General features: G+C 42.0%; 1 protein-coding gene across 1 annotated transcript; it reads left to right on the plus strand.

Annotated features, from left to right (window-relative positions):
• The first annotated feature begins 12,824 nt into the window (after positions 1–12,824).
• Positions 12,825–46,424, plus strand: LOC143404300 (PRAME family member 15-like). The gene is made up of 5 exons (XM_076862519.1): positions 12,825–13,126; positions 41,986–42,282; positions 42,544–43,119; positions 43,977–44,543; positions 46,367–46,424. Exons 1-5 carry the CDS (start codon positions 12,825–12,827, stop codon positions 46,422–46,424), a joined length of 1,800 nt encoding a protein of 599 aa, XP_076718634.1.
• The last annotated feature ends 25,665 nt before the right edge of the window (positions 46,425–72,089 follow it).

Here is a 72,089-nt window from a genome sequence, read left to right on the forward strand (position 1 = left end):
AGGGCAGGTAATCTCTCGAGTTAGGGGATTGGAGAGGAGTGCACTCGAGAGGTTATTGCAAAGCTACAACCAACAGAACCTGGCAACTGAGTGCATATGGTGATGAAATAAGGGAAGAATTTTTTTAAAAAGACTTTAGTATTAAAAGCCTCCCTGATAGATAGGATGGTGGTACTTCAAGAAAATTTAAGAAATGCAGGAGGATAATCAGATTTAGGTTGAAATTAGAAAATATGCTCTTGTAAGGAAGAAACATATTCAAACTACATTTTTGAAAAAAAAATAAATAATTTTTAGGCACTATATCCATCTATTCATCTCTCTCTCTTTCTCTCTCTCTCTCTCTCTCTCTCTCTCTCTCTCTCTCTCTCTCAAATATATATATTTGACTTTAACTGATATAAGGAGCACCCTTGCAATTGTTTGGGGCTGATCAGGGGAACAGCTTTATGTTGTGGTCAGTCTCCATCTGTGTGCTTAAATAAAGGCTTGATTCAATTATACATGAGTGATCAAGAAGTCAATCTATGAAACCCCAGGATGATGCTTTAACTATGACACTTGGAGCAGCTACTGAAAGATGCAGAGTCCTTTGTGAATCTGGATAAAAACAGCATAGAACCACTTCTGGAACACTGGCCAATTTCACCTGTACAATCTAGGAACACAGAGCCCATGCTTTTCTAGAGAAATGAGTGAACTTCATCAAAACTAATTCAGGGATCTGGGGAATCACTCAGTGGTAGAGCACTTGACTAGCATGTGGAAGGGCCTGGGTTCCATCCAAGACATCACGGAAATAAGTAAACAAATAATTCTAAAAATGATGTGACCATATTGGGAAGGTTTAATTGGAATAGAGCTGTCTATCTGTTAGAAATATTTGAAAACAAAGAACCAGAATCCACATGAAAACAATGGAATGCATTCTTTAATTGGCCTGGACAGGTATGTAAAATTGATGTCCTGAAAGATTCTTTTCCAAAAACAACTGCAAAAGCCAGATTGGTGATGCTCAGCTATAGTTCCAAAAGTTCAGGAGCTGAGACAGAAGAATGGTGAGTTCAAAGGCAGCCTCATCAATTTAGTGAGGCTTTAAGCAAGGTTGCAAGACCCTGTCTCAAAATCCTCCCTGAGGGTGTGGCTCAGTGGCAAAGCACCCTTGGGTGCAATGCCTGGTCCCCAAGACAATAACAAGTATAAAAATCTGGTTGGAGTGACACATGTCTGGAATAAAGCTACTTGAAAACTTTAATTAATTTATATTTTCTTCCAATTTTACTAATTGGGGGCATAATCAATGCTTATTTTTTCCAATCCCTTGACATGCAGTATTGGGCCATTTATTTGAGATTTTTTCCTAATATAGATATTTCTTGCTGGAAACTTCCCACTTAGAATTACTTTTGCTGTATCCACAGGTTTGAATATCTTGTGTGGCCCTGTTCATTAGTCTGCAGACATTTTACACTTTCATTTTGATTTCTTCAATGACCCATTGGTTGTTGGGGAACACGCCAAAGAATTCCCATGCTTTGTAACTGCCTGGGGGTTCCTCCTGATATGGACATAACCTATGTACATGCTCCTGTGTGCTTCAAATCACCTCATACAATGGGAATAATTCATAGCGGTTTACACAATGCTGTTTAGAAAATAATGACAAGAAAAAGTCTCTACACATTCAGCATAGATACACTCATCTTCAACCATGTTCAATCCAAGGCTGATTGAGTCCAAGGATGCAGACCCTACAGCCTCAGAGCCCAGATGAGAGATGCAGTAGCACAAAAGTGTGAGCAGAGGCAGAAGCAAACAAATAATACGACCAAAGAACCAGGAGAAGCAGCCTTGAGAATTAGAAGCACCGCAGCTATGACATCTGCTTGGTGTCACCTCAGAGAGACCTACACCTCTGGGGCCACTAAGGGCATTTCTGAGAAATAAGTTAGTAAGAATGAAGCTGGTAAAGTTCATTTGATGCCTAGGTTTCAGTAATTCAGGGAGTTGTGTCTCTATTAATTTTTCAATGGATCAGTCCAATGTTTTATCTTACCTCAAAGCAATAAGCTTCATAACTCAGGGGACTGAATAATAGGAAAGGCCTAATTACCTAACATCCTCTATAATTAAACTATTCTTTTCCTTAAGGTTGTATTTATTGAATAAAAAGAAAGAAAGGGAAAAAAAGGCTGGAAATGTGACTCAGCGGTTCACTGTCTCTGGGTTCATCACCTGGTACCAAAAAAAAAAAGAAAGAAAAAGTGATTTCTGGTATTTTGATCTTTTACTGAACACAATTTTAAAAATGTGGATTGTAGTGGACATGGTGGCACACACCCAAAGTCCAGCAACTCAGGAGCTGAGGCAGGAGGATTGCAAGTTCAAGGACAGCCTAGGCAAGTTAGTGAGACACTGCCTGAAATTAAAACATGAAAAGGGCTGGGAATGTGGCTCAGTGGTTCAACAACCCTGCGTTCAACTCCCAGTTCCTCCAAAATATGGGGTTTGTGGATGTGGTTCAGTGCGTAACAGGGGTTCCCTTGATGCTTTGACTATATCTCTGTGGCTTTGAAACTTACACATTTTGTTTCTTTTTCCCAAATCTTCTCCCTAACCTTCTCCTTCCTGATCTTCGTTTCCCTGATCTCCTTCCTGATTTCTCTCTAATCTAATTTTCTCTAAACACCTCTTTAAAAACAACCTGTTCCTGCTGATGGGCAGAATCACAATCTTTGGGACAGGAGTCCCCTGTGTTCCTCTTTTGTAAGCAAAGTAATAAACATTCTTTTTTTCTTTTTCTCAAAACTGTGTTCTTGTTATTGAATTGTCATCAGGGTCAAGTACAGAACTTTTGGCATTCAGTGGTATAGTGCCCCTGGGTTCATCTTTGGTATGAAAAATAAATAATTAAGCAAGAAAGCAAGATGAGCATACCTATCCCTAGGCCACTGGCCAGTGGTCCTTTGATAGTTCCCATGCTTCTTCCCTGGTTTTAAAAAGTTTTAAATACTTTCCTATAACCACATGCACTCCAAACAACTGCCATCAGTTTCAGACAACTCAAGAAAACCAACACTGGTTGTGTCCTTGCTAAGTACACTGAAATCCAGTGTACTTACAGGTGAAACTAATGGTGAAAGTTGTCCATCAAATGACACCACTCCAACACAACAGGGCTGGCAGGGTGTTAGGAATTGGGCATCCTGGACCACAACTGCCTGCTAACAAGAGCCTTCACAAAAGACTCATGTAACCACAGCCTTGTGCAAAATCTTAGGGCCTACTAATTTGCTCAGGCTGACTTTGAACTTGCAATCCTCCTGCCTCTGCCTCCCAAGTATTTGAGATTATAGACATGCACCACTGTGTCCTGCTCAAAATTATTTTTTTTTTCTGAGAAGAGACCCATGCAGCAGGTCCCTGTCATCCTGGACCAAGGCCACCCTTGTTACTGAATCCTTGCAGCCAATGATAATGGTTTCAAAGCAACTTATGCAGCCTCTGAAACCCTGTCTTTCTTTGCCTCCTGGATGGTCTGGACTTAACTTGGGGTCCTGCAGTTTCTGTCCCTTCTAAAGTCAGTTTTTGGAGAGCCACTTTATTGTTACTTGGGTGGCAGAAACATCTACCTGTCTCTAGTCCCAAGCACCAAGTCAAAGGTGGCAGCCGAGAGTGACACCTTGCCATTTCAACCCTCTTTCTCAGCTGCCTCAAGAGATGCCTCAAAACAAGAAGGAGTTAAAGACATGTCAAATTTGAAGGCTGGGCTTCAAACATTTCTCATCAAAGAAATCCCATTTATGTCTTAAAAATAATCCTAAGCATGCTTCAACTGCAAACATAAGTGACATGAACGTGTGTAATTTCTGCTACACACTTAAGAAAAAGGCACAGCCCAAACCAACAAACACAAAAAAAGCAACTATATGTGTTTGGTGGTGCACACTTGAAATCCCAGCAACTCAGGTGGCTGAGGCAGGAGGATCACAAGTTCCAGGCCAGCCTTGGCAACATATCCAGGGCTATCTCAAATTTTAAAAGGGACTGGGGACATATATGACTGCAACATACATTGTGTACACCAGAGAAATAAAAAGTTGTGCTGCAATTGTGTACAATGAATCAAAATGAATTCTGCTGTCATATACACTTAATGAGAATAAGTAAATAAACAGGTAGATACTTAAAGATAGTTCTAGTTAGTTGAGGTTTATTATTGAGTCTGTCATTTAACTGAGACAATAGAGAGTGGAGATATGGGGAACGGGAAAGAATGTTTTGGTGATTTGAGTTTTACAATATGATATGGTTTGTCAATTTTCAAAGAATTAGAATAAAATTTTACTGAAGGTAAAATAAATAAATAAATAAATAAATAAATAGGTCAGATAAATAAGTAAATAAATATGGCTGGGGGTGTAGCTCAGGGGACAGCACCCTTGCATTCAATCCCTGGAGCTGCAACACCAACACAGACACCAACAAAGATCCCTTTTGCATTTTCCCATAGGCACTTGTGTCTGACAGGTTGCATGAACGTGTTCAACTTTTTAACTCTGATGCTCCCCAGTTCCTGATTGGCTTTTACTCAAACTCTCACCTTTCATTATGCTACAGAGAATTCCCTTATGGGCTCAAGGGACATAGAAATTGATTATGGTTGATGCAGACTGGGAAATACCCCACTTTAGGAAGAACCAAAAGGCTCCAGGTGACAGCTACCATGGAGACAGGGACAGATGCCTTTGGTCCTATTTCTATCTCTCATGTTCCTAAGAGCCTACTCTTTACTCCTGGTGTTCACTCAGGTCTATCTTTCTTTCCTTCCTTCCTTCCTGTCTCAGTACAGGGGATGAAACCCAGGATCACTAGGCGAGTGCTCTTCCACTGAGCTCCATGCCCAGTCCTTTTCATTTTTTATGTTGAGGCATGGGCTTGCTAAGCTGCCCAGGCTGACCTAAAACTCACATTTCTCCTGTCTCAACCTCCTGAGTTGTTGAAATTAGAGGTGTGGGTCAGTATGCCTGGCTCTTGGTGGTTTTTTGTCTAGGCTCTCTTCCCCTGGTTCTGGCCATGAGAATGCTCTCTGGCTTTCTGTGTCAATTTACTTTTTTGGAGGTTATCTTGTCCAGCAGGTTTATGGGGCTGATTCCAGATGGAGACTCCCTTTTCTTTTCTGGACAATCAAAGAAGGCATCTCCCTCCCTGACCTCAAGGACAGAACTGAGATTGAATGGTTTCTGTTGTCCCTCCTGTAGCTACTTCTCTTCTGACCTGTAAACTCCTTCTAAAACAGATACTTTAATCTTTTCACACCCACCACCCAAGAGACCTGCACGACACCAAAACAAAGCCCCAGGAAGGCACCAAAAACAGCTGCATGTACTTCCCACTACCTTGGTGATTCAGAGTTCCAATGTCCACACACAGCCTCAGTGACCCAGTAACCAGCTCTACTCCCATTATAGCTGTGGCCTAATCCTCTGGATCCAAGTTTGGGAAGATCAGTCATGTCCTCAGGGGTTCCTCTCTCCCTCCCTGTGTGGGCACATGAACTGGTATGTTAGGAAACATAAAACCCAAGTGACAGTTAATACACTGAGTAACTCTGACATATGTGTGTAAATTCAATGTGGTCACATGGGCATGGTGGTGCATGCCTATAATCCCAGTAACTCAGGAGACTGAGACAAGAGGATGCCAGGTTCAAGGCCAGCCTTGGCAATTGAGTGAGGTCCTGTCTCTAAGAAAAAAATAAGAGGAGTTGGAGATGGAGATCAGTGTTAAAGTGTCCCAAGGTTCAATCTCCAGTACTGACAAAAATCATTTGTGTGTGTGTGTGTGTGTGTGTGTGTGTGTGTGTGTGTGTGTGTATATATATATATATATATATATATATATATATATATATATATATATATATATATATATATAGAGAGAGAGAGAGAGAGAGAGAGAGAGAGAGAGAGAGAAAGGCATGGCCAAAGAAATCCCATGAATTATGCATTCTGTTGTTTTTCCCTAAGACCAAAAACAGATTTAACCCTTTTCTGTTTCACACTCAGGACTATAAATGTCAAATACTAATAAAAATCAATCAGTAATATAGAGTGAACAATTAATGTGTCCTTGATTGAGACCCTACTCTTCACTTATTCCCTTTCAGGTATGGACATTTGATTAAATTAGTTAATTTGGAAAAAAAAAGAAGTTCAATGAGATTAAGTGGGTGGAGATTCAACTATTTAACCATATCACACTAATTGGAGCTAGGAGTTGAAAAGAGGAGGTGGGATTAGAAAGACCCCATAAAAGCTTCAAGGAGCCATAGAAACACAGAAGCCTAGAGCCCTGTGTCACTGTCTGGCACTGCTAGGATTCAGAACTCCCTGCCAATCATCCAGCTCTGGTAAGTTACCAAACACCACAGAGTCCCCGTTCAGGCTGCCTGGTGGCATACACCTTTAGTCTCAGCTACTTGGGAGGCTGAGGCAGAAGGATTGCTTGAGCCCATGAGTTCAAGATCAGCTTGGGCAACTGAACTCAAAACAGAACCTCTATGGGGGTCTACTCTCAGCCAGTCTTACCCAGTGACCTACAGCCTAGGAGATGTAGCACATGTCTGTAAACCCAGCAACTCCGGAGGCTGAAGCAGGAGAAGCACAATTTTAAGGCAAGTCTCAGCAATTAAGCAAAATCCTGTCTCAAAATAAAAAAAATAAAAGGAGCTGGAGATGTAGCTTGGTGTTAGAGCACCACTGGGTTTAGTCTCCAGTACCAAAAAAAGAAACAAAAAATGGTGACACGTAGTTTGTGATAGCAAAGAGAATATCATATTCTCGCTCTCCAAAGGACCAGATGTCTGAATTTTGTGTCTCTAAATGCAGCTTTGCCTTCATCCCAATAATTTTGATTTCTGCTTTGGTTTAGGTCATATTAAATTTCTTTCCTTCTGGTTTTCTTTTTTATTTTAAATGAATTTCCACCTATTTATCAACTTTAATTTCAAAATACTTCTCCCTTTGCATCTTCATGGTAACTTTGATAACAGTTAGAGAAACAGACTCAAAAAAGTAGATTGGACTCAGAGAAATGGCTACTGCAGTTTTCCAAACATAATTGTCCTTTCTTCTCTCTGGGTTTGGTACTCTTAAGACAAGTCTCTTCTTAAATAATTCGACAAATCTTCAATGGTTGCTGGACTAGAGCAGGCATTTCAGTAAATATCTGTTGAATGAATGAAGAGTAAGGAAACCCTTATTCAGACCAAAGCACTAATGTTCTTATTTAACATTCAGCCACTCAGTATCTGAAAGTTTCTTAACACTCTCATGCTTGGGCTTAGTTGCCTTCACTTAGAATGTTTTTATTTTTTTCTTATTTTTTGTTTTGTTTGTTTTTATTTTGTCTCTGGGTGCCACAGTCTGGCTAGGCACAAAATCACAAGCCACTCACAGCCTTGTAGATTCAAACAGCAATTCTTTATTCCCAAACTCACACCGGCACTCTACACGCATGTTCTGGGCAAAATCCACACTCTCCACTGGGCTTTGAATCCCAAAAACTCTCTGAATCCCGTGAGAACTCAACAGGAACTCAAGGCACCTGAGGCAGCAGGATATGCCCTATTCCCAGCAGGAATCACCTTAAACCTGGAACCACCCTAAACTGGGATCGCCCTATACCCCGATCTGCCCTAAATCCTGATTCACCCTAAACCCGGATCTGCCCTGGTCCTTGAGCAAGGTCACCTTTCATGTAAAGTCACTGCAAATGACCTGGGTCCACAATGGAGAGTCCTTCCACTAAGCAACATGGGGTAGGCTGACAAAGAAATTACCATGCATCATTCCTACTTGGCAATGGCTCTCAGCATCTCCCCCCTTCTGATTAATTAAACAACAAGCAATGTGGTTTAAGGACCGTGCCTGGTAGGTTGCCCAATTCAACATATGGTTTTTACCCGTCATCGGATAAACTGACCTCTAGGCATCAGCCTCCTGTCTTAGGTTGATACCACTGCAATTGGATCATACCTGTCACTGACTACCAGTCCAGCATACAGCCATACTTGTGGATAGGGCTATGCACCAGTGGGGGGGTGAAGTTCGTTGCCTCACCTTTGTTGGCCTCCAAATTTGGCCTTGGTGCCAGTGGGGGGATAAGGTTCTTTGCCTCACCTCTGTTGGCCCCCAAATTTTAGACCATTAGTAGCAGAAGGGAGGAGGTTACAGAAATGCCATGACACCAAGCCAATTGACGGCTCCTTAGGAAAAATCGCATCACTGGTGACACCATCAGCAAAGATATGCCAGCACTACCATAATTTGCTGCACCAAAGGATAGTTCACAATGCATACAAGTGATACATAGTCCAGGCAAGTTCTGCAAGCAGTTCAAAGTGGAGGAGTCTATCAATATGTCCGTTTCCTCCCAAAGTAAGTCGACTCCCTGATTGAGCATTACTTATTGATTTATATTCATTGATGCATCAGTTTATACAATTTACTGTGATAGCTATCATAGAAGCTGTAGTTTGGTTTTATCTTTGTCTTCACCAGCACTGGGATGAAGATAGGAATTCTGGCAATGATGCTAAAGAGACATTATCCTGAAAAGAATTATTAAATATAATGAAAAGGAACGGTGAAAGTGAACAAACAGATCTGTTAACCTCCTTTAAAAACAATCCTTAACAGCTGTTTACCTAATTTAAATTAAACCATTTATATCAGGTGAATAAAAAAAAATTTGGATCCATTTTTTCATGAGCGCTCCTCATATATGAAATATGGACATACGCACATACAGACATACAACACAAAACAGAAGTGTGCACACATAACGTACATCACATAAGACAATAGTAAAGGCCTTGTAGCTTTACCTAGGTGAAATCTCCATTGCAATGTTTAAAAACTCCACAGTCAAAAAATAAAACTGATCAGAAAAACCTTAACCTAGGTTTGTATGAGCTCAACAAATAAAATAGAAGTTTATGATGTGGGAAAAGAAAATAATAAAATAGATATTGAAAAAAGCATCCTGGTTAATCACTGTCAGAGATGTAAGAATAGCCAAGCTGGAGCTCTGGATATCAGCTGTTATGGATTTGAGTCAAATCATCTTCTTTTTGGTCTGTAGAAATTGTTTTGGTAAGTCTCTGTGGAATTCAAATCGGCTGCTGTTCTCCCTGTGGAAACACACAAACAGAACCCCGACTCCAGACAATCACTGGGTCAGGACTTTTCCATTGTCCTGTTAGAATATCTTCCCAAAGTACCTTAGGCTTATGTACATTTTTTGGATACATATGTCTTTCTACATCACTAAGCCCTAATAAATCCAAATTTAAAAAGTTTAGAGTAAAAAGGGTGATTTTAAGTTTATCTTTGGGGGATATATACCCCTTTCCAATTCCTCTTTTTGTTTTAATAAGTACATTTTAATCTTTTATTTTATCTAATATTTGACTTTAAATTTCTCTCTTTTACTTTTTTCTATCTTGAATGCCTGTATCTAATAGTTGTCTTAGCTTTTTGTATTTTTTATCTGAAATACCTTTATTTGACATTTTTAACCATTTTTATCTTGTTTCTATCTTCTAGTTTTCTTTTAAGGTTTGTACATACACACTTAGTTGGTTTTTTTCCTCCTATTTTTTTTTTTGTTTCCTATTTTGTGGGTTTAAAAATCTTGTCTTCCTACATCTTTTTTATCTTCCTTCTGTCTTAATGTGTTCCACTTCAAATTTTTAATCTTCTTTATCTAAATATTTTTTATCCTATTATCTTCCCATTTTTATAGTTTCTTTTAAGTAATCTTTTTAAGATTAACCAGGCTTCAAAAGATGCAATCTTTCCTCCATCATGAAGGCATCTTAACCATCTTCAATTTAACCTTTTAAAGCCTTTCAATTATCATCTATACTGTACTTTTAAATGTACTTTTTCACCACCTACAGCTTCACTCTTTTAAAGGAGGCTTAGATTCTGTTTAAATAGCTTTAATGTTAGTTTACATGACTGCCCTTCAACCAAAGGCCTTTTTTTAACTTCATTAAGAAGTTTTGTCTCAATCTGCCATGTACAAATATATTTTTCTTCTTTCTTCCTTTCTCAAGCTTTAAAAGTAAGTCTAGTTTCCTCAAAATCTTTTTAAATGGCATTTTACAACTTTTTACTTTACCACAAAGAGATTATTTCATCTAGAAACATTTCTTTTTTTTTAACTATGCCTTATTAAAATATATTTCCACATCTTGAATCTTTAAATATCTCTTTTCTAGCCATTAACTCTTTTTATAAATTCACATTCTGAAACAACTCTTATAAAATTTGTGATTTAGACAAATTACTCCACTTTAATAAGATGAAATACTTTCATGTTTTTTTATGGTACTATAATATTATAATTGAAACCCAACTGAAACTATTTATACTCTTTGTATATAAATTGCAGATGATAGAATCTTAACTCTTAGTAATCTCGTTGTAGCAAAGACACAGAGAAAAGCAATATTAAACTTTTTTTCCATTTACCAATTTATGAAAACACACATAATGTTTAAATATATTACCTTATGGAACTTAATAAGTAAAGAGTACTTGATTTTATATATAGTGGTTGATATTTTAACACTTTAGCTTTGTAAATTAATTAGATATCTGTAAAAACCAAGATCTTAGACAAATGTAGTAAACAGAACTAACCATCTCTTTCTTGTTGAAAAAAAATCCTTCTACAAAATACCATAATGGTCCCATTGATATACTTAATAACTCGTCTTTAAGAAGCCATGAGCTACATTTGTGTATTGTATCAACATATGCCCTAACTGTTCTTGGTCTTACTGGGGTGCCTCCTTCCTCTAACAATTTCTTTTCCTTAGAGGAAAAAACTTCAAACCTTGAGTGAACCGTTTTTCCCAATTTGCCTGAGAAATTTCTAGGAAAAGGCAACTTGAAATAATAACAAAATAAATAAAAACAAGAACACATTGTTTTTTGAAATGGTCACCCATTCTTTCGCTCTCCTTCAGGGGTAAGTAATTTCACTTACCTTCAAGTTTCAGGTGTTCTCCGTCTGGGCCACCAAATGCCGCAGTCTGGCTGGGCAAAAAAATCACGAGCCACTCACAGCCTTGTAGATTGAAACAGCAATTCTTTATTCCCAAACTCACACTGGAACTCTACACACACATTTTGGACAAAATCCACACTCTCCACCGGGCTCTGAATCCCAAAAACTCTCTGAATCCCGTGAGAACTCAACAGAAACTCAAAGCACCTGAGGCAGCAGGATATGCCCTATTCCCAGCAGGAATCACCTTAAACCTGGAACCGCCCTATACTGGGATTGTCCTAAACCCCGATCCGCCCTAAACCCTGATCCACCCTAAACCCGAATCCGCCCTGGTCCTTGAGCAAGGTCACCTTTCATGCAAAGTCACTGCAAATGACAAGGGTCCACAATGGAAAGTCCTTCCACTAAGCAACATGGGGTAGGCTGACAAAGAAATTGCCAAGCGTCATTCCTACTTGGCAATGGCTCTCAGCATCTGGGGGCTGAATCCAGGGTCATTATATCCCTGAGCTACTTCTCCAACCCTTTTTATTTATATATTTTTTATTTTAAAACAAGGTCTCACTAAGTTGCTTAGGCTCTCACTAGATTGCTCAACCTGGTCTTGAACTTGTAATCCTCCTGCCTCAGATTCCCAGGTAGCTGGCATTACAGCTGCAGGTCACCAAAACTGGAACTACAAAATATTTTTCATCGGCTGCACTCTATTCTCATCTATTTATTTCCCAGGACTCCACTCCAAAGTGGCATGCTGTCACATGTACAAGATATACGTGACAATTGAGCCTCATCTCAGAGATAGCATTTTCCATCTCTTACTTCCAAATGCTCTCAAATAGTATATGTGGCTTTTAGCATTGCTTACATTTAAACTGTTCATGGTGGTACCTGTCTGTAATCCAGCTATTCAAGAAGCTGAGGCAGGAAGATCATGAGTTTGAGACTTATCTGGAGAATTTAGTGAGATCCTGTCTCAAGATAAAACAGGGTTGGGAGCCGGGTGTGGTAAGTGAAGGGTGTCTGTAATCCCAGCGGCTTGGGAGGCTGAGGCAGAAAGATTGCAAGTTCAAAGCCAGCCACAGCAAATTAGCAGGGCCCTAAGCAGCCTCAATATAAAAAATAAAAAGAGCTGAGAATGTGGTTCACTGGTTAAGTACCCTGATTTCAATCTTTGCTATCAAAAACAAACAAACAGGGCTGGGGATTTAGCTCAGAGGTAAAGCACCCTGAGTTTAATCCTGTGCCACAAAGTTAATAAATAAGTAGATAAATACAAACAGAAAGGGGTAAGGGTGTAGCTCAGTGATAATGAGTAATGCCAAAAAAAAGAAAAGTATAAGTAAGTAAATTAATTTTAAAATTGCTCATTTTAATAATGAAAACCAATGACACCCACTTTAGTTATTTATTTACTGAAGCTAGGGATTGGACTCAGGGGCACTCTACTACTGAGCTACATCCCCAACTTTATTTTATTTTTCATTTTGATACAAGGTCTCACTAAGTTCTAGGCTGGCCTGGAATTTGTGATCCTCTTGCCTCAGTCTCCCAAGCCATGGGATTATAGGCCTGAACCACCAGGCTTGGTTTGGTACCCAAAGAGTGAAATTGGATCAATCAATTGCCAAAGCAGCCACTTTAGCTGAGGTGTTTCCTCTGGATGGGTATAAGGTAGAGCTGTGGAGCTTGACTGTGAATGATGTGTTTGGGCAGGGCATTCCCCTAGGATCCTTTCCATGCAGACTCAAGAGGATGAGCAGCTGGCCCCATCTATGCTCCAGGAGTGGGCAGGGCTCAGCCTCCTGAAGGACAAGTCCAGGGCCATCCTAGCTCCGGAGGAGCTGCTCATACAGCTCTTCCCACCACTCTTCATGGAGGCCTTCAGCGGGGGACACACTGAGGTCCTGAAGAAATTGGTGCAGGCCTGGCCCTTCACCGGTCTGCCCTTGGGGTCCCTGATGAGGAAGCCACAGATGGATATGATCCGAGTGGCACTGGATGGACTGGATGTGCTGCCTGCCCAGCAGGATTTCCTCAGGTGAGGGGGACCCTGGAAGGGAGTGCCCTGGGCGGCCAGGGAAGTGATGGCTCTGGGCAGGGAGAGTAGGTGCTGAAGTGTGCCCAATAGGCTTCCTGTGCTGCCAGCAAGGAGAGTTGTAGAGGCCTTGGCCATGCTGAGCCCTACCTGGGAGGGGCTTCCCAATGTGCAGGGTGCTTTTGGCAGCTGCCATGACCCATGAAAGAGGTTGCGCCTGCCCCTCATTCAGCTAGTTCAGGTGGGGGCACCAGGCTGGATTGGAGGGGCAAGGGGTAGAGAAAAGTGAGATAGAAGGAAGAGGTGGAGCAGGGGGCAGCAGCTGAGAGTTGAAGGAAGGGGCCTCAGGGCTGAGACTCTGCTGTCGTCCCCGCAGGAGGTGGAAACTGCAGCTGCTGGATTTGCAAAAGGTTCACGGGAACTTCTGAAGAATGGGTTCAGGAGCTGTAGTCAATGCCTGGACACCAGGAATCATGAAGGAGAAGAAAACAGTGATGGCCTCTGCCGCAGTCTGGCTGGGCACAAATCATGAGCCACTGAAGCAGGAACAAACTTTATTTGTGAACTCCACCAGCACACTCCACACACGCTCCCTGGGAATCCTCCCAAATGCCACGTGGCTCCTCCAGGAACCAGCAACCGGAAATATCCCCTCCAGAAATCCCTCCTCCTGCACTTCCCCAACCAATGGGAACTCTCCAGGAATCCCCAGGAGAACTCCAAAGTAGTGTGAGAACTCCAAAGTAACAGCCAAGGCAGATAGTAATGCCTCGCCTGTCAACCAGTACTATTGGCAAAATACCAGGGGCCATTCTGACTCAGCTGTGGCTCTCAGCATCTCCCACGTCCTGTTTAATTAAACAATGAGCAATGTGGCTTAGGGACTGTGCCTGTTAGGTTGTTCAATACAACATATGGTCCTTACCTGTCATTGGATGAGCTGACCTCTAGGCGTCAGCCTCCTGTCTTAGGTTGGTACCACTGCAATTGGATCATACCCGTCACTGACTACCAGTCCAGCATACAGCCATACTTTTGGATAGGCCTTTGCACCAGTGCGGGGGGGTGAGGTTCTTTGCCTCACCTCTGTTGGCCCCCAAATTTTAGACCATCACTAGCATAAGGGAGGAGGATACAGAAATGCCATGACACCAAGCCAATTGATGGCTCCTTTGGAAAAATTGTACCACCGGTGACACCATCAGCAAAGATGTGCCAGCACTACCACAATTCGCTGCACCAACAGATAGTTCACAATGTATACAAGTGATACATAGTCCAGGCATGTTCTCCAAGCAGTTCAAAGCAGAGAAATCTATCAATACGTCCATTTCCTCCCAAAGTAAATCACCTCCTTGATTGAGAATTACTTGTTTAGTTATTATTCATTGATGCATTAGTTTATACAGAAACAGAACCCCAACTCCAGACAATCACTGGGTCAGGACCTTTCCATTCTCCTGTTAGATTATTCTTCCAAAGTACCTTAGGCTTATGTATATTTTTTTGGACACATATGCCTTTCTGCAGCACTAAGCCCTGATGAATCCAAATTTTAAAAGTTTAGAGTAAAAAGGGTTATTTTAAGTTTATCTTTGGGAGATATATACCCCTTTCCAATTTTCTCTTTTAGCTTTAATAAGAACATTTTAATAGTTTGATGAGCTCTTTCAACTATGCCTTGTCCCTGTGGATTGTATGGGATTCCTGTTATATGAGTAATGGCAAATGAAGAGCAAAATTGTTTAAAAGAGGTAGAAGTATAACCAGGATATTTATTTGTTTTGAACTGTTTTGGAATGCCCACAGTGGCAAAATTTTGTAAGCAATGAGCTATAGTGTCTTTAGTTTTTCCTCGGCATGAAGGAAGCCCATCAGAAATCTGGAAGAAATATCAACTGTAACATGCAAATATTTTAATTATCCAAATTCTGTCAACTGTATGATGTCCATCTGCCAAATATGGTTAGGTATCAGTCCTCTAGGATTGACTCCAAGATTAACTTGTGGTAAAAATATCACACAATTTTGACATTGTTTTCTTATTTGTCTAGCTTGTTTCTTAGTTATTTTAAAACACTTTTGTAATGTATTAGCATTGACATAGAACCTTTTATAAAAATTTGTAGCTTCTTCTAGTGTAGAGAAAATATGTATGTCATGTGTAGTTTTATCTGCTAAATAAGAGCTCCAGGCAATCCTGTATGTGCCCTGATATGTCCTATAAAGAATGGATCTTTTCTGTCCCAGATTAGACTTTGTATAGTGGAAAACAAAGTGAAAACAGTAGAGGAAGGGGAAATCCTACCAACATCTTCACGGGATACTATAGCATTAACTATATACTGACTATAAGAAAATAAATTAAATACAGAATCTATAAACATCACAAAAGCTTGTGATACTGCATTAAGCTCTACCTTTTTAGCTGATTTTTTGGGTTACTAAACATGTAAAAGTTTGATCAGGAGTGACTACTGCTGCTTTACCATTATTTGACCCATCAGTGAATATATTTGGAGCATTCATGATAGGGAATTTTCTTGTCATTTTTGGAAAAACTACAGGATAAAAAGACCAAAAAGACAATAAAGGTTTAGATGGTAAGTGATTATCAAATGAAACATTATATTTACACAGGATTATTGCCCAAGTATTTAACTCATTAGCTAACTCATCAATTTGATCCACAGTATATAGAGTAATAATTTTATTGGGAGAAATTCCAAACACTCCCTTTGCTGCTTTTATTCCTTTGAGTATTAATTGTCCTACAGCCTCAGGATACCTAGTAAGAATAGTGTTAGGAGAATAAGACAAATGTATCCACAATAATGGACCTCCTTGCCAAAATACTCCCATAGGAATATTTTGTTGGTATTACAATAAATAATAAAGGCAAACTTATATCAATTCTATCCAAAAGCATATTTTCCATATATGTTTCAATAATTTTTAATTCCTTTCTTGGTTCAGGCGTTAACATGTGGGGTGAATTTGGATCCTTTTAGGATATCAAATAAATTTCCCAACTCTCCTTTTGGTATGCCTGCATAAGGCCTTATCCAATTTATGTCTCCTAATATCTTTTGAAAATCGTTAAGTGATTTAAGTTGACCTACTCGTATTTGAATTTTTGCTGGATGGACCATGGTTGAGGATAATAGAACTCCTAAATAATTAATTAGAAAATTTAATTGTACTGTATCTATTACTATCTCTAGTTTATAATTTTTTAATAAGTTTGTAAGTGTGGCATAACATTCTAGCAATGTGTTTTTATCTTTGTGTGCTAACAATACATCATCCATATAGTGAAATATTTGTAGTTCAGGATTTTGATTTCTAAGTGGCTGGATTGCTTTGTTAACATAAATTTGACACATAGTTGGGCTGTTAGCCATCCGTTGAGGAAGTATGTTCCAATCATATCTCTGATAAGGACCTTCATGATTCAGTGCAGGGATAGTAAATGCAAAACTTGGACTATCCTTAGGATGAATTGGAATTAAAAAAAAAAAACAATCTTTAATATCTATAACTAAAACGTACTGGGTTTTTGGCAAAGTAGACAATTGAGGGATCCCTGATTGAGCAGGTCCCATAATAACCATCTCATTATTAATGGCTCTTAAATCTTGCAATAATCTCCATTTACCAGTTTTCTTTTTAATGACAAAAATGGGAATATTATAGGGAGATATGGAAGGTTGTATATGTCCCTCTGCTAATTGTTGTTGGACCAGGTCATGGGCTGCTTGTATCTTTTCTTTAGTCAGGGGCCACTGAGGAAACCATACTGTCTTTCTGATTTCCAAGTAATTTTTATTGCCTCAGTGACCCCATCTGAAAACCCAATCCATGTCTATTTATTCCTTGATCTATTTAAATTGGTGCTGCTAGACCTTGTTCTTGCTCTCCTAATCTTTTTTCTTTCCTACAACCTTGTCCAGCCCTAATAGTGGGTGCATTTGGATTGATGTTATTTGTTAAAGTCAAACCTAATTGATTTTGGACATCTCATCCCCCAAAATTTATGGGAAGATGATCCAATACATATGGCTGTATAGGTCGTTCACATCCTTCAGGATCCTTCCAATCTAATACCTTTGCACTTCTATGGGGATTAGTTGCCACTCCTAGGCCTCGAAGCATCTGAGTGGCTTGTTGTAATGGCCAATGTTTTGGCCAGTCTTGACGAGTGATGATGCTAAGGTCTGTGCCTGTATCAAGTAGCCCATTAAATTCATGTCCTTGAATATTCAGTTTTAGCATTGGGTGAGAATCTAAATTTTAAGATAGCATCGCCCAATCTACACCTGTGGAGCCTAATCCCCTGGAACCTCTTTTTATATTACTACTGGATAATTTATCATATAGGCTGGGTATTATTAATAACTGTGCTATTCTATCTCCTGGTGAAATTACTGATATACCCTTTGGAGAACTAGCTATAATTTTTACTTCATCTTCGTAATTGGGATCAATTACCCCAGAACTTATCATAAGTCCTTTTAGAGTAGAAGAACTGCGTCCCAACAATAAGCCTACTGTTCCTTGGTGAAGAGGTCCTTTTACTCCTGTGGGAATTATTTGAACTCCCATCTCTGGAGTTAGTACTGCTCTGGCAGAGATGCAGATGTCCAACACTGTGCTCCCTCTGGTTTGTCTGATGAGAGATCTGATGGATAATGTGTCCTGGGCACTACCCTGATGGTGTTGCTGGGTTCCTCCATGGTATTTCTTGGTTCCTCCAGTTCCCTGTATATTTGTGGTCATGGGCCCCAGAGCATTTGGCCCCCCTATCCATTTTTTGGCAATGGAGCCCGATGCCTTTCTCCATGATATCATGAGTAAACATCTGGTCCTTGTCTGTTTTTTGATAATGGAGTACCCTCTATGGTGGTTTGAGAACGGCAATTATTAGCCCAATGTCTCCCTCTACAGCATCGTGGGCAAATACCCAGTATTCTATTCCTTTGATAGCTAGCTTTGTTAAACCCTCCTCCTCTGGGGCAATTCCTTTTAAAATGTCCTGTTTATTCACAATTGTAGCATGTTTTTGGCCTGGCATCTAAAGCCTGTTGTACTGCAGCTGCCCTTGTTCATTAATGTCTCTACATAATTTAATATATGTATTTAAATCTCCATGTTTCCATGGTCTAATGACCTATCTGCACCAATAATTTGCTTTGTCATAAGCCAGTTGTTATATTAATGGCATTGCTTTTTCTGTATCCGCAAAAACTCTGGTAGCTGTTTGAATAAGCCTATCTACAAATTCAGCGTAAGGTTCATTAGCTCCCTGTATTACCTTAGATAATTGACCTTATAAATCTCCATGTCCTTGTAAAGTCTTCCATGCCCTACCTGCACCTGCAGCAATTTGTGCATAATAGCAGGATCATATTCAATTTGTTGCCGTTGACCCTCATAAGGTCTTTTTCCTAACAACATATCTAGATTTCTTTGAGGGTAACCAGCTGCTGCATTTTTCCTAGTTGTCTCCATGCAAAATTGCTCATTGGCAACCTTCCATAACAAATATTGTCCTCCATTTAGCACAGATTTACACATGCTAGCCCAGTCTGGTGGAGTCATGTCCAAGTTGGTGATGGATTCGACCATGCTTACAGTGAAGGGTGCTTGGGGACCATAGGTTGTTACAGCCTCCTTCAACTGCTTCACTGTTTTGAAATCTAAAGCATGGTGAATTCGTTGCCCTCCTGCCTGCTCAAGTACAGGGCATGCTAATCTTTGAGGTCCTGTCTCAGGATCTCATCTATCAACTATGGGGGATGGAGGTCCCATAGGATATGTTGTCTCTATAGGTGGAGCTGTTGGTTGGACACTTATGCGCTCTGGTGATAGAATAGAGTTGGTAACAGCCTCCTGTTGTAGCTTCCCCCCTGATAGCTGTTTCTCCTCTAAGCTTTCTTCCTTTAAATTTTCTTCCTCATCTGACTAGCTTGAGAGACCTTCTCTTTTGCTTGATCTAACATGTTTTCTACCATAGTCTGGACCTCTAACAATTTACTTAACACTCTTTTGGTTTGTTTTTCACTAATTTTTAATCTACTATAAAGATAACACAACCCAACAAGATAACACAAAACAAAACCGAAATACAATGAAACAAAAATGGAACAAAAAATTGTTGTATCAATTTTCCTATTTTATTGACATGTGCATTTGTGGTCTATTTCTATCTCTTCCTCAGGAATGAACAACTTCAAACCTTGAGCCAATTATTTTTCCCAGTTTGCCTGAGAAAGTTCTAGGGATAGGCAGCTTGAAACAAAAAGAAAACAAATCAAAACAAGAACACGTTGTTTTTTGAAATGGTCACCCATTCTCTGGCCTTCCCTCAGGGGCGAGTAATTTCACTTACCTTCGAGCTTCAGGCATTCTCCTCACAGGCCACCAAATGCCACAGTCTGGCTGGGCACAAATCACAAGCCACTGAAGCAGGAACAAACTTTATTTCTGAACTCCACCAGCACACTCCACACATGCTCCCAGGAACTCTCCCGAATGCCACGCGGCTCCTCCAGGAACCACACACCGGAAATCCCTCCTCCGGCACTTCCCCAACCAATGGAAACTCTTCAGGAATCCCCATGAGAGCTCAACTGGAACTCAACAGGAACTCCGTCAGAACTCACTGGCATCACCTCTCAACCACTACTTCTGGCAAAAATGCCATGCATCATCCCTACACTGCTGTGGCCCTCAACACATGAAACTTCAGTGGGCAGCTGCTGTGTGCCAGCCATGGTGACTTAACACCATTGATGGAGATGTTAGAATGTCAATGAAGTGTTTGTTTTGACTCTGTCCTGAAGCCAGGTCTCACATAAACCCCACAGAGAAGCAGAGTCCTAAACAGGGCTCCATGGTCTGGGGAGCAGAACTCTGCTGAAGAGCCAGGTGGGGGGGAGAGGAGCTAGTGAGTGGGTGTGAGGTTCCTTCCCTGGGATGCCTGTCTAGTGAAGGTTGTGAGAAGCAGGGGAGAGGGCAGGGCACTGGAGGAGGGAAGCCCCCACACCTTCAACATTCAACAGGTAAGCTCTGTGCTCTCCAGCAGGGATTCCAGGAGATGCCTCCAATGTTCCCCTGGGGAAGGCAGCTCTGAGATCTGGGTGGTGATCTGGACTTGAGGGTGAAGAGCAGGGGTGGAGAATACAGGGTATGAGCCCCACAGGAGGGCAACCCCAATTTGTGTTGCTCCATCTTACCTGGGTTTGTTATTTGTGCATGTCTCACCCTGACCCCCTTTGGCTACAGCTGTGGCTTTCTGCTTGGCAGTGAGGAGGGGCACCTTAGAGATGATGGACCCACCTGGTTACTCATGTGGGGGTGGAAGGCTCAGCATGAAGTAGGGTGACATGAAGGAGCAGATTCTGCAGCAGGCAGAGTCCTGGGTGGAGACCATCATCTGAAGGTCAGAGTAACCTTGGACTTGGGCCAATTTGTCTTCTACCACCTTGAAATCACTTCTCAGAACTAACTGCTTGAACTTTGCTTATGCTCCTGAAGACCCCCCTGGAGACCCTCTCAATAACCAACTGCCAGTTCTCAGATCCAGTCTGGAATGATCTGTCTGGGTCTCCAAACCTTTATTAGCTAATACACCTGATGCTGTGGGACAGCAAATTGGCAAATTTTAGTCCTGAGCCCCTTATAATTCTGCTAGAGAATGCTGTAGCCACCCTTGAGGCCCTAAACTTGCAGAACTGCTGGATCACCAACTCCCAGCTCCAGGCCATCCTACCTGTCCTCAGGTGCTGCTCCCGACACATGGTCTTGAGCTTCAATGGGAATGACATCTCCATGTTGGTCCTGAGCAACCTGCTGCTTCACTCTTCCAGTCTGACCCGGTTGAATCTAGAGAGGTACCCTACCCCTCTGTAGAGCTATGATGCCCAGGGTGCCATCCACCCAGGGAGACTTTTCCAACTCATTGATGAGCTGATGGGGATACTGAGGGGTTTGAGAGAGCCAACGGATATCCTTTTCTATACTAAACCCTGCCATAGATGTGGCAACTGATTTACCTATAACCTGCACTCCAGTCCGTGTTGCTGTTGGCTGCCTGCATAGTGGGATGCATATATCAGAAAAGTTCTTCTGTGCACTTGAAAATAAAGGTAAGACACGAGTATCTCTCCAAGGGGAACTATAAACAGGATGCCAGGGCACTGCTTAACACAAATGGGAACAGTAAAGCTGATGCAGGAGGCTGGGGTCACAGGGGCTTGGTTCCCATCGGAAGACTTGGGACCAATGGGGATATGTGTCTTAGGAGTCAGAAATAGGAATCTGAATTTCTAGAAGTAGATTTTTGTTGAGAGGTACACAGGGCATTACCCTTAAATGGATGGTTGCAAATGAACAACTTGGGGAACTTGCGGCAGAGCCTCTGTTGTCCTCCGTGGTTTTCAGCTTAAAGGTCAGGAAGCTGACCCAGTGGCTGATCAGTGCTGATCAGTGACACTGGAGCCGAGGCCCTCATGGCATCACAATAATGCAGGGCCATTCTGAATATACCCTCCATTCTTTACTTCTCTCTGGGTGGCATTCCTTCTGATGCATGTTGCTGTTCAGTGGGGTACTGCACCTGTGGTTGCCCACAGAAGTGAGAACACTAACCTGCTCTCCAAAGGAGTTTATCTGGGGATAATAGGAGACTTCCATCTGAGTTACTCAGGTCATAGTACCCACAAAGGCTGTATCCACAAAGGCTGAGGTTCAGGGAAAAATAGTCTGAGTGTGTGTGTGTGTGTGTGTGTGTGTGTGTGTGTGTGTTGGGGATTGAACCCAAGGGTGCCCTACTACTGTAGAGAACTTCATAGAATAGGACTTACAAATCCTTGTAAAATTTAACAACCCATCAGTTAAGAAACCTAAAGGGAGGTTGGATATGTACCCAAGAGTTAGGTGCAATAGATAAAATTTAAAAAAGCAAGATTTTCTGCAATTCCAAACTCCAGCACCTGTCATCTAATGGGCCTTCAGACTCTAAATGGTTCACAGCACACACCTTCACTCTACTGTCTCTGGTACCAGGTGATAAGCAGAGCCAACACTGTTGCCTTCTGAAAAATCAGCAATAAACCCAGACTGGGAAACTACAAGTGTTCCCTGAAACCCTACATCACCCCTCTCAGGCATCATGCCAAGACCTCTCAAACATACAATGTCCTAGAAATGCCTCGCACTCAATTTGCAATGATTTGTTTTATGGTCTCCTACTGCACAGGATTCTAAAATAGTTTTTTTTTTTTTTTCACCTTTAACAGAAGGTGGCGAATGAGAGCCATAAGACTTCCATGGATAAACTTGAGTTCTCTGCAGAAGTCTGTTACTGCCTGCAATGGTGGCAAATGCCTGTAATCCCAGCAGCTCGGGAGACTGAGGCAGAGGGATTGTAGGTTCAAAGCCAGTCTCAGCAAAAAGTGAGGCACTAAGCAACTCAGTGACACCCTGTTTCTAAATAAAATACAAAATAAGGCTGGGGATGTGGCCCAGTGGTCGAGTACCCTTGAGTCAAAACCTGGTATTCCCCCACCCCCACCCCCCAAAAAAAGAGAAAAAAAGAAAAAGTCCATTATTTAGGTTACTCTCTGATTATGCAGGAAATTTCCCTCTTATCTGAAGAAGAAAGACATCCCAGGTCTCCCTAAACCCAGAACTTAGATAATTAAGAGGTTTCTCTTCCATCTCTAAGATCCAAATCCTCTGATATTGTAACCCAGCTTTTATAATTTCTCTCTAAAAGTTTTTTGTTTTCAATACTTGGGATGGAAGCCTGAGGCTCTCTAGCACTAAAATGCAACCTCAGTCCTTCTAATAATTTTATTTTGAGGTAGGGTTAGTTGCCTGAGCTGCTTGACACAATGGCACAGAACTAAAATCCCAGAAACTCAGGAGGCTGTGGCAGGAGGATCATAAGTTCAAGGCCAGGTGCAACAATTTAGGGAGACCCTGCCTCAAAAAATAAAAGGGCTGGGAATATGACTTAGTGGTAGTGCACCCCTGGGTTCCATCCCCAGCACCATAAGTAAACAAATAAATTGCAGTTGCTGTACCCTGGCCACTGTCAGAGAAGGAGATGTTGGAGAGTGACTGAGTGACCTCAGAGTCTTGTCCCCTGTGGAGTCTGGAAGGAAGGACTCATCACCACAAACACAGAAGTAGAGGGCTAAACAGGGGTCTGTGGTCCTGAAGTGGAATGCTGCTGGAAAGCCAGGTGGTGGGGAGAGGAGCTAGTGAGGTGGGTATGAGGTTCCTTCCCTGGGAAGCCTGTCCAGCAAAGGTGGTGAGAAGCAGGGTAGAGGGGAGGGCGTTGAAGGAGGGAAGCCCTCACACCTGCACCTTGCAACAGGGAAGCTCTATGCTCTCCAGCAGGGAGCAGAGGAGCCTCCTCCAATGCCCCCCTGGGGAAGGCTGCTCTGAGCCTCAGGTGATGATTCGAAGTTGAGGGTGAGGAGCAGGGATGGAGGTCTTGCACATGGTGGACCAACCTGGTGTAAGGCTCATGCTGAAATGGGTGATGTGAATGAGCAGATTATGCAACAGGCAGAATCCTGGGTGTTGACAATCATCAAAGGGTCAGGGTGACCTTGGGCTTGGGCCAATTTGTTTTCTTCCACCTTGACATTGCTCCTCAGAACTAACTGCCTGGTGTCTCCTTAGGCAACCCTTCTCACTAGACCCTCTCAATTACTAACTCCCTGTACTTGGAATCAGAGTTGAAGCATATGTCCCTGTGCCTGGGTATCAGTAACCTGAAGCACATGGATTTTGATGAGATCAAAATTTAAATCCAGGTGTGGTAGTGAACACCTCTAATCCTAGTGGCTCAGGAGGCTGAGGCAGGAGGATCAAAAGTTCCAAAGCAGCCCCAGTGACTTAGATCCTCAGCAACTTGGTAAGAGCCTGTTTCAAAATAAAAAAAGGAAGTGGACTGCGGATGTACGTCTGTGTTAGAGCACCCCTGGGTTCAATTCCCAGTCCCCCTTCACTCACCATGTTCAGCTTCTATGGTGCCTCCCCACGTCAGTCCTGGAGATCCACCTGCTGCACTCTGCCAGGCAGAGCCAGTTAAGCCTAGAGCATATGCCCTGCCCCTCTGGAGACCAATCGGTGTCCTACTCTCCACGTTGGAGGTTTGTCTAACTTTGGGCTAAGCTGAGGGGGATACTGAGGGACATTAGGCCTGTGCCCTCTCCTGTGCTTACTGGAAAGATGGGTACCTTTTAACCTGGTACAACTGGAATTTTTATGGCCCATGTACCTGTCAAGAAGCAGCTGTGCCACTACTGTGTGTCTTCCCAGTCAGGTGCATAGGAATAGCTTTCCTCTGGGCACTTAGAAATGAAACTTAGCATGTAGCTGCAAATGTAGAGGACACAGAACACTGGCTTCAGGGTAGTTGGGAAAAGACTGAGGTGAAGGATTTCCCCATCCTAGGGTGGGGAATAGAACTCTGGCTTCCTGCCTGCTAGGTAAACTCACTACCCCTGAGTTGCATTCACAGCTCAGCAAGTTAGCCAGGCCCTCAGCAACTTAGTGAGAACCTGTCTGAAAAAAATTAAAGGCTAGTGATATGGCTCAGTGGTAGAGCACTCCTGGATTTCATCCCTAGTACCAAAAATCTGTTTAAAAATAGAAGCGCTGGGGATAAAGATCAGTAGTAGAGAGCCACTGGGTTCATTTCCCTGGACCACAAAAATGAATGAAAGATGAATAAATGGAATGGGCATGGTGACACATGACTGTAATCCCAGCAGCTTAGGAAGCTGAGGCAGAAGGATTCAAAGTTCTGGTCCAGCCTCAGCAATTCAATGAGGCCCTAACCAATTTAGCAAGACCTTGTCTCAAAATAAAAAAAAATACAGAGGGCTAGGGATGTGGCTAAGTGATTAACCATCCTTGCGTTCAGTCCCCAATACCAAAAAGGAATAAAAAATAAAGTTTTAAGGAAAATTAGCATTCAGCAGCCAGAAGAGGATGGATTTGAGGAGCCCAAGACTGTTTACCTACAGTGATCTCAAGATAAACTTTTTCAAGTAATAGATTTCACACGCCACCTGCTGGTAGCTCAGAACTCGTGGCATGAATTTTTATAAGCATAACTACCATTAACTATTTTGAGTGGTGTTTTTCAAAACCCAGTACTGTAAAATGATGTTTGAGTATAAATATTTGTGCTGTGATTTTTAAAATAATGTTAATATTAATTGATTTCAAAACTGTAAGGAAAATTTAGTACTGGGATAGTTTTTGTTATTGTAACAAAAATGCCTGACATTAAGAACTTAAAACAGAGCTGGGCAGGGTGGCACATACCTGTAATCCCAGTGGTTCAGGAGGCTAAGACAGGAGGATCGCTACTTCAAAGCCAGCCTCAGTAAAAGTGAGGTACTAAACAACTCAGTGAGATGCTGTCTCTAAAATACAAAATAGGGCTGTGGATGTGACTCGGTGGCTGAGTGCACCTGAGTTGAATCCCTGGAACCCCACCACCAAAATAATAATAATAATAATAATAATAATAATAATAATAATAATAATAATTAAATAGGCATGAAATTGCTCACCTGTAAATCCAGGAGGTTGAGGCAGGAGGATCACAAGTTCCAGGCCAGCTTGGAACCTTAGTGAAATCCTGTCTCAAAATTTAAAAAATAAAAGAAAAATGGACTGGTGAGTAGCTCAATGGTAGAGGAATCCCTAGTTCAATCTTTAGTACCAGGAAAGAAAAAAGGCAGAAGATTTCTTTTGGCTCACAGGTGGAGAGCCTCAGCCAGGGTTAGCCAGCTCCACTGTTCTGGCCCCTGAGTGAAGCAGAACAACATGGCCCAAGGGCCTAGTGGAGCAGAGCTGCTCAGCTCCTGGAAACTAGAAAGCAGAGGAAGCAAGAAAGAGATCAGCTACAAGACACAACACCCCAGTGACCTACCTGCTCTAGGCACGCCCTCCCCATTACAGTTACAGCTCAGTTACTCACTCAAATTGTTAGCCCATCCAGTAGATTAAATAATGAGGCATTACAGCCCTAATCACTGCCTTAGCCCCACCTCTGACCTTGCAGCACTGGGGATCACATTTTTGTTTTCAAAATGTGAGCTTTTAGGGGAACATTTCTAGATCCAAACCATAATGAGTACTTTCAAATACTACAATAGGATATTTAAAATAATTGTCTAACTTGATTTGCTCTCTCAAAGCAAACAAGACTTAAAAAAATCATCTTAGACGTAAATCAGTGAGATTTATTTCTTTAAATAAGCATTCAGAATAGTAAAACTTTACCTGGGTATAGTGGCTCATGCCTGTCATCCCAGCAACTCAGGAGGCTGAGGCAAAGAAGACCCCCAACTCCAATTTTAAATCAAATTAAAGCAAGCTTGTATTCTGGCCAACTGGCACTGTCTCTCCTGAATACTGTGGCTTAGAGGACAGTCCCCCAGCTCTCTAGAAACAAGGTTTTATAGCACAAAGCAAAACGTTGCAAAAGGTGGGGGCAGGTTTTGGAAACTTACAGATTACAAGATTTTCACAAGCATAATACAAAGGCAGGTAGTAGGTTAATGATCTACATGGCTCAACATTTCAAGTTAGGGAGTAAATTTAGATCCCAACACCAGAATTTATGAGGCACCACTAAGGTTTCAGAGAGGGTTGTTACCTGTCAGGAAAGCCAGGCATGAGTGAGTTCCAGGCACTGGCAGGCATTCCAAGCAAGTTTAGAAATCACAGTAATTTAGAGTAAAACAGAAATTACCTTTTCATTTCTTTGTGATGAGATGGCTCCCAACTTAAGATGGAATTAGGCTGGGCTCATCACCTTCCACTGTCCCCTCTACCCTTGCCTGGATGCACCTCTCTGGCATTATACTTCGGCATTTGGGGAAGCAAGGATTCCCCGGTAAACAGAAGGAGAAATTAACATTAGATCTGGAACCTACCCCGCCTCCTTTTTTAACATAGAGTGGATTTTGTTTGTTTGTTTGTTTTGTTTTAGAGTAGTTTTAAAACCACATCAAAACTGAGCAGAAGCTCCATGGTTCCCAAATCACTCTGCCTACCCAGCCTCCCCCAGGACCAGAATCTCACACCAGAGTGTTAAAGTATGCTACAATTCATGCCTCTGAAAAACCAATGTGACTCCATTTTTTGAAAACAGCTTCTACCTCAAGGCCTGTCCAGAGGGAGGGGGCATGACCCTTGTCCTTGGAAAACCCCACAGTGTACTCCTAGGCACATACCCACCCTGCTGAGTTGTTTGTCTGCAAGTAACAGGAGAGATCTGCAGCACCAGGTGTCCCTGACTCAGTTAGGCTAGGTGAGGACCCATAGCAACCCCCTAGCAACCACCAATCAGCATGAGACAGGGAAAATACCTAGAATGCCAAATGACCCCCAAGTAGTCTTGGTGGTTGATAACATGTTGGGAAACCATGTAGTTTAGCACATACACCCCTCATGGATTAAACCAATTAGTTCAATGGAATCCGCCTCTTGAACTAACCAATCACACCTACCCAACTTGTTCCTGCCAGTGTTAAGAGTTAAGTGTTAAGAGTTGTTTGATTTTCCCATGGTGTGTGATTATTTGTTGTATGACATTTTAACACATAGAGTATCTTCCAAAACCTACAAAATCTCACTGAACAAAGGACCAGGACTCACTCTTTGGGACAGCTGCATTGGAAACGGTCGTGAGTCCAGGCTAGCGCTTGCAATAAAGAATCTTGTGTGACTGTATCAGATTCAGCTTCTGGAGGTCTATTGGGGTCCCATGAATCTGGAATTACACTTCTATGACACATCAGTGTTATGCAAAGTCCGTAGTTGACTCCGGTTCTAGAGTCTACAGTTCTGGGGTTAGAAATGCTCAACGATATTGTATCCACCATTATAGTGTCACGCAGAATAATTCACAGCTTACAGTTTCTTGGTGCTCCAGCTGTTCAGCCCTCTCTTCCACCCAAACCTGGCAACCACTGGGCTTTATCCTGTGCCCCTGGTTTTCTGTCTTCAGGAATGTCTAAAGTACACCTCCCTCGGTTGGCTTCCCTCCCTGGTGACTGCACTTCAGGTCCCCTGCATCTTTTCACAGCTGTGTGGACCACTGTGTGTGTCTCCATTCCCCAATTGCAGGACATCTTGTGTCACTGAACAGAGCAGCTGGGGTCCCCACCCGACCCCCGGGGCAGCTTCACTCATGTGGTGAATACCTGGAGCTCTAGGGCTGGAACATGGACTAAGGATGTTTTCCAGTTGTTTACTGGACAATCTCACCTGATAGATGGAGCTGCCCCTTGAAGGGCAGGGACTGTGTCTCCATCTCCCTTGGAGCTGAGCATGGAACTTGAGGCTATGATCACTACATATGTGCATGTTTGAGTGTGTGTGTGTGTGTGTGTGTGTGTGGATTTGTATGTATGTGCAAGTGTGTGTGTGTATGAAAGTCCAGCAATCCTAAGGGGCCCATGTGGGCAACCTTCACTCAGTTTTTGTACATTCTTTCCCCACATAATGCACAACCACATTCTCCCTGTAAAAGGTTCAGTAATGCAGACACCTTCCCAGGCCTTGCCCTTCATCCTGTTTCCAAGCATTGGTACCTCTTGGCTTCTCAATGTCTTCTCCCTGTTTTTAGCTCTATCTCTCTTAAATCTTGTTTCATCTTCTCTCATAGATCATTTTTGCCAATTTAGAAACAATTTTCCATTGAAAACAAGAAAGAAAATAAAAAGAGAGAAAAACCTTTCTCACTCTTCAAACCTCACCCCACCCAGCCAGGATTCATTCCTGCCTAGGGGACCTTCTTAGCATTCCCTTCTCTCTCTCTGAATCTCCCATATATTTTTTGTGGGGTGGGTGGATACTTGGGATTTAATCCAGGGGCACTTAACCACTGAGCCATGTCCCCAGCCCTTTTTATGTTTTATTTTGAGACAGGGTCTCACTAAATGGCTGAGGCTGATTTTGAACCGGTGGTCCTCCTGCCTCAGTCTCCTGTAGCTGGGGTTAACAGCATGCACCATCATACCTGGCAGACAAATATTTTTCCTTGTGTCAATTGAGATGATATTTTTTTTTGCTTTATTCCATTAATATGGTTAATCAATAAAATTGTTATTCAAATATGAAAGGAGATTTGCATTCCAGGTTTATTCCAAAGGTTAAACCAATCTTGGATTCCTGATGAATTTTCAATCCTAACCAATCTTTCTTGGTCTTGGTCCATATACTGCCAGAGGCAATTTCTTTCTTTCCCTTCCTTCCTTCCTTCCTTCCTTCCTTCCTTCCTTTCTTCTTCCTTCCTTCCTTCCTTCCTTCCTTCCCTCCTTTCTTCCTTCCTTCCTTCCTTTCTCCTCCCCTACCCTCCATTTCTTTATTTTTTCCTCCTTTTTTTCCTTTCTTTTCCTCCCCCTCTTTTCCTTTCTATCTTCTTTCCCTCTCTCCCTCTCTCTCTCCCTCCTTTCCTTCCTTCCTTCCTTTTCCCCCCTGTATGAGGGATTGAACTCAGGAGTTCTCTGTCACCAAGCTGTATCTCTGCCCTTTTTATCATTTCTTTTTTTATTCTGAGACAGGTTCTCACTAAGCTGCTGAGGCTAGCCTGGATCTTGCCATATCCTGGCAGCTTCTCTGAGTTGCTGGGGTTACAGGGGTGAGCCACCTTGCCTGACTGTCAGAGGCAAATTTACACAGACCTCAAAGTAAAAAAAAATATCAACTTGACTTAAGAGGTTCTGCTAACACCAGAAACCTGCACTGGGACACCCAGGCCTGTCTCAAGGCTGGCAGGCTCCCAGCAAGAAATCCAAATGTGAATCTGAAGATTCTTGTGGAATCTGTAATGCCCCCTAACTCACCACTTTCCCTAGAACTAACACAAGTGAAAGATTTAATGCTTGAACCTCAGCTTTCTTCTTCAGTGATAAATAAAACTAGTTCGAGAGATTTTCTCTTCCTCTGGAGAGAGCCTGCACTCTGCCTTGAGTGAGTATTCCTTGCTTTACCCCAAAGGCATATTCCTTGAGATTGCACCACTCTCCCTAGAATTTGTATCTACTTTACCAAATAAATCTCTTTCTGTGGCTTAGGGGGAAAAAACAGTGCCAGAGCCAAGTGTAGCTGCAGATACCTATAACACTGGCCACATCGGAGGCTGGGGAAGGAGGACTGCAAATTCAAGGCTGACCTAACCAATTTATCATGGCCCTTAGCAATTTGGCCAGAACTTGTCTCAAAATAAAAGAAAGAACTGGGGAGGTAGTTAAGTGGTAAAGCATCACTGGGTTCCATCACCAGCATTTAAAAAGGGTGGGGAGAAGGAAGATGGCAGGCCAGAGGAAGGCAGCATTCTGTGTCAGTCCATGATCCAGATCATCTCACCTCGTTGGAATACTACATTTCAGAGAGTGTTTGAGGACTCCTAAACAGCTGCTTTTCACAGAAATCACCAGGGCTGTGACCCCACAAAGGGCTCCAGGCCTCAGCATTGGAGCAGGAATGAATAAAAAAAAGAAGTGGCCTATATACACAATGAAACTTTTCTCAGCAATAAAAGAGAATAAAATTATGGCATTTGCAGGTAAATGGATGGCATTGGAAAAGATAATGCTAAGTGAAGTTAGCCAATCTCCAAAAAACAAATGCTATTCTAATGTTTTCTCTGATATAAGGTGACTTACTTATAGTGGAGTAGGGAGGGGGAGCTTGGGAGGAACAGATGAACTCTAGATAGGGAAGAGGGGTGGGAGGGGAAGGGAAGGGGAAGGGGATTAGCAAGGATGGTGGAATAAGATGGACTTCATTATCCAAAGTACATGTATAAAGACATGAATGGGCATGAACATATTTTATATATAACCAGAGATATGAAAAAATGTGCTCTATATGTGTAATAAGAATTGTCATGCATTGTACTGTCATTTATTTTTAAAAAATCAAGTAAAATAAAAGAAGAAAAAATAGTTGGGGGCTGGGGAGGCAAAGCTAAACTAAAAAATTCTGTTTTCAAATGCCAGTACCATAAGTAAGTAAATAAATAAATCTAGTTATCATAGAGTTTTTAAAAGTAATTACTATCATATGATATATATTAAAAACAGTTTTTGCCAGGTGCTGTGTCTTATGCCTATAATCCCATCAATTTGGCAGGCTGAGGCAAGAGGATCACAAAAAGATTATCATTACCTCAAGTAATTTATCAAGGCTCTCAGCCACTTAGTGAGACCCTGTCTCAAAATAAAAAATGAAAAGGGCTAGGGATGTAGCTCAGTGGTAAAGCTGACCTGGGTTCAAACTCCAGTACCAAAAATAAATAAGTAAACAATGGTTTGTGTGGGTCTTGGTGGCAAATGCCTATAATCCCAGCTACAGAGGCTAGGGCAGGAAAATCACAAGTTCAAAGCCAGCCTCAAAAAATTGAAACACTAAGCAACTCAGAGAGACCCTGTCTCTAAATAAAATACAAAATGGTCTGGAGATGGGTCTCAGTGGCTTAGTGTCCCTGAGTTTAATCCTCAGTAGCCCCACCCATGCAAAAAAGAAAAAACAGGCCAGTTTGGGCAACTCAGTGAGATCTTGTCTCAAAATAAAAACTGAGAAGAGCTGGGGATGCGACTTGGTGTTTGAACACCCTGAGGTTCAGTCCCTGGTAGTGCAAACAACCAATCAGAACCAAACAAAGATGAAACCAATTTCTTCTTATATTGTATTTTATGAAGTTGTGATTAAAAGCTCAAATATAAGTGAATATGTGAGAGAAGGCTTGAGACTCTCAGGAGCAATTATCATAGACCTTTCTCACTGTTTTATTGCTTAGAGCCAGTACTGCTGGTTGGGGAGAGTTTTTTCTTTCTTTCTTTCTTTTTGCTAAAATGTTTCATATTCAATGTACCTGAGCATGCCTCCTGCTTGCCCTGCTTCCAGAATGTTCTCATCCAAAATCTTCAATCTCCCCTAACGAGGGCAGAACCTGTGAGGGAGATCTAGATGAGTTGCACAGGGGAAGCCACCGTGATCTCAGCATCTGGGGACATGGCACCCTGTGTGTGAAGATGAGTCCACTGTGGAAAGACATTGGTCTTCAAAAGCAGGCTGGGAAGGGGAGGGAGGGAGTGGAGGGGGCCAGGGGGTAGGAATGATGGTGGAATGAGTCAGACATCATTACCCCAAGTACGTGTATGAGACATGAATCGTGTGAAAATACTCTGTGTACAATCAGTGTCTTGAAAAATTGCACTCTATTTGTGTAATATGAAATGACTGCCATTGTGTATAACAAAATAGAATAAAAAATGATAAATAAATGAACTAGGAATTTCCTCAGTATTTTCAAAAAATTGTTCATAACATTAGCTTATTTAGAGTGTCTGCTGGGATTACGAGAGTCTGTACCTCAAGGTACAATTGACTGAGATTTCTTTTTGACTACACTCAGGTTAAGTATGTACAACTGCCTGAAATGCTATAAAATCAATTTAAAAAACAAACAGAAAAAGGCAGATCCAGTGGAAAACAGCAGGAGCAGCAGAGGCTGTGGCTCTGCAGAGGAAAATAAATTCTTAAAAGGTATTTGCAGCAGGAGCTCTGTGCCACCTGGCAGGACACAGCTGTGGCTACGCCTCTGGTGGACACAGTGGGCTGGCACTGTGAAGGTCCACACGGGTTACCTGGGGACTGGGGTGCACTAGAGATTCCCAGAATGGCAGTAAAGTGGATGCCAGCCCCAGAGGCTGACTGGAGCACCCAGGTATTTTCTGTAGTTCACTCAGGACATAAATTGTGACCCATACCTCCTGAACTCCGCCCAGGTCCCCTGAGCATTTTAATTATACTCTGGATTCTCTTCCAGCAGTGTGATCTGAGGTGAATAACTTGGGCTCAATAGTAGTTCTTGCTTTCTTTAATTTTATTCTATTCAACAGAAAGAAACGTGTACCCTAATTGATGAAAAGTGATGTTTTCCTGTTAAAAAAGCACTACCACCCTCAATTTTCTTTCTTTCTTTCTTTCTTTCTTTCTTTCTTTCTTTCTTTCTTTCTTTCTTTCTTTCTTTCTTTTTTGTACCAGGAATTGAACTCAGGGCCACTCAACAACTGAGCCACATTCCCAGCCCTATTTTGTATTGTATTTAGAGACAGGGTCTCACTGAGTTGCTTATCGCAACAGTATCCTTGCTGTTGCTAAAGATGGCTTTGAACCCACGATCCTCCTGCCTCAGCCTACTGAGCCACTGGGATTACAGGTGTGTGCCACCATGCTCAGCTTTTATTTTTTATTTTAAGACAGGGTCTTGCTAAGTTGCTGAGGGCCTCGTTAAGTTGCTGAGGCTGCCCATGAACTTGTGATCCTCTTGTCTCAGCCTCTCCTGTCTCTGTGATAACAGGCATATGCCCCCATGCCTGGCATCACCCCAAATTTAATCACCTTGAAAAACAAACACAAGGTTTTGATCAGATAAATAGGCCTCCACCATAGATTTATTAGTTGGTTAAATCATGTCATTTTTTTTTAAAAAAAAGTATAAACAAGTATTTATTTTGGATATATTTTTTCTTTTTTGGTATTATGGATTGAACCTAGGGGGCTTGACTACTCAGCCACCTTCCCAGACCTTTTTATTTTATTTTGAGACAGGTTCTCACTAAGTTGCTTAGGGCTTTGCTAAACTGCCCAGGTTGTGATCCTCCTGCTCAACTTCTCCAGTTGCTGGGATTACGAGTGTGTGCCATTGCACCTGGCCAGAAAATATCTTTCAATATGGAGTTCCCCAGTTCTTGGATTGCTTTTTAGCCAAATAAACTTTTATCTTTCAGTGGTGGCGATGAGAGACTTTTGTTGAAACTAGACCTTTCACTGTAAATGGTCTCTTCCAATTAATGCTCTTTTTTTAATATTTAATCAGTGTGATAATATCATGCTACTGTGGGTAAATTTTAGACCTTCCCAGGTCTAAGGAACAATCATCATACAAATGGGACCATTCTTCTTGTATCACCTACAGGACCCTCATTGTTTTGTCCACTATTGGCAGTACATGTTGGTTCAATTTACACTGAAAGATATAACATTTTAGGAAAGCTGAGAGAAGGGAAATTGCATGGAAACGGAAGGAAACCCTCATCATTATACGAAATCACATAGATGAGGTTGTGAGGGGAAAGGGGGGGAAGGGAAAGAACTGAACAACAACAGATGAGATAGAGAGGGAAGATGGGAGGGGAGGGGAGGGGGATAGTAGGGGATAGGAAAGGCAGCAGAATACAACAGTCACTAATATGGCATTATGTAAACATTGTGAATGTGTAACTGTTGTGATTCTGCAATTTGTATTTGGGGTAAAAATGGAAGTGCATAACTCACTTGAATCAAATGTATGAAAGATGAAAAAAATAAAATAAAAAAACTTTTATCTTGTAAATTCATTAGATTTTAATATTTAACATTGTGGCTTTGGGAATGTTTCTTTCTTGAAACAAGAAAAGAGTGTTCATTAGATTAAAAGAAAATACCCATATTGGGTGGGGATGTAGCTCTATGGTAGAGGAGTTGCTCACTGCAAAATAACTGGGCCTGATGGTGCACACCTCCCTGTAGTCCTGGCCACTTTGGAGGCTGAGGCAGGAGGATGACACACTCAATGCCAGCCTGGGCAACTTAGTGAGAGCTTTTCTCAAATAAAATTAAAAAGGGTTTGGGATATAGCTCAGAGGTAGAGCACCCATAGGTTCCAGAAAAAACAGTACCACAAAAACCCCCAAAGGCAGCAAGAGGAGAGCTTGAAGTAGATTGAGAGTTTCAAAGTTATTTTCCCTGTAAGGAGGGGCCGGGGTGGTGGAGCAAGAGAAAAATCACAGATTGGTTAACCCCAGACTACTTCAAGTCACTTTTTTAGGGATTAAAAGAAGAAGTCTCATACTCCCATGTCCTAGACACCACTTTTTTCTGTTGTTAAAGCGAATTAAAGGTGTAAGGGTTTTCATACTTCTGCTTTTCTTAAAGCAATGAAGGTTTTCTAATTTTGTTTTATTATTTTCTGTTTATTTAGTTACAGTGCTGGAGATCCAATCGAGGAGTGCTCCACCATTGACCTCTCTATCCCCAGGCTTTAAAAACAAAATTGTTGTTGTGAGGCAGGGTCTCCCTATATTGCCCAGGCTGGCCTCAAACTTGATATCCCCCTGTCACAGTCCTCGTCCTGAACATCAATCTAATAACAAAGACAAGCTCTTGAGAAAAAAAAAATAAAGAAGGTGCATTGCTGTGATTTCACCTATTCACAGGAAAGGGGTAGAGGATAGAGGTGATTCAGAGAAAAGGAGATTAAGGAGGACAGATCAGAAAGAAGAAGATCAGGGAGAAGTTTAGGGAAAAAGAAAAAAAAATATATGTTTCAAAGCCCCATGGGCTATATATAGTCAAAGCATCAAGTGAACCCCTGTTACACTCCTATATAATTTAATGTGGCTACTTTGTGTTCTTCTCATATTTTCAAATAGAGACAGATGCAGTGGTGCACATCTCTAATCCCAGCAAGTTGGGAGACTGAGGCAGGAGAATTGCCAATTCAAAGTCAGCAATTTAGAAAAACCCTGTCTCAAAACAAAACAAAACAAAACAAAAAAACAAAGGCCTGGGAATGTATCTCAGTGGTACAGCACCTGTGGATTCAATCCCCAGTACCAAAAATAAAAACAAACAAACAAACAACAAAAAAGAATAAAAGGAATAAAGGCAGGAAGGAAGGCAGGAAGGAAGGAAGGAAGGAAGGAAGGAAGGAAGGAAGGAAGGAAGGAAGGAAGGAAGGAAGGGGTATAACATTAAACTGAAGTCAGGCATGGTAGTCCAGTCCAATAATTCCAACTGCTCCCACATGGCTAAGCAGAAGGATTCCAAGAACACTGCCAGCATGAGCAACATTGTGAGGCCCCTATCTCAAAACAAGTTAAACTTAATAATAATTGAATTATTTAAATGTATCCATACACATGTGCTCCATTTTTTTGTGATTCTAAACAGACTGAGTTTTCAGAAATTCTTTTTAATTTTAAATATCTTTACATCTAGAATCAAGTGAAACATAATTTAAATATTGGACTTAGTTTTCTTCCATCTGATAGGGCTTAATGAAACAAGAATCTAGTTAAAATAAACATTAAATATTTCTGAGTGAGGTAGACATGGTAAAAAGAGTAGTTTGTTGGTCAGGCACAGTGGCACATACCTATAATCCTAGTGACTTGGGAGGCTGAGGCAAGAGGATGGCAGATTTGAGACCAGCCTGGGCAAGTTAGACTCTGTCTCAAAATAAAAATTAAAAAGGGCTATGAATGTAGCTCAGTGGTAGAGCATCCCTGGATTAAACTCTAATAAAACACACACACACACACACACACACACACACACACACACACACACACAATGATTTATTTATCCATATTCTTCAGTTTCTGCTCTGCAATAGGTGGATTCAATCCCCAAAACCAAAAATAAAAACAAACAAACAAACAACAAAAAAAGAATGAAAGGAAGGAAGGAAGAAAGGAAGGAAGGAAGGAAGGAAGGAAGGAAGGAAGGAAAGTAATCTGTACATTAATGGGGTAGGAGACTAAATGTTCCCAAGAAGCTGTGTTTCCAAAATGAGCATGGAGGACCAGAGGGTTGCTGCTCTCTGAGTTTGGGCAACACAAGAGTGGTCATCAGTTTTTAAGAGTAGCCCTTACAATCCACAGAATTCTGTCACAGAATATATCCTAAAGTTATGTGGCTTTGGGGGAGGTATGGGGGATCCAAACTAGGACAGCACACTTGCAAAGCACATGCTCTACCACTGAGCTATACCCACAGCACAAAATACTTCATGATTTTTGTCAAAACCTATGAGACAAAGCCGGGCATGGTATCACACACATATAATCCCAGCTTCTTAGGGGACTGAGGCAGGAGGATCATAGGTTCAAGGCCAGCCCCAGCAATTTAGCAAGACCCTAAGCAACGTTCTGAGAGCATGTCTCAAAATAAAAAATAAAAAGAACTGGGAATATGACTTATTGGTAAATCACCCCTGGGTTCAATCCCCAGTATACATTAAAAAAAAGAAAAAGATAGTATTTTTGCTAGCAATTTTTTTTTTGGTACCAGGGATTGAACCCAAGGTTCAATGCAGTAGGCAAACACTTTTCCACTGAGCTTCTTCCCTATTCCTGTTATTGATTTTTTTTTTTTTGTACTGAGAATTGAACTCAGTGGCACTTAATCACTGAGCCACATCCCCAGGCCTTTTGATTTTTTTTTTTAAGGCAGGGTTTCACTGAGTTGCTTAGGGCCTCTCTAAATGGCTGAGGCTGGCTTTGAACTCTCTATCCTTTTGCCTCAGCTGCCTAAACCACTGGGATTACACACATGTGCCACTATGCCTGGCTCCTGTTGTTGAATTTTTGATTGCACAAAAAGACATAATGATTAAAACTTGTTGTGCCCTTGACACAGGCATGTTTGGGAATTCAGGTTTTGTCTTTTTACAAAAGTCATATATCAACTTAATTTCTGTTTGAGTATTAATATGGGTTACTGCATTTTTATTTTCAGTCCAGTCTGTTAGAGCCTAAAGCATAAAATAGTTCAAAATAGCCACCTCATATAACACTTATCTGACATGCTTTTATTTATACTGAGAATTTAAACCAGGGTCCCTTGACCACTGAACTTCATCCCCTGCCTTTTTTTTTTTTTTTTTTTTTGGTGGGGGGTACCATGGATTGAACTCAGGGGCACTCAACGACTGAGCCACATCTCCATCCCTATTTTTGTATCTTATTTAGAGATATGGTTCCACTGATTGCTAAGTGCCTCACCATTGCTGAGGCTGGCTTTGAACTCAAGATACTCCTGTCTCAGCCTCCTGAGCTGCTGAAATCATAGGCGTGCACCACTGTGCCTGGCTTCCCCAGTCCTTTTTATTTTTAAATAGGGACTTGATATGCTGCTGATGGTCTTACTAAATTCCAGTGCTTAGGCAGGCTCAAATTTGTAATCCTCCTTATTCAGCCTTTCCAGTTTCTCGGACTACAGACCTGTACCACCATGCCTTGCTATTATCTAACACTCTTTAAAATGTCATTGTTCCTTAGACTTTGCTTTTCTAGGATAAAGGACTCTGGCACTGTGTGGGGCTCAGCATTGCCCGGGAAATGCCTGTATAGGAAGAACCCTGACACTAAAGACTCCAGGTGGTGGCTGCCTTGATGAGAGGGACCCACACTTTGACCTACATTTCTTGCTACCCAACATCCTGAGAGGTACCCACAGCTTCCACCCTCAGTGGCATCAGACATGGAAAAGTGGCCTTCCCAGGCCTGGTAATCAAATCTGCTCTCTTGTCTCAAGTCCCAGCTCATATTTGGTGAAAATATTCTCAAGCTAGTTTGCTGAGCCAATCCCCCTGAAAAATCCTTTACCTTGTAAGGGAACAAAAGACTGCTTCTCCCTCCTTGTCCTCAAGGGTAGCGAGAGGTTTTAGGAGTCTCTGTTGTGGCTCTAGCAACTCCTTTCCAATTTCCTTTCTACTGAGCCACTTTTTGTATTTTATTTTGAGTCAGGGTCTTGTTGAGTTGCTCAGGGCCTTGCTAAATTGCTGAGGTCAGCCTTGAACTTGCAATCCTCCTGCCTCAACCTCCGGAGCTACTGGGATTAGAGGTGTGTGCTGCCACACCCGGCTTCATAAAGCATTTTTGTTTTTGTTTTTGAGATGGGTTCTCACCCTGCTGACCAGGCTAGCCTGGAGCTTCTGACTTTAGGGATTGACTTCTTTCAGCCTCTGGGGCTGCTGGCATAGTAGATAGGATTAAGAAAGTGAGCCATCACACATAAAAGGTTTTAACTCTAGAACATGTTCACAATATTAGTGTGGCCACGGAATCCTGAACAATGGGCTTTCAGGTGTTTCTCTCTGTCCAATATCAGATTAAGTCCACTGGTGTCTCATGCTCAAAACTGTGTGTGACCCTGTGAATGAAACTCTGTGAAAGAAATCCATGAGAGGATCTCCACCCCACCCAGAATCCCTTCCCCTTCCTGCTTGGAGATCTGCTAAAATCAATCAATAAGCTGAAAATTCAACCATGATTAATTGGATGAGATTCAATAATCTAGTCAGATATGACGTTTTAATTAGAAGGGAGGGGTTTGGAGAGGAGGAATAAAAGCTTCAGACCAGCCAGAGAAGGTTTCAGAGAATCCTGGACCAAGAGTCACTGCCTGGATCTGTTGACAGTTGGAGAGCCATACCATTCCATCTAGACGTGCAGATAGGGTAAGTGACAGCCCTCCCTAAAGATGTGCCACCCTATCTACCCACAGCCAGTCTGCCCTGGTGACTGCAGCCCAGGTTGCCACTGTTGCTGCTGCTGCTTCTTTAGGGATTGAACCCAAGGATGCTTTACCACTGAGCCTCATCTCCACAGACCTGTTTTTTTTTTTTTTGTTTTTTTTTTTTAAATTTGGTCCACGTCTTGCTAAGGTTCTGTGACTGACCTGCAACTTCACTTTTTTTTGGACTGGAGATTGAACTCAGGGCTGCTTAACAAATGAGCTATATCTCCAGCACCTTTTACATATTTTTTTGACACAAGGCCTCAGTAAGTTGCCTAGAATCTCCCTAATTTGCTAAGGCTGGCCTTAAACTTTTGATGCTCCTGCCTCAGCCTCCTAAATTGCTGGAACTACCAGCATGCACCACTGCACCCAAATTTTTTTTTTCTTTTTTGGGCACCAGGGATTGAACTCAGGGGCACTTGACCATTTGAGCCACATCCCCAGCCCTATTTTTGTATTTTATTTAGAGACATGGTCTCACTAAGTTGCTTAGACAGGGTCTCACTGAGTTGCTTAGTGCCTCACCATTGTTGAGGCTGGCTTTCAAGATCCTCTTGTCTTAGCCTCCCAAACTGCTGGGATCACAGGCATGTTTCACTGTGCCTGGCCCAGTCCAAAATTTTTAAGTGAGAGCTATCTATTTGATTTTGAATTTTCTTGACAATTTGCATATGTAGTCTGTATTCTTTTAAATGACAGTTAATGGAATTTTTGATATTGTGATTTTACAATTTATTTTATATTTAGAGCTTAAAACAGGGTGGGGGTGTGCTCAGTGTTAGAGGACTTGCCTAGTATGAGGACCTGGGTTCAAACGCCATCATCACAAAACAAGGGAATATGTGTGCATGTATGTGAAGTATGCATTTTTATATCAGTGTTTCTTACTGGATTTTGGTGTCATGGTTTGGATAGGATGTATTCTCCCAAAGGTTCAAGTGTTAATGTAAGGGGTGAGAGGATTGGGTTGTAAGGTTCATAATCAGTACACTCATCTATTTAATGGACTTGATAGGACTACATACTGGGTGATAAACTCTAGGCAGGAGAGGTGTGGCTGGAAGAAATAGGCCCCTGTGGTTGTGTCAGTGGGTTTATATTTTTGCGACCAAAGGCTTGGTCCCATCCTCTATTCCAATCCAATGACAATGACAAGATATTGAGAAAAAGGAAAAAGGTTTATTGTTTTGCTAGCAGAGAAGGAACACAGGGACTAGTGTCCCAAAGCCTGTGCTTCTGCCTATCCTCAGGAACAGGGGGATTTTTTAGATGTGATTCAAGAAAATGGGATTAGGAAGGAGAGACCAGGAAGGACATCAGGGAGATCATGAAAGAGAAGGTTAGAGAAAAGAAGATGCGGGGGGTGGAGTGAGAAATATGTAAGTTTCAAAGCCACAAGGGATATAGTGAAAGCATCCCGTGTACCCCTGTTAAAGTTTCTTGGCACCATGCCCACCACTTCAGGCTGCCCTGTACTGATCAGCTTTTCTGAGGCTCTGTTTAGTCATGTTCTTCTGCCTCCTGAGCAATTGAGCTGGCTGTCCATGGAATGAATCTCTGAAACCAGGGACCCCAAATAAACTTCCTCTAAGTTCAGCAACAAAAAGTTCTGATTTTCACTTTTGTGCTCCAATGGGGATCTAACCCAAGGCTATATGTGGGCTCAGTAACCTCCTATATCACTGAGCTATCACCCTCAGCGCAGACCTAAGCTATAGCTATATCTAAATTTACATCTGTACATGTCCACATATGTATATGGTTTTTTTTTTTGTGTGTGTGTGGTACAGGGAATTGAACCCAGGGCCTCACATGCTCGGCAAGCTCAATATCACTGAACCACGCCTTGAGCTTTGGACAAGGTCTTGTTCAGTTTCCCAGTCTTTCCTTGAACTTGAGGTTCTTATTTTTTAAAAACTTATTTTTTTTTTGGTAATGGGGATTGAACTCAGGGTGCTTTACCACTTAGCCACATTCCAGCCCTTTAAATTTTTGATTCTGATTGGGTCTCTCATGAGGGCCTTGGGTCTTGTTAAGTTGCTGAGGCTGGATTTGAACTTGTAGTCTTCCTCAGTGTCCCAAGTTGCTAGAATTACAGGCTTGTGCCACCAGGCTGGGCATTGGCCCTGTGACACTTCTATTCACATTAAGGGGGTCCTAAGTGATGTTTAGGCTTGGGATCAGTGGTAAGGCACTTGCCTGGCATGCATTCAGCCCTTGGTTTACTCCCCAGGATCTCAAAAGTAAGGATGAGTCACCTGTCCATAATGGGACTGGTGAGCCTTCAGACTGCTTGATAACAAGTGGGATTAGAGTTGAGAGGACCAGAGGCGGAAACTGGATACTGGGGATTTATTCCCCACCACCACAGAGCTGTGGCTTACCAGGATTTGGACCTCAACTGGTTAAGGAGGGATTTTTCAGGCTTCGCCTGAAAGGGTGTCTGCTGTTCCCTGCAGATTCAACAGGATGAGCATCAGGACCATACCCACACTCCAGGACCTGGTGATTCAGAATGTACTGCGCAAGGAGGCCTTGCCCATCCCCAATCTGGAGTACCTGCCCAGGGTGCTCATCCTGCAATTGTACAAGGAGGCTATAATGGGGGGACACATGGAGATGGTAAAGAAAATGGTGCTGTCCTGCCCCTTGGCCTGTCTGCCTGTGGAGTACCTGCTGAAGACAACAGATGTGAAGGCCTTACAAACCCTACTGAATGGGCTAGACTTGCTGATTTCCCAGAACGTTAACCCCAGGTGAGGGGGGCCCAGGAAGAGATAGCTGAGGGAAGCAGGACAGGGTGAAGGGTGGACCAGGTGGTGTCAGGTAGGAGGCTGCCCTGCCCCCTCCACAGGAAGGGTCCCTGGCTGGATTCAAGGGGAAAGGGCATGGTGAAACATAGGAGAGCAGATGAGTAGCCACCCAGGACAAGGGGTTCACTGGGTTCTAATGCAGAGGTTGGAAGTCGGGGCGAGTCTTTGTCTATTTTTCGAACCTCCTTCCCATTTACTCCATAGGAAATGGAAACTGAAAGCAATTGATTTTCGGGAAGTGAATCAGGACAGCAGCAATGAGTGGTCCAGAGCCCCACTGGGTGCCTGCTCACAAGAGGCCATGTCTCCAAAGGAAAGAGAGAAATGTAGCCAAAGAGCAGCGAAGCCACACTTGAAGATCTTCATAGATTTTGATCTGGACAAAGTCTTCCAAAGATTCCTTGGCAGCCTCAGAAAGTGGGTGGAGGAGAGAAAGGGGGTGGTCCGTATATACTGCCAGAAGCTTCAGATCGGCGGTTTCTACTTGAAACTCTCTAAATTCCTGAAGACTCTGCCATTGTACTATGTGCAAGAACTGGAGGTGAATGCTCAGCACTGGACTCGAGAAATAATGGAACATTTTTGTTTTTGCCTGATTGAGATGAGGAACCTTCGCGTCCTCCATCTGTCCGACTTGAGCCCTCAGGTCTTCACCAGCCGCTCGGTAAACAGGTGGTTTTCCCATAGATTCAGCCTTCAACTGCGGAAGGTGAAAAAACTCCACGAGCTCTATGTGAACAACGTCTTCTTCCTCTATGGAGCGCTGCACAAAATCCTCCTGTAAGCATGAGGGGTGCTCATTGCCACAAAAGCCATTTTTGCTTACCGAGCATTAAAAGGGCTTGTGCCCCGGCCACTGGCCATGTCAGGGAAGGAGATGCTGGAGAGTGACCAAGTGACCTCCGGGTCTGGTCCCCTGCTCAGTCCTAAAGGAGGGTCTCATCACCACCCACACAGAAGCAGAGGGCTAAACCGTGGTGCATGGTCTGGGAAGTGCCACCACGCTGGGAAGCCAGCTGGAGGGGAAAGGAGCTAGCAAGGGTGTGTGAGGTTCCTTCCCTGGGAGGCCTGTCCAGCGAAGGAGGTGGGAGACGGGTTAAAGGAGAGGGCATTGGAGGAGGGAAGCCCCCACACCTGCACCTTGCAACAGGGAAGTTCTGTGCTCTCCAGAGGGGAGCAGAGGAGCCGCCCCCAATGCCCCCCTGGGGAAGGCTGCTCTGAGCCTCAGGTGGTGATTCTGGAGTTGAGGGTGAGCAGGAGGGATGGAGGGTACAGGGTGTGAGCTATGCAGGTGGATAACCCCGGTTGGTTTTCTTCATCTTGCCTGGGTTTGTCCTTCATACATAACTCCCCTGACCTCCTGTTGCCAGAGCTGTGGCCTTGGGCTTGGCAGTGAGGGGAGGAGCCTTAGAGATGATGGACTCACCTGGTCACTCATGTGGTGGTGAAAGGCACACTCTGAAACTGGGTGATGTTTAGGAGCATATTATGCAACCTGCAGTGTCCTGGGGGGTCCACCATCATCAGAAGGACAGGGCGACCTTGGGTTTGAGATTAACCAGTTCTCTTCTACCATTTCCCACTCTATCCACTTGGTGCCTTCATTCACCAGAAGTAACTCTTTGCTTTCTCTCCAGGAGTCAGACCCCCTTGAAAACACTCTCGCTGAGAGGTTGTCCGCTCAAGGAGAAGGATTTAAAGCATCTGTCCATGTGTCCGAGCACTGATCAACTGAAGTATCTGGATCTCAGCTCTTTTTCCATGAAAGATATGAGTCCTGAGCCCCTCCAGGTCCTGCTGGAGAAGGTGGCACACACCCTTGAGACCCTAGTCTTAGAGTTTTGTGAGATAACAGAGTCCCAGCTGAATGCCATCTCACCAGCCCTGGGTCACTGTTCCAAGCTCAAAACCTTCAGTTTCTGTGGGAACCAAATCCCCCTGACTGCTCTTAAGAACCTGCTGAGCCACACCGCTAGCCTGCCGCTGGAACAAGCAAAGTACCCTGCTCCTCTGGAGAGCTTTGATGAAATCCTCTGGGGTTTTTGGACTGAGATCAACCACATGAAATTTGACCAGGTTCGGAAGGAGTTGATGCAGCTGGTGAAGGACATCAGGCCTGTCCACGACATGCAGATTTATTCTTACGATTGTGTTCTTCACCTCAAACATACAGATTTTATTGCCGAAAACCCAGTGGCAATTCGGTAGGCAGGGGGTTATTGACATGCACATCACATTAGCTTTCTTGGGCTGGGGATGAGGCTCAGGTAGAGTGCGCCCTGCAGGCATGAGGTCGTGAGTTTGATTTCCAGAACCTCAAGAAATGTTTCTTATAAATGTCTAATGGGGTTCATGTGTGCATATGGCCTCAAACTTGAGTCCTGACAACTCAGGAAGACTGTCTCAAAATAAGGGCTGGGGATGTAGCTCTGGGCAAATGCCCTGGCTTCAATCCCCAGTACCCCTGAAGAATGGGCCTTCAGGAAGATAGGTATAAGGGCCTTCATTGTATTATGCTACTTGGTTTTTGGCTCTATTATTCCATAATAAAAGTGTACTAAATTTTCACTGCTATGATGATTTTTTTTTGTGTGTGTGTGTGGGGGGGGTGTTGAATCAAAGGGTGCTCAACAATTAGGCCACATCCCCAACCCTTTTAAAGACAGGTTCCAAGTTGCCCAGGACATATTTAAGTTGCTGAGACTAGCCTTGAACTTGATCCTCCTGCCTCAGTCTCCCAAGCTGCTGGGAGTACAGGTGTGTGCTACCACACCCGGCTGCTAATTTGTAATCCTTTGGAAGTGTGTAACATAACTGCCATACCCACCTTGCTGGATTTGAAGCCTTCTCTTTTTTTGTGCCTCTGCTCAGGGCAAAGAAGCAAGTCTGAGCTACCAAGACAGACCAGCAGTCCTGTAAGCCTGGTGCTGCCAGCAGATTTCTTCAGGGAAGTGAAGGGGAAGGTTAACTCTGAAAGAACAGACAGCCATAGCCAAGGTCAGAGGACAGAAACCATAGGTACTGTAAAATTATAGTCTGCACTATGTGACCAGGCTATTTAAAAAAAGGTCCAGATGCCTAGTTTAGACACCAATGGAGGTTCAAGGCTATCTTCCGGCATAACTGAGGAAAAGGATTCAAGACTAGGATTGTTTTCTGCTTGGTGGGAGCTCAAAATGGATTTTTTTATTTGGTCATTTGCTGACAATCTGCCCAGTGTTATCAATAAAGCAGGACACTCCTGGACCCCATTCTTGTGGATTTAACCAAACCATTTCTCGACTATTCTTTTTGCGATCCAATAACTCTCTCCTTGCTCCAAGCATCTGCAACTTGCAGAACAAGTGGACGAGTGTTCCGAAGGGGCTCAGATATGTAGAATTGTGGCCAGGCTGCAATTTGGGAGGAGTGTCAAGAAAGATCAAAGTGGGGTTGGGGATGTGGCTCAAGCGGTAGCACGCCCTCCTGGCACGCGTGCGGCCCGGGTTCGATCCTCAGCACCGCATACAAACAAGGATGTTGTGTCCGCCGAACTAAAAAATAAATATTAAAAATTCTTTCTCTCTCTCTTTCTCTCTCTCTCTCTCTCTCTCTCTCTCTCTCTCTCTCTCTCTCTCTCTCTCCTCTCTCACTTTCTCTTTAAAAAAAAAACAAGGAAAGAAAGATCAAAGTGCTGTCACCTTCTGCAGCCACATCATGTTGCTGAAGGAAGTCAGTATCCTTCATGCAGACTGGCTCTCTCTCTTCCTCTTGCGGTGAAAATCTGCTACTTGCCAGGCAGGAGCAGCAGCTGGAGAAGGGGTTCAACTGCTGTGGTGACTGGCTCTGGCTGTGGAAGGGGCAGGCAGGGGGCCTCTTTGCTGTCCGCATATCCCCCCTACTCCCCAATACCAGTCTGGCTCCTCCTCCTGGTCTCAGTTGTCATCACCTCAGAGCCCCTCCCTGAACACCCTGTCGTCCACTCATGGTTGTTCCATAGAAGGAATGGGTCACAGTTGGCCACATTGCACATTCTTGCTTCTTATAGGTGGCCAGTCCCAGAGACGGACTCACCTGCCATCTTCATCCATGTGGACCCAACCTGATCCCCCTGCCTAGCCACACAGGTGCTTAATACATAGTGTTATGACTGAGCTACATCCCAGTCCTTATTTTTTATTTTGACACAGGGTCTCAAGTTACTAAGACTGGCCTCCAACATGTGATCCTCAGGCCTCAGCCTCCTGAGTTGCTAGGAATACAGCTATATACCACAGTGCCCTCTGGCCTTCTCTGTATGTGGCCTGTTGCCCACCAGGGCCTCCCTTTGTTGGGTGCACTTCTCAGCCTGGTGGTCTCAGGAGGGCTGAGCTTCCTACATGATAGTGGCTTCCTAGGGGAAGAAAGCACAGCCTGCCAGATGTGTTAGGTTCCCCTCCAGGGCCCAGTTCAGCAGCACTCCAGCATATTCATATTCTATTCTTCAGAGCAGTTCTGAGGATGTAGCTCATTGGCAAATTCCCCAGTCTCAATCCCTTATACAAAACTCAATCCCATATAAATAAATAAATACATACATACATACATAAATACATAAATAAATAAATAATAAAGAGCGCTGGGTGTGGTTGCACATGCCTGTAATCCCAGTGACTGCGGAGGCTGAGACAGGAGGATCTCAAGATCAAGGCCAGCCCCAGCGATTAGCAAGGCATTAAGCAACTTAGGGAGACCCTATCTCAATAAAAAATTAAAAGGCCTGGAGATGTGGCTCACTGATAGAGAACCCCTGGGTTGAATCCCCATTGCAAAAAAAAGAAAAAAGAAAACTCAGTGTCCTGCAGATGCCAGGGAACCACTGTGAATCTTCCTGCCCATCCCATCCAGACCCCTTTAACTGACTGTGTCTCACTGGGCACATGGCTTCCCTTGTGAGCACCAGTGTCCATGAGGGAAAAGTAGCTAGTAGGACCAGTCTGGCATGGAGATTTGAAAACTATGGGAAGTACTAGACCTGTGCTAGGAGCTGTTCAGGTCACCGGGTCACCAGTTCATCATCAGCATGACTCTCTTCATTCTTCATCCTCTCCAAGGTTGGAAAGACCCCAGGGCACATCTGTAGTCACTTTCCTTGAAGAAACCTAGGGTTATGGGTGACACAAGTGCAGAATCCAGGACCCTACCACCACTCCATATGGACTTCTAACTGAGCCTAGGAACCCTGCTGCCTTGCAACCTAAGGCTGGGTTGCTCTTGCAGGAACTAGAACTCATGGCTGATCACTAGTGGCTACCCCCTTTACCTGGGGAAACTCAGTCCACTTACTTCCAATGGTTATAAATATCTAGAATCATTCTGCACCACGTTGTGGGTAGGTAGGGGGAAGGGCTGGAGATGGAACCCAGGCCTCATGCAGGCTAGGCAGGTGCAGCACCCCTGTGCTCCGCCTGCAGCCTGGAGCCATCATTTGCTACTTTTGGTTGTATTCTAATTTGTCTTCTGTGTCAATGTGGTTTTTTTTCTTTTGAATTGCTAATGCATGCATGTCACTGCTGGATTCTGTGTTTGTGTGTGTGTGTGTGTGTGTGTGTGTGTGTGTGTGTGTATGTGTGTGTGTAGCACTGGGAATTATGTACCTAGGGCACTTTACTACTTAGTAACAGCCCCCAACATCTTTAATAGTTTTATTTGAGACAGGGTCTGACTATATCACCCTGGCTGGCTTAAAACCTCCAATTCTTCTGCCTCAGCCTCCCAAGTTACTGGAATTGTAAGTGTGCACCTCGGTATCTGGCCATAGAGCATTTAAAACCCTCAAGAGATTACATTGCAACTGGGAGCAAGTGCCATAACTAAAAGGAGAATAATAGCCTCAGACTGCAAAATTCCTCTGGATGAATGTTATACGAATACTGAGACCCTTAAATAACTCTCAGACCACACATTGCCATTCCAATTAAGCCTTTATTGCTGGCCAGCAGCAGACACTCTTCTCTCTAAAAGTGAGATGGTCAGAGTAGCATGCCACCTTCAGTTATGGCTCATATTTAAGCCAAAAAATCACAAAAGGGAGATTTGGGGGTATAGCCAAAGTAAGCAAGTATATTGAATACGTAAAGAAGAGTAGTGTACTACAATTTTATAGATGTTTTTATATTAACCAAGTTTTAGACTCTGTAATGTGGAACAATATTCTAAAATAACAGTTACTGTTTCACCACAGGTGTACAAACCTATATTTGTCCTGTTAGTTGCTCTAGAGAATAAAACTTAACAGACACAATGTAATTAATATTTTAAGAAGTGTTTGTCATTTTAATATGTGAATCAAACTTTGGTTTATATCAGTACATTAATATTTGCTCTTAGAGAATAACCTTGAATGCTTTTAACTATTTGTGTTACATATATAAACAACTTAAAAAGAAACTGTAAAGGTGAAATTTCTAAGCTGATTCTAAGCCGCAGAGCCTGAGTTAAAGTGTAAAAGACTGGACATTGTAAAGTTTCTAAACTGCAGGGCTTGGGTTAAAAAGTAAAAGACCAAGTATTGTTAAGTTCCCCTGCTACCCCCAAGACTTGTAATGCCTGTAGCTGTTAAGACAATACCCGAACTGCCCAGTAAATATTCTCACTGACTCCTCTGGTTGTCTAATAACTTGGGACACTGAGTAGTCTGGCACGTAGGCATCCAGGCCCCAAAAACCAATCAGTTTAAATGTGTACCCCGCTTAGACGTGACCAATCACCCCTGCCCAATCTGTTCCCACCAATGAATGTACTAATCAGGTCTCAGAGTTGTTGTTCAATTTTCCCACGCCTCATGATGATTTGTTCTGATGTATGCAAAGCCCCCACCCCCTCCAAAAAGTGTACTTAAGCTCTGCCTGACCTCTGCTCTGGGCTCTGGGCTGCTCTATCTTGCTTAGTGAGCCTGGAGCCTCAGCATGTTGAATTAATAAAACCCCTTCTGCCAATTGCATGAAGCTGGTCTCTTGTGGTCTCTCCCTCTGACGTTGCGCCGAACCCTTACAAAACATGTTAATATTTATCCTTTATTTAAGATGTTTATATTACTTACTTAAACCCTATTGTTTACTTAGATGTATAATAATTATGTTTTACCACACAAAGACTTTCTTACCTGGAAACATGTTTTTTACTAAATATATTTTTATATTTAGAAGCTTTTAATAATTTTAATCCATAGATCCCTCTTTTTGTTTATACCTTCAAATAACCTGTATCAATTTCTGAATTTAGATAAATTAATCCATGGTAATAAGAGGAAGTATATATATAGTATTCTAATTGAAATGCCTTTGAAACCTCTCTACTATTTGTATATAGAATAATACCTGCTGAAACTTCTAACTTTTAGTAAACTTGTTTTAGTGATGAGGTAAAATAATTTTAAATTTTTTAAATTTACCAATATATGAAAACACCAACAGTGCTTAAATATTTTACCTTATGGTATTTAAGAAGTTTGATTACTTGATATTACATTTAACAGTTAACATAAAAATTTTGTAAACCAATCAGATGTCTCTAACAAACACATCCATGATTAATTTCATATTGGTCAAATCTAATTTACATTTTTTTCTAAAAAAGGGTATAAGACAAGTGCATTGAAGAGCATTTGTAATTTTTCCCATTGAAGAAAAATCCTAGAGACAATGGATATTAGACACTTAAGAGACATTAACATTTTATTTACTATTTGACCACCTAGAAACAAAACAGTGCATTAGTAACTTTAAAGACATTTTGACTTTTATTTATTCACCCAATTTCAATTGAACCTTTTAAATCATATGAAACAAAGGGATTTGGATCCATTTTTTAAATTTTAATTTATGAGCTCATATGTCAATTTTTAGTACCAAATATATGTAGACATGGCAATATATGTAGACGGACAGTACACTGGTGCCCCTACACAAAACAGACAAACAAAAGCCTTGTAGGTATTTGTTAAAATCCTATTAGACTGAGAATTAACCCTTGTAAATTGGTCTTAGAACAAAGCAGAATGTAATCAGAAAAAGATATTAACCAAGGTGTATCAGATCAAAATTATGAATTTAACAAATATAGACTTTACAAAACCTTCCTGGCCTTCTTCCTGAGGTGGTCCTGCTCATCAAAGATGAAAAGACTTAATGGAACATAGACAAATGACAAGGCCTTATTCCTCCCTGAGGAAATTCTGAAAGAGGAACTCCATTGGTCTCCTCAGGACCTCAACACCCAGGTTGGGGTCCCATTGTATGTTAAATAGGAGAGTCCAGTGTGCATAATCCCCTGAGGTGGGAACTGTGAGTTCTTTGGGAAGTTGGGGAGCAGAAGATATGTGTCAAAGGCCACTGTCTCTGATATGGTTTGGATATAAGTTGTCCTCCAAAAGCCTCTGTGCTAATGGAAGAGGTGAAATGATCAGATTATGAGAGCTGTAATCCAATCAGTGGATTAATCCTTCAAACGGATATATTTCTGTGTGTGTGTGTGTGTGTGTGTGTGTGTGTGTGTATTCTGATAATTAGCACGTTTTCAATCCTAAAAAAAACCATTGACAAAATGCAGATTCAGAAGCCCTCTCTGGCTGCTAAAGTCCTCTGTCAATGATTGGTTTTAGCAGGGTTGCCATAACCCAGGTAGGTGCCATCCCAACCAGAACACAATTCAACTTTCCTCCTCAGGGGTCTTCCTGGGTCTTCTCCAAAGATTTTGTTTGTCCAAGGTTTTTTCCAAATCCCAAGAGTCCTGTCCTTTCTGTTCTACAGTCTTTCAGTCTGAAACCTTGTCGGGACTCTCGAGATAATCTTATGACCCAAGCCACTGGAGTGAAAGAAGGTGTGGGGGGATGACCAGAATGTTTGGCTGGGAGGTTCCCACAGAAGGCTCATAGGGGACCACTCATCACCTGGAACTAGAGGAGAGCAGGGAGCTGGGGCTGGAGAGATGGCCCCAGGCAGGGCTTGCTAAGTGGCAATTGGCAGGGTTGGAACTTGGCCTGAGGTCTGTTTCCATTTCCAGAAGACTGTTGAGAGGACCATGCTCCCTAGATGGAATTAACAAGAAACAGAGACACCATCAGAGAAATCATTGCCACCAAGGTGAAAAAGACTGGCTTTTACTTGAGTGACCATAGGCAGCTTGGTAGACCATGGAGTGGCCCTGGGTAACTTGACCCGAGGTTGCTCTTTTGCACCACACAGAGGAGTAAAGCTTCTCCTGGGCAGGGAAGAAATCTACAATGGCAAGGGTAGTAAGACTGGCCTTGGGGAGATTTGGGGAGTTGAAGCCCTTAGTTCCCAGAGGTCACATGCATCCAGACTCTGCCTGCACCAGAGATCACAGGAGCTCTAGTCCAGGAGGAAACAACACCCAGCAGAAAAGCTAGATTCACCAACAACCAGGGTCCAGTTTCTAGTTTCATCTCCCCAGGGGCCTCCAAGTTGCCTCTACCCAGGTGCACCACCAGCCCCTACACTGTCCAATAATAAAAACAAACAGAAAATCACTTTTGGGGGTGGGGGAGATTGGTGTTGAATTAATTTTCATGCCTGTTCTCTCCACAGTCAGCGCCCATCACAGAAAAGTGTAATCTGAAGCAAGAGCCACCTAGAAATTAGTGTCAAATGAGCCAGTAGGGGGCAGGCCTGTGCCAGTGTGTCCCTTTTCCTATCAAGTAACTTATTACTGCTGGGTTCTAGAGCCAGATGTCATTGTGCAAAGTAGAGAGAATGGGCAGCTTGTGGGTGAACTCTGTCGTTAGTCTGGGTTGTCCATTTGCCCTTAGCTGTTTTTATTTTCTTTCTCTCCGTCTCCTTCTCCTCCTCCTTATTCTTCTTCTACCCTTCTTTATCCTCTCCATTCTTTATCTTCTTCTTTTTTTGTTACTGATGTTTGAACTGAGGGTACTTAGCCACTGCCCACAACCCCAGCTCTTTTCAATTTTTATTGAGGCAAGATCTCACTAAGCTGCTGATGGCTTTGTTAAGTTGCTGAGGCTGGCTTTGAACTTGTGATCCTTCTGCCTCAGCCTCTTAAACCATTAGAGTTACAATCTTGGCTCACCACATCGGGTTCCAAGCCTGTCTTATGCTGAGACAGAATCTCACTTTATTCTCCATACTTGTCTCAAACTCATGATCATCCTGCTGCAGCCTCTTGAATAGATGGATTATAGAGAGGTACCAACATGCTCCATTTAAACATAAGCAATGCTAAAAGCCACATATAGTATTTGAGAACATTTTCAAGTATGGATGGAAAATGCTAACTCTGAGATGAGGCTCCATTGTCATGTTTGTCTTGTATACGTGACAGCATGCCACTTTGGTTGCAGTCCTGGGAAAGAAAAAATCAGAATATAGTCCAGCCTATGAAAAATATTGTGTCTTTCCAGGTTTGGTGACCTGCACCAGTAATCCTGGCTCCCTGGGAGACTGAGGCAAGTGGATTATGAGTTCAAGCAATGCCCTTGGCAATTTTACAAGACACTGTCTGAAAATACAAAAAGAAAAAGCCTGGGATGTAGCTGTATCAGAGCATCCCTCAGCTTCAATACCCAGTAAAACACACCCACACATATTTGTAAAGGGAAAATAAAGAAATTTAGCACAGTGTGGTGGCACGTGTCTAGAATTCCAATGACTTGTGGCTGAGGCAGGAGGATCAAATTGCTTAAGCAAGGATTAAATTGCTTCAGCAAATTAATGAGACCCTAAGCCACTTAGTGAGACCCTGTCTCAAACTGAAAATATATAAATGAAAAGGAGATGTAGCTCTGTGGTGTAGTGTGCCTGGATTCAATCCCCAGAACCAAAAACAAAACAAAAACAAAACAAAAAATACAACAGAAAAAGGAAAAGAAAAACAGAAGGATAAAAGTTTTATATGATCAAAACCAAAGCAGAAATCAAAACTATTGTGATGAAGGAAAACTGTATGTAGAGACACTAAGTCCAGACCTCTGGTCATTTGAAGAGAAAGAAATGTGATATTCTCTTTGCATCACAAACTATGTGCCACCATTTTGTGTTTCTTTTTTGGTACTGGGAACTGAACCCAGTTCTGCTCTACCACCGAGCTACATCTCTACCTCCTTTTTTTTTTTTTTTTTTTAATTTTGAGACAGGCTCTTGCTAACTTGCTGAGACTGGACTTTCACGTGTACTTCTCCTGCTTGAGCCTCTGGCATTGCTGGGTTTGCAGGCATGTGCTACCACTCCTTGGTTGTAGGTCAATAGGAAGACTGTCTGACTGTAGACCCTGTAAAGGTTCTGTTTTGAGCTCAGTTGCCCTATACCACTAAAGCACTTGTTGTCAAATGCTATGTTCTCATCCCTGATGCTAATGTAATAATGAGGACACAGTTTTGAGAAAAAAGAAAGGGAATGCTTACTATTTTGGTAGCAAAAAGCAAAACAACAACAACAAAAAAAAAACAACAGATGGTCTTCTGTCCCAAAGGTTGTCATTATGACTATCAGATGAACAGGTTGTTATTTTTTTAATTGATTTAAAGAAAAATAAATGAGAGCAGAATGCATTACAATTCTTATTACATGTATACAGCACAATGTTTTATATCTCTGGTTGTATATAGAGTATGTTGACACCAATTCTTGTCTTCATCCATGTATTTGTATAATGATGTCCATCACATTCCACAAAACTTGCTAATCCTCTGCGCCCTTCTTTTCCCTCCTACTCCTCTGCCCTATCTAAAATTTATCAATTCCCTCTATGGTCCCCCTCCCTACCCCACTATGAGTCAGTCTCCTTAAAGCTGAGAAAATATTTGGCATTTGTTTTGGGGGGGATTTTCTAACATCACTTAGCTTTATCTTCTCCAATGCCATCCATTTACCTGTAAATGCCATGATTTTATTCTCTTTTAATGCTGAGTAAAATTCCATTGTGTATATATGCCACAATTTTTTTTTATCCATTCATCCACAGAAGGACATCTAGGTTGGCTCCACAGTTTAGCTACTGGGAATTGTGCTGCTATAAAAATTGATGTGGCTGTGTCCCTGTAGGATGCTGTTTTTAAGTCCTAAGGGTATAGTCTGAGAAGAGTAATAACATTGACAAATAGTAATTCCATTCCCAGATTTCCAAGGAATCTTCATACTGTTTTCCGTATTGGCTACACTAATTTGCAGTCCCACCAGTAATATATGAGTGTGCCATTTCCCACACATCCTCACCAACACTTATTGTTGTTTCTCTTCATAATAGGAGCCATTCTGACTAGAGTGAGATGATATCTTATAGTAGTTTTGATTTGCATTTCTCTGATTGCTAGAGATGATGAACATCTTTTCATATGTTTTGTATTGCTTCTATATCCTCTTCTGAGAAGTGTCCGTTCAGGTCCTTGGCCCATTTGTTGATTGGATTATGTTTTTTTAGTTGTTGTTGTTTTTTTTTTTTGGTGCTTAGCGTTTTGAGTTCTTTATATACCTTTGAGATTACTGCTGAACAGGTTGTTTTTAAAGAGGAGATTCTGAGAAAATTAGATTAGAGAAAAGAAACCAGGAAGGAGAACATAAGAAACAAGAAGATCAGGGAGGAGGAAGTTAGGGAGAAGACTTGGATGAAAGAAAACAAAATATGTAAGATTCAAGCCACAAGGGATTTAGTGAAAGCATCAAGCAAACCCCTGTTACACACTGAACCACATCCCAAACTCCCCCTTTTATGGAAGAGCTGGGGATAGAACCCAGGGGTACTTTAACTCTGAACCACATCGCTAGTACATTTTATTTTTTAAAAACTCCCCCTTTTATGGATGAGCTGGGGATAGAACCCAGGGGTACTTTAACTCTGAACCACATCGCTAGTACATTTTATTTTTTAAAATGAGAGGGGTTATCACTAACTCTCTCAGGATTTCCCTGAACTTGCAATCCTCTTGCCTCAGATCCTGAGTTGGTGGAATCAGAGCGTTTGCAAATGTGTACACAACAATCCACATTTTTTAAAACTCCCCACCAAAATTTTATTCAGCCAAAGAACAAGGTACCCAAGTCACTTTTTCTTTTTCTCTTCTCCCCTCCCCCCACCTTTGGTACCAGGAGTAGAACCCAAGGACACTAAACCACTGAGCCACAGTCTAGCATTTTTTTTTTTTTAAATTCAGTAAATACAAGTTATAGGAAATGAATAGTTTAATTATACAACATATTGGGCAATTATGTCTTTCCTAATAGTTCAGCTCCTGGTTTCTGAAGCTTATTGCTTTGAGGTAAGATAAAACATTGGACTGTTTTATTGAGAAATTAATAGAGACACAATTCCCTTCATTATTGACACCTAGGCACTGAATATAATATACCAGGTGCATTTTGCTAGTCTTATTTGTCTCTCAGAAATGCTCTTGGTGGTCTTAGGAGTGTAGGTCTCTTTGTGCCAACACCAAGCAGATGTCAGAGCTGCAGTGCTTCTAATTCTCAAGGCTGCTGTTCCTGGTACTTTGATCATCTTCTGTAACTGATGTCTCTGTTTGCTTCTGTCTCTACTCACACTTCTGTGCTATTGCATCTCTCAACTGGGCTCTGAGGCTGTGGGGTCTGCATCTTTGGACTCAATAAACCTTGGATTGAAAATGGTTGAAAATACGTTCATCTGTGCTGAATGTGTAGAGTCTTTTTCTTTTCATTATTCTCTAAACAGCACAGTGTAAACTCCTATATAATGTTCCCATTGTATTAAATGTTATAAAAAAAACCTTAAGATGGCTTAAATCACACCAGAGGATGTGCATAGGTTATATTCAAACAGTGCATCATTTATACCTGGACCTTGAACATGTGCAGAGTTTGATATACAAGGGGGGGGGTCTGGAATCAATTCACTGTGGGTACTGAATGAAGTCTGTACTTGGCCTTGGACTAGGGAGTATAATTTTCACTTATTTGTTACACTCTAGGTCACTTGAACCCTACGTATTTTCACACGTCAACAGTCATTTGTTTTTTGGTGAGCACCAGGGATTGAACTCAGGGGATCTTGACCACTGAGCCACATCCCCAGCACAATTGTGAATATATTTTAGGGACAGGAACTCCCTGATGAGCTTAGTGCCTTGCCATTGCTGAGGCTGTTGTGAACCCATGATATTCCTATCTCAGCCTCCTAAGCCACTGGGATTACAGGCATGTGCCACTGTGACTGGCAACCATGGTTCTTAGTATCAAAAACTAACCCAGGTACATTTAAGCAGAGAGAGTGTACAGTGAGCATGTTGTAAAGCCCACAAGATTGTTGGTAGTGTTAGGAAAATGCTGTGGAAGTGGTCAGGGACCAAGGGAAGCTGGCTAGTGTTGGGATGGGGAAAGGTGTGACATCTGCAGTGGAGGGGAGAAATAAATCATATTCTCTTTTTTTTTATTTTTTGGTTATTCAAAACATTACAAAGATTGCAGAATCACATCGGTTACAAATCCACATTTTTACATAATACCATAATAGTAACTGTTGTATTCTGCTACCTTTCCTATCCTCTACTATCCCCCCTCCCCTCCCCTCCCATCTTCTCTCTCTACCCAATCTACTGTAATTCATTTCTCTCCTTATGTTTTTTCCATTCCCCTCACAAACTCTTATATGTAATTTTGTATAACAATGAGGGTCTCCTTCCATTTCCATGCAATTTCCCTTTTCTCTCCCTTTCCGTCCCACTTCATGACTCTGTTTAAAGTTAATCTTTTCCTCCTGCTCTTCCTCCCTGCTCTGTTCTTAGTTGCTCTCATTATATCAAAGAAGATATTTGGCATTTGTTTTTTAGGGATTGGCTAGCTTCACTTAGCATAATCTGCTCTAATGCCATCCATTTTTCTGCAAATTCCAAGATTTTGTCATTTCTTAGTGCTGCGTAGTACTCCATTGTGTATAAATGCCACATTTTTTTTATCCATTCATCTATTGAGGGGCATCGGGGTTGGTTCCACAGTCTAGCTATTGTGAATTGAGCTGCTATGAACATGGATGTGGCAGTATCCCTGTAGTACGCTCTTTTGAGGTCTTCAGGGAATAGTCCGAGAAGGGCAATAGCTGGGTCAAATGATAGTTCCATTCCCAGCTTTCCCAGGAATCCCCATACTGCTTTCCATATTGGCCTCACCAATTTGCAGTCCCACCAGCAATGTACAAGAGTACCCTTTTCCCCACATCCTAGCCAGCATTTGTTGTTGTTTGACTTCATAATGGCTGCCAATCTTACTGGAGTGAGATGGTATCTTAGGGTGGTTTTGATTTGCATTTCTCTGACTGCAAGAGATGGTGAGCATTTTTTCATGTACTTGTTGATTGATTGTATGTCCTCCTCTGAGAAGTGTCTGTTCAGGTCCTTGGCCCATTTGTTAATTGGATTATTTGTTATCTTATTGTTTAGTTTTTTGAGTTCCTTGTATACTCTAGATATTAGGGCTCTATCTGAAGTGTGAGGAGTAAGAATTTGTTCCCAGGATGTAGGCTCCCTATATACCTTTCTTATTGTTTCTCTTGCTGAGAAAAAACTTTTTAGTTTAAGTAAGTCCCATTTGTTGATTCTTGTTATTAACTCTTGTGCTATGGGTGTCCTATTAAGGAATTTGGAGCCCGACCCCACAATATGTAGATTGGAGCCAACCTTTTCATCTATCAGACGCATAGTCTCTGATTTGATATCAAGGTCCTTGATCCATTTTGAGTTAACTTTTGTGCATGGCGAGAGGAGGGGATTCAGTTTAATTTTGTTGCATATGGATTTCCAGTTTTCCCAACACCATTTGTTGAAGATGCTATCCTTCCTCCACTGCTTGCTTTTAGCCACTTTATCGAATATAAGATAGTTGTAATTTTGTGGATTGATTTCTGTGTCCTCTATTCTATACCATTGGTCCTCCTGCCTGTTTTGGTACCAGTACCATGCTGTTTTTGTTACTATTGCTTTGTAGTACAGTTTGAAATCTGGTATCGCTACACCTCCTGATTCACACTTCCTGCTTAGAATTACTTTTGCTATTCTGGGTCTTTTATTTTTCCATATGAATTTCATGATTGCTTTATCTATTTCTACAAGAAATGCCATTGGGATTTTGATTGGCATTGCATTGAACCTATAGAGAACTTTTGGTAATATTGCCATTTTAATGATGTTAGTTCTGCCTATCCATGAACAGGGCATATTTTTCCATCTTCTAAGATCTTCCTCTATTTCTCTCTTTAGGGTTCTGTAGTTTTCATTGTATAAATCTTTCACCTCTTTTGTTAGGTTGATTCCCAAGTATTTTATCTTTTTTGAGGATATTGTGAATGGGGTAGATTTCCTCATTTCCAGTTCAGAAGATTTGTCGCTGATATACAGGAATGCCTTTGATTTATGCGTGTTGATTTCATATCCTGCCACTTTGCTGAATTCATTTATTAGCTCTAGTAGTTTCTTTGTAGACCCTTTTGTGTCTTCTAAGTATAGGATCATATCATCCACAAATAGTGATAATTTAAGTTCTTCTTTTCCTATTTTTATGCCTTGAATTTCTTTTGTCTGTCTAATTGCTCTGGCCAGTGTTTCGAGAACTATATTGAATAGAAGTGGTGAGAGAGGGCATCCCTGTCTTGTTCCAGATTTTAGAGGGAATGCCTTCAGTTTTTTTTCCACTTACAATGATGCTAGCCTCAGGCTTACCATATATAGCTTTTATAATTTTGAGGTAAGTTCCTGTTATCCCTAGTTTTTCTAATGTTTTGAACATAAAGGGATGCTGTACTTTGTCGAATGCTTTTTCTGCGTCCATCGAGATGATCATATGGTTCTTATTGTTAAGTCTATTGATGTGGTGAATAACGTTTATTGATTTCCATATATTGAACCAGCCTTGCATCCCAGGGATAAATCCTACTTGATCATGGTGCACAATCTTTTTGATATGTTTTTATATATGATTTGCCAGAATTTTATTGAGGATTTTTGCATCTAAATTCTTTAGGGATATTGGTCTGTAGTTTTCTTTCTTTGAAGTGTCCTTCTCTGGTTTGGGAATCAGAGTGATATTGGCCTCATAGAATGAATTTGGGAGTTCTCCCTCTTTTTCTATTTCCTGAAATAGATTATGGAGTATTGGTATTAGTTCCTCTTTAAAGGTTTTGTAAAACTCTGCTGTATATCCATCCGGTCCTGGGCTTTTCTTGGTTGGTAGTCTTTTGATGGCTTCTTCTATTTCCTCCCTTGATATTGATCTGTTTAGGTTGTTTATATCTTCCTGATTCATTCTGGGTAGTCGATATGTCTCAAGGAATTTATCTATGCCTTCACTATCTTCTATTTAATTAGAGTATAGGGTTTCAAAATAATTTCTAATTATATTCTGTATTTCTGAATTGTCTGTTGTGATGTTGCCTTTTTCATCCTGTAAGCTAGTAATTTGTGTTCTCTCTCTTCTTCTCTTTGTTAGCGTGGCTAGTGGTCTATCAATCTTATTTATTTTTTCAAAGAACCAACTTTTAGTTTTGTCAATTTTTTCGATTGTTTCTTTTGTTTCGATTTTATTGATTTCAGCTCTAATTTTAATTATTTCTTGCCTTCTACTGTATTTGCTCCTGATTTGTTCTTCTTTTTCTAAGGCTTCGAGGTGTAGTATGAGGTCATTTATTTGTTGGCTTTTCCTTCTTTTAAGGAATGAACTCCATGAAATGAATTTTCCTCTTAGTACTGCTTTCATAGTGTCCCAAAGATTTCGATATGTTGTGTCTGAGTTTTTGTTTACCTCTAAGAATTTTTTAATTTCCTCTTTGATGTCTTCTGTAACCCTTTGCTCATTCAGTAGCATATTGTTTAATCTCCATGTGATGTAGGGTTTTTCCTTTCTCATTTTATTATTGATTTCCAATTTTATTCCTTATGATCAGATAAAATGCATGGTAGTATCTCAACTCCTTTGTAATTGCTAAGCTTTGCTCTGTGACATAATATATGGTCTATTTTTGAGAAGGATCCATGTGCTGCTGAGAAGAAAGTGTATCCGCTTGATGTTGGGTGGTATATTCTGTATATATCAATTAAGTCTAAGTTGTTAATTGTATTATTGAGCTCTATGGTTTCTTTATTCAATTTTTGTTTGGAAGATCTGTCCATTGGTGAGAGAGGTGTGTTAAAATCTCCCATGATTATTGTGTTGTGGTCTATTAGACTCTTGAACTTGAGAAGAGTTTGTTTGATGAACATAGCTGCACCATTGTTTGGGGCATATATATTAATGATCGTCAAGTCTTGTTGGTGTATGGTTCCCTTGAGCAGTATGTAGTGTCCTTGTTTATCCCTTTTGATTAACTTTGACTTGAAGTCTATTTTATTTGATACAAGTATGGACACCCCTGCTTGCTTCTGGGGTCCGTATGAGTGATATGATTTTTCCCAACCTTTCACCTTCAGTCTGTGTATGTCTTTTCCTATCAGATGAGTCTCCTGTAGGCAGCATATTGTTGGATCTTTTTTTTAAATCCATTCTACTAGCCTATGTCTTTTGATTGGTGCATTTAAGCCATTAACATTTAGGGATACTATTGAGATATGGTTTGTATTTCCAGCCATATTTGGTTATGTGCGATACTTAACATGATTTGTTTTTCCTCTATGCTTAGTTTTTCCTTTATTGTACTCCCTCCGGTTGTTGGTTTTCATTGTTATTTTTCATTTCCTCTTCCTGTAATGTTTTGCCAAGGATGTTTTGAAGAGCTGGTTTTCTACCTGCAAATTCTTTTAACTTTTGCTTATCGTGGAAGATTTTTATTTCATCTTCAATCCTGAAGCTTAATTTCGCTGGATACATGATTCTTGGTTGGAACACTTTTTCTTTCAGTGTTTGAAATATGTTGTTCCAGGATCTTCTAGCTTTCAGAGTCTGTGTTGAAAGATCAGAGTTATCCTGATTGGTTTACCCCTAAATGTAATCTGCTTCCTCTCTCTTGTGGCTTTTAAGATTCTCTCCTTATTCTGCATGTTGGGCATCTTCATTATTATGTGTCTTGGTGTGGATATCTTATGATTTTGTATATTCGGTGTCCTGTAGGCTTCTAGTATTTGGATTTCTTTTTCATTCTTTAAGTCTGGGAAGTTTTCTAGTATTATTTCATTGAATAGATTGCTCATTCCCTTGGTTTGGACCTCTGTACCCTCTTGTATCCCAATAACTCTTAGGTTTGGTTTCTTGATGTTATCCCATGATTCTTGGATGTTCTGCTCATGATTTCTTAACATTCTCGCTGAGCTATCTATGTTCTTTTCAAGTTGAAAAACTTTGTCTTTGTTGTCTAAAGTTTTATCTTCCAAGTGTTCTACTCTGCTGGTAATACTCTCATTTGAGTTTTTAATTTGGTTTATTGTTTCCTGCATTTCCAGGATTTCTGTTTGTTTGTTTTTTATATCCTCTATCTCCCTATAGAGTTGATCTTTTGCTTCTTGGATTTGTTTATGTAATTCATTGTCAACGTGATTTTTCATTGTCTGAATTTGATGAATAATGTCTTCCTTGAGACTCCAGATCATCTGAAGCATGTATATCCTGAACTCTTTGTCCGACATTCCATCAGCTGCAGATATTACCTCATCTAATGTTGAATTGACCTGTATTGTTTGTGGTCCTTTCTTTCCTTGTCTTTTCATACTGCTCATGATTCTTTCTAGCTTTGTGAAACTGTTGAGCTAATGTTTTTCCCCTTATATATTTGTATTGTTCTTGAATAGCTCCAAAATCCCTCTTTTGAGGAGAAAGACAATGTTAACACATCCCAATATCAACAGTACATTATCTAAGGACAAGTTTTCATTATTAATACATTTATAGTTAGATTCTAAGACTATAGATATTGGATTTAATTATTACTTTAGAATATATTCCTTAGTTTCATAAAAGGCGTACCATACCTGGTGGCATATAGAAAACTTAATTTCAGACGAAGGATGTTATACTTAAAGGGAAAGGAGTGAGGGTATGAGGTTAAACTAACTTAGCACCTTTGGAGAACTCTAACCACTCGACTGGTAATTCATACAAGAATGTATAGACTCAACCTCCTATTTAGATAGATACCCTATGTATAGATAGCAAAAGTTAGGAGATTGAAAGTGGTCTAGAGAGAATACGAATTAAAAAAAAAGAAAAAAAATAACAAGGAAGAAAAGAGAAATAAGAGAAGGGAAAGGGAAGTAAGATAGAAATAAAGAAAAAAAAATGGGGGGGGGGGGCGGTGGGGTATATGCAATTCCTCTATATTATATTACTTTGGTAATTCAGTTGTTCATGCACAGTTCTTGGTTTCACATATGCTGAAGTTGTGGAAGAGAGAGAAGAAAAGAGAAAGAGAGGAAAAAAAAAGTCTCTCAGAACACTGTTTTCCTTGCTTCCAGTAGGTGGCATTGTCTATTCCTAGTTTTAGCCTCTGTATTCAGGGTGGTGGGTATAGCCAATGTGAAGGGAAATGAGCTTCCACCTGTACCTTCCCTACTCTAGTCTCTGAGGTAGAAACCAGGTGCCTCTACAGTTGTTGTTTTGTGTTGTTAGCTACAATCCCCAAAAGCTTGTGGGAAATATTTTGAGTTATCGCAGCTAAGGGTGGGGGAGTTGGAAACCGGGTACCTGGATCAGCCGCAACTGTGCTGGTAGCCACAACACTTTGATGGGTTTTAAGGATTGATGGGCTTCCTGGAGACTAGCGCTCGGGGCAGGACTGGACTTCCTCCTCCGGTCTGGCTGAGTGGCTGGCGCATTCCTGCTCCGGTCTGGCTGGGCGGCTGGCACGTCTTCCTGCTCCCCATATTCTCACACTAATGCTTTTTTGAATGCTTTATTCACACAAATCACTCAATAGAACTTCATTGTATAGGTTCTTAATCAAGAAAATCATAATCCTTAATTTTGGGCACTGAAATACACATAATCAACTCAAAACTAAAAATTCTAAGTTAACTCTGAGCACAACAAACACTTAATTATTCCAGACTCATTACAGATATTTCCTCTGCATGCTCAGCTCAAGTACCAGGTTTTGAGTCTCAGGTCTAAGGGTTGAAGTCCAGCAGATGCTCACTCACTCAGACCACAGTGATTAGGTCAAGAACTAATGGAGGCTTCTCCTGGGCTGGATGTGACAGCTGGTTGAGGAAACAGTCTTAAGAGAAAGTCACCATTCTCACCAGGGTCGAGATGTGGCTGTAGAGTTTGAGAATGGTGAGGAAGATGCAGAGGATCAGGCAGATAATGACAAGAGTTGGGATATTAGTGCAGGACCTCATCAGACTCTCCAGCATGTAGCCATGAGTGCAACTGCCTGAATGTCTGTTCACTTGCTCCATAATTTCTACTAAATATTGGGGCTCTGCTCACCATTTCAGTTTTTATCAGCTATTACCATGTTTGGTAGTGACGTCTTACATTCTTGGGTAATGACCTCTGGTTTGACAATTTCTGCCCTGACCTCTCACATCTGACTCCCATCAGGGTGAAGGCAAATGACCATGACTTCACCTGAGTTTCCACTGGGTTGTGAAGAGAGACTTGTCTTTATCAGGCTGTGCCTGATTCATACTAGAGGACTCTGGAGGCTGTGCCTGGTGGACCTGCAGGTTTATTTTCAACTGGAATTACTTAGGCTTAGGCCATTTTTAGGTTAAGGCCATCCTTACAGCTAGCCTGGACCACAGCTTGGAGCCCCCACAGACATCCTGATTAGGACCTGCTGCCAGATGACATAGCACATTGGGGACACAGGTCACACCTTAGGCACTAACCCCAAACCACATCAGGAGGCAGAAAAATACATTTGACTTCTTAAGTCCTATCAACGGATGGTGGACCCTGCCTTACTTGGAGACTCCCATGTTGGGTGGGAAATTCCTTGACACAGGAAGGGCTTTCATTCAGAGGCCAACTAAATTAAACCTCAGCTACAAACAAAAACTAACACATATTACCTATCTATATATGTGTGTATGCACCATCCCTAACTTATTCTATTACCCCTTGAAGAGTCCTGCTGGCCTCCCTCAGTAGAGTTCTTGAGAGTTCAGAGAAGAGAAATGTGATGGAGATGTAGAGACTGCTCTGTAGCTCTGGCTTTCGATGTTACCTCTTGGGTTGGGACAGCTCCCCCATTGCTTTATTTGGTGAATCATATTCTATGGGAAAGCCTTTGTGTTTCCCCCATAGATAAATAAAATCACACACTCACTCTCTCCTTCCAGTGTGGAAGCAGCACTCTTAAGATTTAAGAACTGACCTGCCCTTGCATTTCAAATTTTTTTCTGTGCTGGGTGGTTTCTTGGTGTATCTCACAGCCAGCTTTCTGCATGAAGGGAACACAGCATATCTTCCAGTGCAGGCCACATGTGAGAGTACAAGGTCTTGAATGGGTTGGGTCTAATGAGAAGTCAGTCCTTTTTATATTTTTTTTTGAGACAAGGTCCCACTAAGTTGTTTAGGAACTTGCTAAGTTGCTGAGGATAGCTTTCAATTTGCAATCCTCCTGCCTCAGTTTCCTGAGGGATTTCATGCATACAGCAGTGTGCCTGGCTTACTAAGAGGGATATTTAAACTTTCAAATAACTAATAGGAAAGTTAAAAACAAAATGGTGAGTGTTAAGCATGGCTACAGTAAGAGGTTAAGGGATGCAGAAAACCAGGAGAAGGAAACCAAGGCAACCAAAGCACAAGTTACAAGGAAAAAGATGGAATCCAGAGTACTGGTAGCAGAGCAGAGAGCAGTTCTGTTCAGCTTAAAATGATCTTTGGTAACTTTAAAAATTTTCTAAATCCCAGAGGAAGCCCAAAGAAATAAAACAAAAATGACAGCATGTTCACAATTGACAAAGAAGGAAATTCAAACTTATCCCAGAAGAAAACACCAACCCACAGAAACAGACTAGAGAGTAAGGGAGGAAAACAGAGAAAAAGATCTAAAGAGAAATCAGAAAAAGAAACTAAAAACAAATAAGATCAGTCAGAAATAATTCTGAATGTAAAGGGAATAAAGGCCCCAATTTTAAGATGTAAAGTGACTGAATGGATTTTCTTTTTTTTAATGGACTCAGTCACCTGCTGTCTACAAGAAAGTCACTTTACCTCAGGACACACACAGAGTGACAGTAAAGGGATGGAAAATATATTCCACACAAAGAAAACCAACCTAGAGCAGGAATGGCTAGACTCCTGACAGATAAAAAAGACTACAGATTAAAACACAATAAAAAAGACAAGGTGATCACATAATGATAAAGGGGTCAATTCATCAACATGAGACAGCAATTTTATACATACATGTATCCGACCCCCGAAAACCCACATGTGCAAAACAGATATTACTGGAATGTAAAAGAAGAAGTTGACTACAACACAGTAAGAACAGTGGGGACTTCAACTCCCCTTTTCAGCACTGGACAGATCATCTCTGCCTGCAGTAGACATTTACAGACCATCCCACCCAACCACTGCAGAGCAAACATCCTTCTCAATAGCACACAACACATTCTCAATTTATTCTCAAAATAAATCCCCATAAATTTAATAAGAATGGAATAAATAGCAGGGGGAACACCTGAACAGTTACAAAGCATGGGAATTCTTCAGCGTGTTCCCCAACAACCAATGGATCATTGAAGAAATCAAAATATTGTCATGTATGTAAGAAATAAGAAAAATAAATAAAAATTTAAAAAAAGTGTAAAATGCCTGCAGACCAATGAATAGGGCCACAAAAGATAATCAAACCTGTGGATACAGCAAAAGCAATTCTAACTGGGAAGTCCTCAGCAAGAAATACCTTCATTAGGAAAATAGATCTCAAATAAATGGCCAAATATTGCATCTCAAGAGACTGGAAAAAATAAGGATGGGTCATGCCCCAGATAGTAATATTGGGAGAAGGAATAAAATCATAAATCTTCTCGAGCAGCTGGGATCCCAGGCATGTACCACTGCAACTGGCTTTTCATACTTGTTTGTTATTGTTTTGGGTACCAGGCAGTGAACTCAAGGGTGCCACAACAGTGAGCCCCATCCCCAGGTAGGATTTTGAAACAGGGTCTCACAAACTTGCTTACAACCTCACTAAAATGCAGAGTCTGGCTTTGAACTCACCATCCTCCTGCCTCACATCCTGAGCTGCTGGAACTACAGCTGAACACCACCAAGCCGGCTTTTGCAGTTGTTTTTGGAAGAGAATCTTTCAGGACATCAATTTGACCCACCTGTCCAGACCAATTAAAGAATGCATTCCATTGTTTCATGTGGGTTCTGTTTTTTTTCTTTTTGAATATTTCTAACAGATAGACAGCCCTATTCCAATTAAACCTTCCCAATGTGGTCACATTGTTTTTGGATTTATTTATTTGTTTACTTATTTCTGTGATGTCTTGGATGGAACCCAGGCCCTTCCACATGCTAGCAAGTTCTCCAGCACTGAGAAATATCCCCAGCTTCCTGAGTTAGCTTTGAGGAAGTTACTCATTTCTCTAGAATAGCATGGGTTCTGGGTTTCTAGATTGTGGAGGTACTATTGGCCAGTGTTCCAGAAGGGGCTGTAGAGTCTTTGGAGACAGGTGCACAAAGGATTCTCCCAAGGAGTGAAACCCAGTCCCCACTTCCTGACCCGGCCACCCTTAGGAACCCGGTCCTGTTTGTTATGACATCCTACAGTTGTGTGCTCTCTCACAGCACAAATCAACCTAGAATCAAAAGATGAGGAACTCAAAGTGAGGTGAGTGCTTTATCCCAAGGCATTTGAGAAAACAAAGTGCCCTCACAACCCTTCCAGTTTCAAGGAGTCTGGAAGCACCAGAATACCTTCAAGTCCCTTTTAAGTCATGATAACTCTTAAAAGAACCCATGATGACAAATCTCATTATGCAGGTCTTCCTTGACTTTATTGATCCTGGAATACAACAAAATAAATGTCATTCAGAACTTTTCGCCTGCTCCACACGTGCAAGCTAAACTTAGAGCCTGGGAAAATGAAGTGCCATAAAGAGGGCAAAAGACACAAAGATCACTCTGTGTGTGACAGAGAGGCCAGCTGTGCTTGGCCAAGACTCTGCTACCAGTTCCAAGAGTGAGCTGCAGTCTACTTACACATCAAAGTGGGTTCCAGTTCATTATGTGTGGAGAATTATTCAAGCCAAAATTAAAACACATCCACAGGCAGCTTTAGAATATATAAAATAAAGACTGGGTGGACCTTGTTCTCATCCTTGGATGGAATACTAAGGCTAAGGCCGCTGCACAACACCATCAGCCCAGTCCTCAGCAGAGGGAAGTGTTAGAGGAAGGTCTGGCAGTTATATGCAACCCCTGCCCACCCAGAGCTTGTAATTAATTCAGTTTCATTTTGAAATATTTGCAAGTGTTATCTACCTATGTGATTCTACTATTTTGCTGAAAGGGAATTTGGATACCTTCAAGGGGCACCTCTAGTTGAACTGAGGACCGAATACCTAGGTGGAAAACAGGAGAGTTTGGTGATGCCCAGAGGCTCTGATCAATGTACAGCATGGACACCTCCTGCAGGCACTGGGAGTGGAAAAATGGGGCCTGTCTTATGCACAGATGCCCTTGCCCATCACACCCAGAGACCAGGACCTGAGTTTTCTGGGTCTACATGGAGACACATGTAACTGGTGTGCAGAGGGTGCTCACACCCCCCCATTACTCACCTCAGTACCTGGTCCAGGTGGCCCTTGAGGAGAAAGACAGCATTAGAACAGAATTGAGGGGTGAGCTGGGAAAGCAGCTGCTCCTGCTTATCTGGGAAGGTGTAGGCAGGCACATAGACCTGGAAGACAAGCAGCTTCCTCAGGTTCCTCATCTGGCCCAAGAAAGGACCACAAGCAGCCAACGTGGAGGGTGCCCAGGCACAGTGCACTTCCACCTTCTGGACAGAGTCCAGCTGCAGCAGTCTCAGGACATTCCTGGTGTGGCCAGTGGGTTCCCCAAAGATCTTCAGCCTATTGCAACACAGGTGCAGCCTGTCCCTTCTCTGTCTGACCCACAGGAACAAGTGGGTCAGGAATTCATCCAGGGGTCTTTTTCTGAGGCTCAAATCTAAGAAAACCTTGGAGGGTGGCTTAGCTGCCATTGCTGCACCAAGTTTCAATGTTCGATTCTTCTTAATGTCCTCTGGTGAGCAGGCATCAACCATGCCTCCAGACCACGTCATCCAGAAGTTCTGGGAAACATTCTGCAAATCCAGAAGCTGCAGTTTCCACCCCCTGCAGGGACAACAGCAGAGTCTCATCCCTGAGGCCCCTTCCTTCAGCTCTCAGCTGCTGCTCCCTGGTCCACCTCTTCCTTCTGTCTCACTTTTCTCCATCCACTTCCTTCAATCCAGCCTGGTGCCCCCACTTGTACAGACTCAGGCAGGGGCAGGTATAGCTTCCTTCATGGGTCGCCACAGCTGCCACAAGCACCTCCACATCTGGAAGCCTTTCCCAGATGTGCCTCAGCATGGCCACGGCCTCTCCACCCCTCCTTACTGGCAGCACAGGAAGTCTGTGGCTCATAATTCAGCACCCACTCTCCCTGCCTATACACATCCCTTCCCTGGCACCAAGGGTGCTCCCATCCAGGCCACCTGGGTCCCCCTCACCTGCAATGATCCTGCTGGGCAAGCAGCATGTCCAGCCCATCAAGGACCATTCGGATTATCTCAAGCTGTGGCTTCCTCCTCAGGGCTTCTAGAGGCAGGTGGGTGAAGGGCCAGGCCTGCACCATTTTCCTCAGGACCTCAGTGTGTCCCCTGCTGAAGGCCTCCACAAAGAGTGGTGGGAAGAGCTCTATGGGCAGGTCCTCCAGATCCAGGACAGTCGTGGACTTGTTGCTCTGCAGGCTTTGCTCTGCCAGCTCCAGCAGCATGGGTGGGGACTGGATGCTCATCCTTGGGAATCTGAAAGAAGAAGAATCTTGAAAAATGATCCAGTTAAAAGGTCACTATCCCATCCATTGCCAGCCTCTTGAAATTGGTTACTGGGAAGCCTATAAGCATACCTCACCCTTATGGGGGAAAGCTTTGGATTATTATTTTGTCCTTTTAAAAGGGGATTTGGAGTGTCATGTGACCTAAACAGTAGGCTCCTAGATTCAACAACTATATGGCTGGGAATGGACTTGCCCTCATATGGATGACATTAGTTTTATTTTTTTTAAATTTTTTTTATTTATTTTTTATTTTTTTTATTTTTTTTAAAGAAAGAGAGAGAGAGAGACAAAGAGACAGAGAGAGAGAGACAGAGAGAATTTTTTAAGATTTATTTTTTAGTTTTCGGAGAACACAACATCTTTGTTTGTATGTGGTGCTGAGGATCGAACCCGTGCTGCTCACATGCCAGGGAAGTGCGCTATCACTTGAGCCACATCCCCAGCCCCGACATTAGTTTTAATTTTTTAAAAAAACGAGCATTATAAAGCATTTATCCATATTATTAAACACTTGGAAAATACAACAGAGTCTCATGGATATCTGTTACACATGTGAGGTTCTGACATTTTAGGGGGATGTTGAAAAGAACAAAAAGATCTGAACTAATCTGTGAACTCTTCCATGAGATCATTTGAAGCTTTTGGTTCTATTTTTTTAAACAAATTATAAAATACAAAACCACATAGACCATACAGTATACTCTTTAAGGGGCCGATATTGGCGACTGATTTTAGGAAACTCAACCACTGAGCCACTTCCCTAACCCTATTTTGTATTTGAGATGGAGACAGGGTCTTACTGATTTTTGGAGCATTTCGTGTTCTGAGGCTGGCTTTGAACTCTAGTCCTCCTGCCTCCTCAACCTCTTGAGTTGGCAGGATTATTGGTGTGTGCCACCATACCTGGCAAAAGAGTATAATTTATAGGCACACAATATAAATATTTCTATCCTCAGAAAATAGAATTGCAATCAATTAGAATGAAATAGGAATCCAATCTCCTTGGTGAAGAAAGTGGCTGGTGCTCCAACTGGGCTTGATCCTCAACAGCACATAAAAATTAATAAATGGTGACCTGGGGATATGCCTCTGTTATTAGAGTGTTTGCCTAACATGTACAAGGCCCTGGGTTCAATCATCATATCACCAAAAAAATAAATAGATAAATAAATTATATTGTCCATATAAATCTTAAAAAAAAATTAAACAAATAAATAAAAATTGGGCTTGTTAGCTTACAACTACAATCTCAGGGGCTCTGGAGACTCACATGGGAGGATCAAGGGATGAAAGCCAGCCTCAGCAAGAGCAGGTGCTTAGCAACTCAGTGAGACCCTGTCTCTAAATGAAATAGAAAACAGGTCTGGGATATGGCTCAGTGGTGGAGTGCTCCTGAGTTCAATACCGGGTTCCAAAAAAAAAAGAAGAAGAAGAAGAAAAAGAAAAAGAAATTTGAAAGTGACATAAACAAAAATGGAAATCCTAATATTCATTATAAAGGCAAAACCACACTGAGAGGCAAAATTGAAGTCCTAAGTTGGTTCATGAGAAAAGACAGGAACAAAATTGTTCCTGAATCGACTCAGGTGAGGAGGGAAGGAGCTGGTCCTTATCCAGTGAGGGACTTACGGGATCTGGCCAGGTGTGCAGATACTCTGAGCTTTAGCAGGTAAGGATGTGTCTCCTTAGGTTGCAAGACTCTTGTGCTTCTCTTCTGGCTCTGTAGAAGCTTGTATGGACCTCTCTGGCCACCCCCCTACCTCCATATGATTGATCAGCATGCAATCAAATAGCAGTATGTAATCACCTTCCCCAATCTCCACCCACTTAATCATGCTGGGATTTTCTTCCCTGAATTGGGTTCATTGAATCTGATGGTCATGAAAGAGTGCAGAATCAGCGAGATGTGAGAGTCAGTGATGCCTTTGTCCATGCACTCCCAACCATGCACTCAATTTTGTCCATATGTGACCCTCCTGTTTCTACTGTGAGACATAAAAGTACTTTTTCCCTAACGTAAGAAAAACATTACTGGGAAATACCTTTCTACAGGGATCTTTGCCATATCAAAATTATTTGAAAAAAAAATAATTTTCAAAAATATTTTGAAAATTCCAGAGAGAAAACAGCTTTTTGAAGACAGTAGGGTCATCCACAAAGATTACAGAATGGAAACCATGTTTCCAACAGTCACACAAGTGTTAAGTTAATGTGCAGTAAATCTGAGCACACTAAGGGAGGTAGAGCACACAGGAGCGTAGAATCCATCTTCTAGTCTTAGGGCAAGATTTATTCTGTCTCTTTGTACTGGGGATGAAAACATTGGCTCTCTTCCACTGAGTCACTTCCCCAGCCCTTTTTATCTTTTGCTTTTATTTGGAGGCAGAGTCTCACTAAATTGCTTAGGTCCTCCCTAAGTTGCTGAGGCTGGCCTCAAACTTGCCATCCCCCTTCCTCAAGTCTCCTGAGTTGCTGTGATTACAGGCATGGGCCACCATGCCCCATCAAACTTGGGAAAGTCTGAAAGCCACTGAGGGTGGAAGTGGTGGGCAACTTGGGATGTTGGAGAGAAAGACACAGGGTTGGACAGCAGGTGTCCTTGACTTCAGGGAGGCCACCAATTAGAGAGCCTTCCTTCAAAATCAGGGACTTCCCCAGGGCATATCTCCCATAAAACCTTGGCCCCAGGCACTTTCCAAGGCCTTTAGCCTGGGAGAAGAACACAAGCAAAGGAAAATTTCAAGAGTCTGAAGAAAACAAAATTCTAAAATTGAAGAAGGAGGGACAGAAAGAGATGGAATGCTTGGA

This window comes from Callospermophilus lateralis, chromosome 7 (assembly GCF_048772815.1).
Source record: "Callospermophilus lateralis isolate mCalLat2 chromosome 7, mCalLat2.hap1, whole genome shotgun sequence".
Classification (NCBI taxonomy): domain Eukaryota; kingdom Metazoa; phylum Chordata; class Mammalia; order Rodentia; family Sciuridae; genus Callospermophilus; species Callospermophilus lateralis.

Bases quoted from the DNA above. Each gene is read 5' to 3' on its own strand.
- LOC143404300 (XM_076862519.1), top strand. From the start codon at position 12,825: ATGCAGACTCAAGAGGATGAGCAGCTGGCCCCATCTATGCTCCAGGAG. The intron at 42,283-42,543 runs GTGAGGGGGGCC...TTTACTCCATAG, and splicing joins TCCCAGAACGTTAACCCCAG to GAAATGGAAACTGAAAGCAA. The intron at 43,120-43,976 runs GTAAGCATGAGG...CTTTCTCTCCAG, and splicing joins GCGCTGCACAAAATCCTCCT to GAGTCAGACCCCCTTGAAAA.